We start from the raw sequence: 72089 nt of genomic DNA, 5'->3' as shown, positions 1-72089 counted from the left end.
CACCTTCGCTAGCAGAGGTGTCGCACCGCCTTTGGTGACGCGGTGCCCCAGGAAATCGATGTCCGACACCCCGAACTGGCACTTTGCAGGATTGATGATTAATCCGTGTTCGTTGAGCCATGTGAAAAGGGCTCGGAGGTGGGACAGGTGCTCCTGCACTGAAGCGCTGGCGACGAGTATGTCGTCGAGGTAGACAAACACAAACGGCAGGTCCCGCAGCACCGAATCCATCAGGCACTGGAACGTCTGAGCGGCATTCTTGAGTCCAAAAGGCATCCGCAGGAACTCAAAAAGTCCAAAAGGCGTTATTACTGCTGTCTTGGGAATGTCCAGGGGGTGCATGGGCACCTGGTGGTATCCACGCACCAGGTCCACCTTGGAAAACACCCCCGTACCGGCCAGATGCGCCGAAAAGTCCTGAATATGCGGGCACCGGATAGCGGTCAGGCGTCGTTGAGTCGGCGGTAATCCCCGCACGGGCGGAACCCGCCGTTCGGTTTGGGAACGACGTGCAGGGGAGAAGCCCAAGGACTGTCGGAGCGGCGGACAATGCCCAGACGCTCCATGGTTGCGAACTCCGCCCTCGCCACAGCCAGCTTAGAAGGGTTCAACCGCCGGGCCCTGGCGTAGACAGGAGGCCCCCCGGTAGTGACGTGGTGTTCCACGCCATGTTTAGTGGTAAGCACAGAGAAGGTGGGTAGCGACATGTCTGGAAACTCGGCCAACAGTCTGAGAAACGTGTCTGCCCCTGACAGGGAGCCTGACAGCCGAGCTGACAGTACGCTGCGCCTCTAAGTGTGCACACGAGGGAAGAAAACGTTAAGGCATCAACCAAACGCCTATTCTTAACGTCCACTAAGAGTCCATGAGCACACAAAAAATCCGCTCCGAGGAGGGGAAAAGAAATGTCCGCTGTCACGAAATCTCAGCTGAAATGCTGTCCTCCGATGCAGACACATAGGCCTCACGCCGTACGTGCGAATGGGACCGCCGTTAGCCGTCGTCAATCGCGGTCCGTGCCCCCCCACGGGCGACGTCTTCACTCGACGCTGGAACTACGCTCCGTTGAGCGCCCGTGTCACATAGAAACAGGCTCCCCGAAACGCTGTCGCTGACGAAGAGGAGCCTGCACGTGCCGCCGACGCTCAGAGCCACTACTGAGCGCCGGCCCCTCCGTTTCCCGGGGGTTTGTAGCTGCACGGAGCGATGCATTTCTTCGCCATTGTCCCGAAACGTGCGTGGTAAACGCACTCTCCGGCATCTCCACGCCGGCTCGCCACAGCCGTGTCCGGCCTCCGCCACGCTTTCTTGACTGCAGGTGGGCCGCTGAGCGTCGCGGCTAACGTCTTTGCACCGGGCTGTTGTGTAGCCAGGAAAAAACGATCCGCTTCCTCAGCCAAAGCACGGGGCTCCGTGACAGGCGTGTTGGCCAGCGCCGTCTGTACCCAGGGAGGCAAGTGACGCAGGAAAATCTCGGTGAATAAAAGCCGGGGATCCTCCCCCCCCCCTAGCAGATTTAGCATTTTCTCCATTAGCTGAGATGGCTTGCTGTCTCCTAGGCCTTGAATGTCAAGTAACTGGCGAGCCCTCTCCTTAGCAGATAAACTAAATGTCTTAAGGAGAAGGGCCTTAATCGCCTCATATTTGCCATGATGTGGGGGGGCTGCGATGAATCCCACCAACCTGAACGACGCAGAGCTGCCCAGCGCTGCTACCACATGGTAGTATTTCAGGTCCCCGTCACGGACCTGTCGGCAGGCGAAGTGCGCCTCCACATGTGCGAACCATGCCTCCGCGGCGTGCTCCCAGAATTCCGGCAGCTTTACGAACACATCGCGTTCAGCCATGCTCGTTCATTTCCCGGAAACTTTCTCGGAAAAGTCGGGGTCACCAGTGTAGTGCCAGGAAAAGGGAGTCGGAGGCGGTGTATTAAGAACAGAGTTATAATCTTTATTAGCCATTAATAACAGAGAGGTTATCACATGAACTGCTCTGCTTGATGAGCTAGCAGGAATGGAAGCTAACGCTACAGGTGTTCCCACTAAAGGGTCCGTGTGGCAACACAATACGAGAGGTGAATTATGTCCAATAACGTGTCACCACAATATCATATATGTATATCAACTGATGCAAATACTTAAAAGTGCCAAGCTGGTTCTAGCATCCTTTTAAAAACAGGAATATTGTTATATCTGACCAACTTTAGGTGTACCTAAACCTTCTTTACCTATTTTTTACCATATTTCATGTTTAAGTTATATGGACTATAAATGACGGAATATCAAATTTATGATGTCTTTGTGAAATCTGAAACATGAGACGTGTCTTCTTCATGACATCAGATTAAAATAATCTGTGAAGAGTGTAGTAATTCATATATTGTCAACATGATACAATCATTTTAGCATGTTATTTTTAGCAGTTTAAGGGGGCAAAGTTTACCAGGACAAGTAAATAAAGAATCAGGAAATATGGATAACCAAGTGAAATATAATTTCATATCACTGCAATATGAATCCTTATGATATATTTTTCTAGAAAATCATAGAGGTGTTTTATTTAATAAAATCACAAGGTAAATACCAAAATCCAACACTAATACAAACAGGGTGAGTTGCCCTAATGTGGGACACACCCTAATGTGGGACACCTAAGCTCAAATGGGTGTAAGTCTTCCGCAAACAAATGAGAGTCAATGAAACTACGGGTTAACACAAGCTGTGATGTCATGCGATCAAAATCACATGACTTCTCAAATGTCCAATCACAGATGATGGTGGAAAAACCTTTAAACAGGAAGTACCATGTGTGAAGACCACCCAAAGGTCAATGACATAGTGTTTTGACAAATGTAATGTTAAGGTTTTAAATTTCGTATAAATAAAACAATCTTGCAAGTTTTTATCAGGATGTGTTTATGATATGTTTGTTCATCAGAACATATTATAATATGGTGTAAATATACTCTATATTTTTTATTTCAATCAAATGTTCCATCGTCCCACTTTAGGAAACATGTTTTGCAAAGTGGGACAGTATGATTTGCCTAATGTGGGACAGGTCTAAAAGGGGCATGGATTGTGCAAGAGCAATGGTTATTTACAGGGTTTTAGTCTTCTAATGCATTATTTTAGATATTTAAGGTGAAGGGCAAATCATATTAAATAATTGGGGGTGGCTGCATCTCTGTTAAAATGGTATGACAAAGTCAGAGATAATGTTAGGGATAAATGTCTGAGTTTAAGACATGGCAATTAATTTAAGCCCAAATATTCATAGTAATTTAATAAATCCTTCCAACACACATTGTAAAAAATAGCCTAAATTAAGAAATCATTCCAATATGTGCTATAGGTCAGTAAAAAAAACAACACACAGTTTAAAAGGGGAGTGATTAGTCGAATATGCATAAATAAAAAAGAAAGAATGCAGACTAGGTAAGATAAAGATAGGAGAGAGGAGTTTATCAAATATGTGTTATTGGTTGTGAGCATATTCTAATGGTTTTTGGATTGTTGAAATATATACAGTTCTGTTTCATATGAGTGTTGAGAGCTGTATCCATACATCTCTTAATTTTGCCCTCAAAGTTCACCAGATTGATGCATTTAACTTCAATTTAAAGAAAAACATCTTCTGTTGTAAAAACAATAACATTATAAATAGTAACATAGCTGAACATGGTATTGCACATTTAGCTTTGAGTGTTACTGACCTGAGATGTTTTTATTACATGAATGAAGGTGTCTGAGGCTTTTTAACATAGACTTTTCAGTGTCCCACATTTTGCACAGAACTGTCCCACATTAGGAAATGCAGATTGTCTGAGACAACTTGGCACTAAGAGTACTTATATGTCTACCATTTCTTTTATGAGTGTAATATCTGCATTTTCTCTTTTGGTTTGATTAGGACACATCCTGGGGATTTCAGAATGGTACTTAATGTTGATTTATTGTATCGGCTTCATATCGCAATATATTCCCGAAGTCTGAAATGCAAAAACATTCCCACATTAGGGCAATTCACCTTATATGTTATATTAAATGAATGCAAATGTCATACGGAATTGTAAAATATTTTGTAATATTGCCATGAACAATATAATTCACAGAGATATATGGGATGGTGAGAAGATATGTCCTTACATAAACTATTATTTGAGCACATTATTGCTTTATAATCAATAGCAATCTAAAATCGCAGGCCCAGTCAGTATTTCTATTATCATAACACAGATAGCAAACACAGCGGGGGAGAAAAGTTTGAGCCACTCAGGGCTTCTTGTATCAATCAAATACGTTAAAAAAAACTCAAGGTTGCGACATGGCTGGCAGCTAAATAAAGCTATCTGGCCAGGGGACAAGTTAGGCTCCTGATGGGCGGATCAACACATGCGAGACAGTGAGTAAATATTTCCTGTGGACGGCCATTAGAAAGTCACTGTTCGGTGGTAAAGGCTGTCTAATCCCTAATGGTTTCTGTTTCAAATTCAGCAGACAGAAGGACACAGATCTGCATTTCCTCCGCACTTTGATGAAACAGCAGCCAAGCTGTCCGCCTCCATTAACAGCCCCTCTGATTTAACACCGCGCTCTGACAACCCTGCGTGTGTGTGTGTGTGTGCGCGTGTGTTTGTATTTGTGTGTCTGTGGGTGCATATGATAAATATGTTGGAGTGCCTGTGATGTATGTCTTTGGATGTGTATGTTTATATTGCTTTATAGCAGGGATAAAGGTATCATGACCGGGACACCCTGGGGCTATTTTTAGAAAAATCTACACAGCCCGAAATCAGTTGGGAGACACAACAATGATATACTGTATACATGTCTCAACCTTGCATGCAATATACTTTATGAGTGATATACTGTACACTATATAGATATATATATATAGGAGTAAAGTCAGGGAATACGGGGGTAACCATAGGCGCATTAATAACAATATTTACTATGACCTGCTATGGATTTCAAAAACTTGCCATGTGATTTGGAGAGTTATGTTTAACTTTAATGTGATTGAGTTCCAGTGCAGAAGCAACCCAATGCAGTAATTTATCATTTGTTTTATTTATTTTGTAATATTGGTGAAGTAAGTGGAAAAAAAGAAAGTGTCAATGGTGTACTGACAAAAGAATGTTGTTAAAAAAAAAACTGTCAACATTAGTTTAGTAATGCTAATCGAGTAATATTATCACTATTATCATATAGCAGATACCATATATAATATAGACTTTCTTTTGAGCCGGTGACGTTATTTGCATTTGGCAATCTTTGTTGTTTTCCAATTTAACATCGATTTGATGCCTTTCAATCCAAATATATTAAACTTCAATTTGACAGATTTCATGTTTTCGAAATATCTGTACAGAACATATTTAAATGTCTCTTTCTTCATTGCAAACACTTATTAAAGTCAACTCTTTGTTATTTTTAAGGAGATCTGTTGTTAACTAGCAAGAGTCAAGGTGAAACAGCAATGTTCTGACCTGACATTAAAGATTGGAGCTTAACTAGCAACGTGTATTATAACACAACATGGCAGAATTTTGATTGTCAAGTGCTGTCATCTTTTAATAAGCCAGAGACAATGACATTATAGTGTAAAGCAGCCCTCACAGTATTTTCCAGGTCACATCCTTCTAACACTATCAGAACAAACATTGCTGGTGGCTCGAATACTCAAACTTTGGGGTCTGCCTAATTCCACCCGCGCTTGTCACAGTTATGTTGAACAATGATCAACACAGCATGAAGGGCACAACAAAACCTGCATATTTCTGTTCTACCGCCACGATGACGTGTATACACACAATGGTAACTACGATAAATTGGCTAGAAATTGGCCAATGAGTTCAGACGCGCTTGTAATGTGACTTAAATTGCATGCCCTTTCAGGCAGGGGAACAAACCTCCTCAATGTCAGTGCTCTCTCCCACATGTTGAGTGCTTAGTTTGCCATGCAGTACAAGATCTCCGGGCCTGTTTAGTATTCACCCACTTGAGTTTCCTAAAGGTTACCAAACCTAATTAGACATTTATGCAGGATCTTCAAAGGTCCCTCCGTTATTAATGATGTGCTACTTCTGAGGACTGCATCGATGGCTTTTTTTCTGACTCCAAGTGCACATGCCTCACAATATGCGCATACACAATGGAGACACGCAGACATCCAAAATGCAAGAAGAGACATGTGGCTGGCTGCCTACGATAACTGAATTGGCTGTACTAAACTAAAGTGCACACTGAATACACTATTTGACAATGCCAAGGGTAAATACAGGGTCAGATACACCAAAGGAAGGATGTCATTAAAGTGTGGCCCCAACCACCCCCCCTGTGCCCCGCCAACAACATTGGGCTACTGTCAATCTGACACGGCCCAATCACATCAGAGCGCAGTCAATGTCTACCTGTCAATTTGACAATCCTCAACGCCCATTTGATCAGAGCACTGTCAATATGTGATTGATTTGCTACGAAGAATCAGCGCACCACACTTCTCACAACCAACCAACCAACCAACCAACCAACCAACCAACCAACAGGAGGGGGGACACGACCCGAGGCTGTGTATCGTATACACACACTCAATTATATATTTTGAAAAATGTTGACTGGGGTGTTGTTGTTCTCTGCTGGAGCAATGTGTAAAGGGGAAATCCAGATAAAAGCAACAGCAGCGAGGGATGGTGTCGACCGAAGGTGAAATACAAACATATTAATTTATTATTCCTTTTTTAGATTTTTTTCAGTAAAATCACAAATGTTATGTGCATGGAAAACAGTTATTAAATACTAAACGATCACAGGCTGCAGTGTTCAATGTTTCAGGGCACTGGACTCTAAGACCGTGTCAATGTTTTTTCTCATTCTCAACGCTGTATTTATTTCTGATAGTTTTCTGATTTCCCATGGAACCCGCCCGGATTGGTTTTTGCCCCAAATCCCCTCCCCTCCCCCCATTGGCCAAAGAATGGCCACTAAACAAGGCCTATTAAAGGCTACATATAACAGCTCAGAGTCCCTGCATTATTAAAGAAAAAAAACAACACTTATACAAAAAAACGCCAACAAATATTTAATTAAAATCTCTAAAAAAAGAACAGCACATTTTCTAAACAATAATGCTAAGGATAACTCATGAGTAACACACAACTATGTTACAGCAACTATCATTCTTTACTTTCATTCCTGGTACTTAGGCTATATTCCATAACTGATCATAATAATTAAGAAGCTGAATATGATGAATATTAACATGGACTAAGTATCTTGTGTTTAGTGTGATTTGTTTAATCTATTCAGTTTTAAGGCAGTGTAAGGCACTTTGAGCCAAGTATTTGCATTTAAAAGAAGTCCTTTTCCTGTTTCAGCTCTATTAAAATGCTTTGTTTCCATATTATAAACAGCAGAGAGAAGGAAACAGATGGTAAAACCTTCCAGAGTAAATCATCTGTGTGTATTGATGGATGGTCTGATTGTTTGGATCATTTTCCAACGAAAAATAAATCACAATTGTCATTCTACTGCATGCATTAAGGAGGTAAAAAGAGGAGAAGAAAAAGTATAATTATTCCATTTGTGCATTCTCCTCAGGAAAAAATAAAAGATCCTCCAGAAAATATCAGTGTCAGATTTTAAGTGCTGCCTTCAGAGCAAAACCAGAGACCTGTTCCATCCATTCCTCATGCCCTGCATTTGGAATTAGATCCGAGAAAAAGTGTAAAGACTGAAATAATAAAAACCTGTGACACCTCCAGCCTCTCTTTGCCCTTAAACATGATTAGCCTAATCTCATTGGCAAATCATTTTGCAATTAGGCAGCCATGTTTACATCCACTCTCAGCAGTGCCCTAGGAAAATGTAATTGACATGGCATCCCAAATAAAATTCAATTTCCATGTATTATTTACATTCGGACTTTAATCAATTATGAATGACAGCTAATTTGTGGTGAGCAGGGGCCATCGCTCTCTGAACTGTCAAAGTCTACTAAATGTATTGTATGTCATGAGTGTGGACATTGACAAAAAACCTCTCAGGACTTTACAGATTTGGGTGTCTTTTTGCTGAAGAGACTTCACTAATCATCTGTGAAAAGTGCGTGCAGTGTGTGTGTGCATGCACGCGCCCGCACGTGTACGTGTGTGAACGTGGAGTGCATGTGTTTGATAATAATAAGGCGAGTGAAAATGAAGAGGAGCTAAACTGTGTAAGTCATTTCTCATTTCCTTGCTTCAGTGCCTGTCAGAAGAAAGCCCTGCATTTTGAATGATGGTTCAGACAACAAAAAGTGAACAACAAACCCTGTGGCTCAGAGGAGAGAAATGGAGGAAGGAAAGAAAGTACGAAAGTAGGAAAGGAAAAAAGAGAGAGAGAACCAATGACAAATACAGATTTGGAAAGAATGACCAAGCCAACAACAAAGCAAACATCCTTACATCAATGCCTTGATAATACCACTGAACATGCCCTGAAAGTAAAACAAAATAGAGAAAGAAATTACCTATACAGTTGGCACTCATACAGTTTTGGAAGGACCTTTCAAGGGGCTGATTTAATGTGAGAGCATCAATCCTTTAGCGGCACAGGACCCTGACAGCAAGTGAAAGTAATCTCTTCTTTATTAATGGGACTTTTCACTTTGAACCCCAAGTCTTTGGTATTCCATAATATTAGTGCCATAGTAAAGACCTAAGGAAAGAACAATATGATATCAGATCAAGTGGATATGTTATGTATCATAAGTGGAAAGTCTTTCATTCCTAATTCAGCAGCTCCCTTTCATAAAAAAGATTAGATCTAATGAGCCAAACTCTGAAAATAGCTTTTCACGTATTTTAATTCGATGAAAAAGTCCCATCGCAAATGAGGGACATTATTTCTGAACAAAGGATAACCAATTATTTGGAAGCCTTGGTTTAATATCAATTAAAAGGTATAATATGCAGCATTTTCCTACGAAAACAATGTAAAGATGTACACAAAAATAATTACTAATTTGCTCAATAGAATATAAGGTCATATTTGTTGGAAAGTAACCAAGCAACCCTTCAACTGTCATCGGATTCAATTGACTGAATTCTAAATTGGTGCATCAGTTTTTCTAAGGGAGCCCTTTCCAAATGGCAATCAGACTGTATCAAAAATGAACAGTCTCTGTGATGTCAACCATAGGTTTTTAAGGAGTAAATATTGTCAAATTCAGTATGGTTGGCTCCTCCCGTCGCCATCTTGGCATCGCCCACAACGCATAACTTAGCCACATTAGCTGAAGCGCTTGGGTTACCTGGCATAGCAGAGATAGTTCTGCTGTAAAGTTGGGCCAACAGGGATTACCTTCTTTTGGAGCTATCCCAAGGTGGCCATTCAAAGAACACCGTTTTATGCATTGGCTCTATTCTTTAGGACTGGAGATTGCAGCTTGAAATACACTATACTCTGTAGCCCAAGAGCTCAAATTCCCCAAAAGATAAGACTATGTACTCACATGGATGTGTTTATGCAATTTTAAACACAACAGCGAAACATGTGTCGCCATGCATAAGTTCAGCATTCTAGGGCGAAAACTGTGTCCGCCAAAGGGAAGGGATATTCTATTTCAAGACATTCAGAAATTCCTAATGGAAGATAAACTGTCTTTTGGAAGACGCTACTGTGTTCATGTAAGAAATTACTTCTAGAAGTATAGCAAAGTATCAGGGCCTTTTAATTAACTGAAAAGCAACTGGCTCATCAAGGAGAGCTCATTATTTGTACGTTTTATCAGAGTGTAAGGTTCGTTAGCTTAAACAAAAAAGTGCGTCCCAACCACTAAAAGGGAAACAGGAAATGATAGAAGCAAAGTGCCAAGCACACTTTGTTAGTGATAATGATGGCTGTGTTTGGTTTTGAAGCAGAGTCTTTAGTTGAAGGATGACCTCTCACAACACCACTCTATTGGCTCTTACTGTATGTAGCTTGCTGTTGATTTTTGTATGAGCCGCTGTGAATTGCAATTTGATTTGTCAATGGAAATGGCAGGACATGTTTTTATGTTTATTTTATGCTGGAGTCAAAATGATGATTGGTGATTAGCAACAGGCTCACTAACTCTACAATAACACAACAGTCACAGTCTGATCTGCTTTCTCTAATTTAACAAAGAAGACACCAATTGTGCTGGTGCTTACAAAATGGATACTGTCTTAGTTTACATCATCACCATAAAGCTTACAATGAGGTGTATGTTCTCTTTTGGTGTGTTCAATGAGGGCTTCAATGTCACATATGCTAATCACTTTTTTAACACCTGTGTAGGTTGATTGTTTCTGCACATTTGCTGTATATTCACTTTTAGTTTGGATTTTAAATGAGTCTTACTGATCCTACGTTGTGTCAAACATAACCTCTTAATAAGATGGCAATTAGTAAAATGATTTTATTTAAAAGGTGAGTTGTCCCGTCCCCTTTCACTCACAGCATGTATGCTTTTTAATGTACAATTATAATAATGGCAATGGCAAGATAACATTGATTAGTGTCCCTGTATGTTTTTGGTGTCCCTTGCAGATGTTATCAGCTGTAGCTAGCTACCTGATCATGCTAGTGTCAGCTGTAATAGATAAAGATTGGATTATTTAAGCTCTCAATTTATTGTGTTCCCGTTCAAATTTCCACACACAATTATTGTACACAATAGGTCATTCATTTCAGATTGAAGTAATAGCAGCTTTTCTTATTGTGGATTTTGCTTGGAAGATGGACCACAGTCCATGGAAGATCACGCAAATGGAAAACTCTGTATATACAGAAAAGAGACCTGGCTGACTTTTAAAAGTTTCCAGCGGACTGATTTAACACAAGAACCCTGTCAAATTAATCTAAACTAGCTACGCGATCACATTAGCCGTGACCCCACATCAGGTCAGACGTGTCAAATTCCCTTTCGACTCTCTGGCTGGGAAGAAACACCAAGATATGGACAAGGTTAAACCTATACTATCACATTTTTGAAAAGGGTAAAAAACATACACAATGTAATCACAGTAGAGGGGAGTTGGTTGAGCAAATGTCAATTTCTAATTTAAAACTGTATTTTTAGCAAGGTCCATCAACCAAAAACTAAATGAATCTTGCAAATGCTCCTGATAATAATCAATTTGCCTCAAGTGATTTGAAACTACCAACTGTCTTGTAAACAAGGCCACACATTACCACCCAACACAGCCAAACATTAGATTGTGATGAACAATTATACTTTCCAAATCGTTAGCACAGCATTACAACTTATAATTTGTTTCTTAGAAGTGTGACATTCCCCTAGTCTCACCACATTTCGGGAAAGTTAATGGACCAGAGTGGTTAAGGCTCACATGACATAACTTGCCAGAAATGTTTTCTGAAAATGCCAGAAATATTAAAGTTTGCATAATCTTGTAACACATTTGCTGTCAGATTTGACAGCGGCACACATGCTGTGATAACAGCCTGTGTAGGCTCACACATGGAAGTATTCTCTATTGGTGTTGATAGCTTGCTTAAATATTATAGTGTTGAGCATGATTTCATATGTATTATTGTGATGTTAAAGCTTAAGTCAATGTCCTGTTCCTGCCTAATAACTTGCAATTTGACAATGTGTGGATAATCAATGACAAGTTGTAATGTATAAGCATATCCAGTATTCACATATATTTCCCAACCTAACTATTCATCTTTTCAAGTTTCTTACTGTGCTAGCAGAGATCAGATAATATATAGGTTTAATTTAAGAAGGGCTCTCACTTGGTCAAAACTACATATTCCTTAAAATCATTCATGTGGGGTGACATGGGGTCATGTTGAATTAAAAAAGGCTGGCAGTTTTGACAATTATGTGTATTGTAACTTTATAACATTAATTCAACTATAAATTCTTTTTTGTTCGATTGTTGGTCTACAACTATTATAAACATATACTTAAAAAAACGTTGCAATACTCAGAATATCTATATATTAATCTTCATACACTTTAATTACAGTAACTGTATAATCCCCAATTGCACATCAATTAATTGATCAGCCAAACCTTGAGGCGTACATGTAAGTAATGATTTATTTTTCTTTACAAAAATGGATCTCAAAAAACCTTTCAGGCATCTTTTCAATCAACTCACCGTGTACCAAATGAGAGCCCCCTCTCAAAGACCCTCAAGTGAGCATTGTGGGGCTTTGTGATGAGTCTGGCCATGGCTCTGAAAAGAAGAGCTGAATCTATAACCTGTGCAGAGGACAGAGACAGTCGACGGAGCGAAATCTTTCACATTGCTGTGATGGGTATAATTACACAAAGAAAAGGGCTGTTAGGTTAAATTACCCGTGATATTCACCATGGGTAATGACAGAAATTCAGAAGGTTAAATGACACCGAGAGCTGAATGACTTTTGACATTACGGTACTTTTTGAAAAGGAAATTATAACAGGGCCTTTATGGGCAAATCCAATAACCTACATGTTGGACTGTGGAGATTGGTCTGAAAGCACTTTCAAAAGACTTTTTTTTTGAACATCTGTGTCTTTAGAAGCCATTGTGAGATAATGATTTTGCAGTGCCCAGATAGATTGTTTCCAACAGTGAAAGCTATTTGAAGCTCACTTTGAGTTGCAGTAATGTCTGGAAAATGTCCTGCTGAGTGGTGCACCTATATAAAAGTAACCACGGCAGAAAAAGGAAAAGCTGAATAGATTCAAAGAATTAGTTGTTTCCCTTATGTTGTATCTTTGCCCAAGGCTTTCCAATTACTTTCCAAATATGTTTGTATGTCTTTGTATACAGTTCCTCCTTCAGTGAGAACTGTATGCTCTCTGGTCTAAACACTGACCTTCGCAGACAGCAAACAGCCCAATTAGTGGATGAGAAGGTGAAGGAGGCTGGACCTGAGCCCCTTGTAATTACCTTGAGTCACCCCACGAGCAGCCACCCACACAATAACGCGCTCATATACTGTTTTCCAATAATACTGTACGCTAAATGACCATGAAGGAAGAAGAGAGCGCAGCACTGTATATTATTATAATTATCTTTAAAGTGCTCTTGTATAAGACTCTCTTTATACATTTCAAATCTTCTCTTACTTTGCTGAGGTTTTGCTGCCAATCACCCATGTGATCTCTCTCCGCTGCTGATTGGCTTACACAAGTCGTGTGATCTGCTCTCCCATGACTTCACAAAAAGGAAAGTCATATCATACAGCATAATCCATGTTAAACAGTTCATATATAATGGATAGTCTTCTGTAAGTAACATTTAATTTCTGTAAGAAAACGCTAATCAGGAATCAAAATCTCTATTTGAAAATGATGTTGCCATTCACATAACCAAAGAATATGCATTAAATAATATCATTTCGTAGGGGTAAATACAACAATACACATAATGTACAGAACAAATTGTTATGAGCCAAAATACCAAATATAAAACTAGATAAGAAGTGTCTAGTAGTACCATAAACATGTATTTGACTGATCAGTAATACTGTAGGTATTATACAGTGAGTGTAATATCACTGTAATATTTATAATAATTAAAGCATGAATTCCATTGTTTTACTCTTTAACAGCCACAAATTAATAATGTGATAATACTGTGTTTCCAGCTTGTTCCACTGTCCCTAAGCGGACTAAATAAAATACAAATAAAATAAAAATAATGCAGCTTAAAGGTTTGGGGAAGAGTTACATTACATTTTTGGTAGATCACTGGACTGCAGTTTCTGAAGTTGAGGGAAAATGCAACGAACACGCAACATGTCGGCATGTTAATCCTACCTTTGCAATTTAGAGAGGATAGTCCTTATTTGCACAACTACAAGAGGTCGCTTGTCAGGAGAATACAGGTTGTTTTAGCATTTATACAAATGGCTTACGATGTAGGACGAAGATGGATTTGATTGTTGCATAGAAGTGAGTGTAGAATAAACCCCTTGCTCTTAGATTTGAAGGCACTAAGACAAAGTCTAACATCAACATTCATATTAGCCATAAAAAGTCATAAATGCTCTCAATGTTCAAAGAAATGTACACAGAATTGATGCGTACATAATGTAATCATTATGGATTGATTTCATCTAAGAGGAATGGCTTGTCATTGTATGTAATACACTATGCTTTCTAGCTTGAAGCAACACGAGAATTAAATACTTTTTTCATATCGGTATGATAAATATAAAGCTACAACCAGGCTCCAGTTAGCCTAACATAGCAACAGAAGACTGAAGAAAGCAGACATTAGATGATGAAAGTGGCATAGCACAACTAAAGCCTCCGAAAAGAGTCCAGTCTTCATGCTAAACTAAGCTAAGCTGACAGGCTGCTTTTGATTTATATTCAGCGCACATTAATGAATCAGGTACAACTCTCGACAAGGAATTATTCATAATGCTGGGCCTTTCCTTTAAATGCAACTTTTAGTCATGGCTGATCGCTCATTGGAAGTGAAGTGAACTTGTCCATCATGGCAAAGATTAGAGAAACAGCCATTGAAAGAGTAGAAGAAGAGACCCTCAGAAGATGGTGTCTTCCTCTCCTCCCCAATACCAAGGGGTGAGTCTTACTGTGGAGGTTCTGGGATTACTAACAGGTTGCTCAGGTTCAAGCTCCGTTGTAGATGAGTCCAGCGAGCTCAGGGACCCTGTGGGAGAACCCGACCCCTCATAAGCATAGGTTCTTAGGCAGTCGAATGGGGGGACGTAAGGATCGAGATCAGCCTCTGTCAACCTGTCCAGAATAAACTGCCTGAAGACGTCGTCGTCCGGCCCAATGAGGTGGGATTCTCTGAGGGACATGCGTATGCTGGCCCTGACGTCCTCCCTCCGCAGCCTCCTCTCCCTCCTCCTGGGGTGGCGGCGCAGCGGGACCGCAGGCTGGCAGAAGTTGAGGTCGGCTCCTACACCCCCCGTTTCTCCGTAATACAGCACCTTCTGTGACACCGTCTCAGGCAGCTCCAGCTCTTTCCCCTCCACCTCCAGCTTCTCCTGTTGCTTCCGCCTGTGCCTCCTCACCACCAGCATTAGAATTGACAGCACTGCAGACACGACACAGCAAGAGCTCATTACCAACATACACCAGGGCATGAGCTTAGTGATAAAAAAACGCGTATTAAGTGCCTGATGGAGCTTTAAAATGTACTGTACAAATAATAGCAGCCAGATTTGTTTTTCTGTAACTTATAGTGGATGTAAAATTCTATTTGAACACAAATGAAGTTATGAATTACCTTTTTTAATTTCAGCTCACGCACAACAGGAAGACTTCTTGTATTTGCTCCATGTGGCACAGAATGCTAAAAGAGTTTATATTATTCTGCCGTGTTTTCACCGTGTATTGTTCTCATCCGGCAGAATGTTAGCATAGCAGGTATTGTCATTAATCTTTCATGTGATGGGCAAAGAGAGGACACACAGCAGCCGAGGTCATAATAAAGCTCTTCACTATGCAAACCCATCAATGTCCCATGGTGTCATTGCTACTGATGTATTGCAACCAATATGCTCATTACCTGACATCATCGCTCTGCAAGCTTTCAGCATTTTATAAGTGTGTTAAAGGCACGCTGGTGAGTTTTAAAAAAAGGAATTCAAAGGAAAGTGCAAACGTGTTAATGAAAAAATCCTGCTGTTTAACACACGTTTACATACTTGCCAAAATGTTGTGAGTTGGAGCTGCTCTAGCTCAACAGATTCGCTGAAAGAGAATGACTTTTTTACAAGACAATATCACAGATTTATCTATCTACGAATGTCTGTATGTGTGTGTTTGTTACATCTATCGTTACATCTATACTTCCATCTTTATATCTTTACTTTGTATCTATCTGTCTATCTACAGAGTGCACATTTTCACACATCCTTATTATACCATAGTTTGATAATCTTGACAAGGCTTGAATGTGAATACAAGATAAGACCATGCTTTCTTACCTATAAGTGTGATAAAGCAGACCACAATTCCTAACAAGGTTTGCAGGCTGACCCCCATAGACAGGGCGAGGGCCTCCACCCCCCCTGTGGGACAATGGCCGGCAGGCTGGCAGCTGCATACACTGATGGTTAAAGTGTTGGTGCTGGAGAGAGCTGGAGATCCACTGTCAGTCACCACAACAGGCAGGAGGTACTGGGTTCGATCCTTGCGCGTAAAAGAACTCCTGCGTGCCACGATGCCGGCTGTATTGTCTAAAAATGAAATGTAGAGAGGTGCACTTTTCAATTTCTTTAAAAAAAACATGAGTAGCACTTCCACCGTGAGTGCTGAGATTGTGGGGGAATTCAACTGACACACATAATGTGATTTAAAATTCAATCCAAGCTCTCAGAAAGTCTGGAGCACCTTGTCAAATCTCATTTTCAGTGTGTACAAAAGTACATTTGTCAAGTATACTTCAGAGTCCCCATAAGACTTCATCAAGGTACCTAACAATTACTTTTCAGAGTCAAATATGCCCTGTGAAATTTGGAAATGTGTTTTATAATATATATGATCCATTATTAATTCCCTGGATGCTGACTGGACTGATGTGTTGTTAGGCAATCACCCATACACTGCACCTGCAAACAGTACATCCCCACTCATTTGCACATTCAAACATCCCACTGTTGAAAACTTGAATCATATTTTCTGCTTGATTTTTGTTGCCCATTTCATTATAAACTTTGAGAAAGGGTTGACTGGCTACTGACTTCAAAGCAGACACTTTCAATGTATTTACTTGAGGAATGTGTCAGCCACAAAAAGGGAACAACCAACTGAAGGATTTCATTCCAAAATGTGGAAGAAACACTAGTGTTATAAAAATGATTGTGATTATGAAAATGAACCCTTATTCTGCCTTTGTCCCACAGTTTCCACTGATCATACAGGTGGTGGTTTAGCCGCAGCCCACTATCATTCTCCCAGTCATCAAATGGGACTTTTAAGTAAGGTGTCATTAGGTGTTATATTTTTCGTTTTCTTTTGTCCCTCAGGTTAAAGCCCCAAAATGTAAAAATGTCCATTATTTGGAGGAGAACATTTCCTGGTGCAAGTATAATGAAACTATTTTATTTCATGCTCAGGATAAGATAGTCAGAAAGACTCGAAACAATGGGAATAAGCTTAACCTGTACTCTACAGCTGGAACATAAATGATATGATTTTATGAATAATTTGTGAATAAAATGATATACTGTAATGGCTCATTCTACATAATGAGTATTGTGCAAACTGAATGTATTTCAAAGCTGATATTTATTTTGCTTTACTTCTGCATTCACTTTAATGCTAGTTTTACTCAAGTATACTATCAGGATACTTCTTCCACCATTGTTAATAATAACCTTGATTGTCTCTGATGGTGAAGTTTGGGTTGATGTGTTTCTCGGGGACCATAGAGAAGTAGAAATGGTGTCCCTCCACAGGGTCGTCCGGATCAACAGCACTGAGCAGCTGAATGAGCTGCGAGACACAAAGACACATTACTGAGAAAGAACAAGTGGAATTTCCTGTATGCATACCATTGTAATGTATTTCTCAGAATCTCAGTCAGCAGATGACAGTGTTATGAATGTAACATGGTATAGTGCTGTACAATTGCAAAATGGCTCCTTTTGAATCCAAAATACTACATTGATGTAATACAATATGTAGCAATATGAGAACTTTTACTGTCCATTTCATGGAAATTCTCAATTCCACACTGCTATAATAAATCATGAACATCAGTGCATCATAATATACATACTTCTCCCGCCTGTGTTCCCTCGCAGATATACGGCTGGTAATCTCTTGCAAGCCTTGGCACATTGTCGTTTATGTCCAGCACTTTGATGAACACCACCACAGAGGAGGATAAATGGCTCTGCGCTGCAGTAGTGAAGATAGACATTTTGCTGAAGTCCACTGGGTGCATGTATCATAAATGCTTTGTAACAGCTCTGTCAAAATAATATTTTAGACTGATAAATGTTTCTGCTTCTTTAAATATGACTGTGGAGCAAAATCAATGGGCATTCACTTTTCACTGCTTTCTCCAAACTAAGACAGACTATACAGCAAACCATTGTTCAAAAATAGTAAATCCTGGTACAGTAATGTTAGGGTTTGCATTACTCTACATCAGTGGTTCCCAACTTTTTGTAGTATCCCTTAATTGATATCACTTGTTTTTACCTTGATTTCAATATATTCATATATCCATTACTAACCTTTAAATGTTTATTTCAAGCAGCAATCAGCATTTTTACATATTAAAGCCAATACACAGTGCAGGGTTTATGGAGTAGGCCTACAAATCAAAATGTTTATGAAAAGCCTTTAGCTACTTTGAGCCTACCGCTTATGTACAGTTTAAGCCAACTATGTTAGACCAGTCTTTTGCCGGAGGCACAAACATGCCATATAAAAAAAATACATTAAGTTAATTCATTAAAAACAGTCAGGTTCCGTTACAAATTCAACCATTTCTTAATTCCTGAAACTGCTTGAAAAGTAGTTACATAATGTCTAACAACCACAGTGTCAACCATGTTATTGTTCCTTTAGTTTACAATTAAGATCTCTCTTGCCTGCTTAGTTTCCATATATTCTCATTTGTGAAAGTTATTGTTCTGGGGTATCAGCTGAATGATTTTTTCTTTGATTTAATTGTAGTTTCTCAAGATACTACTTCAGGTTGGGAATCGGTGCTCTAGACATTGTTTATGTTCATCTTAACACAGTTCTGTGAACTATTTGGGATATGTGACTGACAAAGGGTGCCATAAGTTGGCCATATTAACAACAGGCCATTGTACAATACATGAAATTCTCCTTACTCGTTTCCTTGGCTTCGACCGTAATGTTGTGCCAGTTTGCAGTCTCTCGGTCTAATGCTTTAGCGACAATTATAGTTCCATTGTTTGGGTCTACTTTGAAAGCTTTTGTGTTATCTCTCCATTTGTCAATTGAATATCTGGAAGAAAAAAGACAGATACACACATTAGCAGGCAAGGTCGTTCCCTGGGCAAACAAAACATTGTGATATCACAGGGAGATTAATTAGGCAAACTGCTCAATTGTTTGTATCTGTTGACAGAAATCCAACAAAGAGAGCACACACACAAGCTAGTGACAACAACGCTGTGAATCAAAGCATCTCACACAGTGGGCTAACACACAATTTTGTATATTTTTTAAGACAATAAATAACCTGACCTTGTTTTTAGTGAGGAAATAGGATTTAAAAACAGAAGGACAAATCTGTAGAGAAATGTTCTGCAGTCTTTCTTCAATTAAATAATGTTACAGAAAAAGTGACTTGTTTTCTGATAGTGGATAAAAAACGACTTTTAAAAGACATAAATGTATCATCCACGGGCGAAGACAACTGAATTGTTAACGAAGAAAATCTTTCATCCTATCATACCTTTACCACCCATTATTATAAGTGATTATAACACCATGGTGAGTAAGGGTAACCAGGAGTGAAAACATAATAAGTAATGACTCATTTCTGTGATAACAACTTTGGAAAATAAGCTAATTTGACCAAAGCAAACTTAATCATATTTAGTAGAGCTATGGAAGCCCCTAAAATGTCAGCTATAATGTATTAATCAATGAAACATTGTCTCCGAAGGGACATTAATAGACGCTAGGCTGAGGATGATATGCAGCACCTGCCATTCTTAAGCTCAGCTCAGATGGACTACAGGCACCGGTACTGCTGCCGTCTCCTCTGCAATGTGCCCCACTTGCAAATGACTGCAAATCTCAATTCCATATGCCACCTCGTACGGTGCTTTATTAAATTCCCACGTCCTAGCCACGTCGCTTTGTGATAATACCAAGGCAATAGATAGAAAAGCCTGTGAGGTGTAAAAAAAAAAAAAAAAAAAAAAAAAATCGGTATGATTTATTCAGCAGGGCTCATTTCCTATTAAAGTAATATGAGATAAATATGACCATGTACAGGGTATCCAGAGATCAAGGGTAAAATGGATGCACCGAGCCAGTAACACTATTTGAAATGGAATGATTTTTCACCCTGTGGAGGGAGCTGTCTGGGGACGTTCCGCCCCCACCAGCCTGGGTATCTACCTTGTCATTACCATACTTGGGTGGCAGATCCCATTCTTTCTGGTTTAGACGGTTCACATTCCTGTACCTGATGGGGTTGTTGACTGTGTCAGTGTCTCTGGCACTAACACTGCCAACCACAGTTCCCACAGCTGCATTTTCAGGAACCTTCCACTCGTACACCTCGGAGAGAAAGACAGGCGGCTCGTCCACATCTTCCACAATAATCTTGAGCGTTGTTCTGTCCCTGAACTCCTCTAGATCCAGAAAACGAGTGTCCACATGGTCATTGACTGCCTCTGCGGCCATGACAAAACGTCTTTTAGTTTCATAGTCCAACGGCTGTGAAGAAAAAAAAAAACAGCGTTTAAAAAGGTTCATTATATTACCGCGGATTTTAAAAGCAGAAAACACAATGTTCTTGATCATAAAGCAAGCACAAAGAGTAACAGCTTTTCCAATATGCTTTGCCAACTTGTACTTAAGACAGATGATTATGCCCGTGGGAGCAGGACACTAACATTGTTTAGCCAGTGTCAATAAGCTACAAGCTGTGAGAATGCACTTAACTATTGTTGGGTTTTTGATTACCATTATTATGCCAGTAATAAGAAAACAGCATGCAAACCATTATTGGGTTCCCAAAGTGATTCAGAGACAGAGTCAATAATGTCTTTTTTTATTTCATTATCACGGCAACTAAATTGAAATCTCATGTGCTATAAAAGAGAAGCATACTGTTGTTATGAAAAAAGTATGAAGCATACTGTAGGTCCTTTTACATTAACTTAAGTACATCGCACAATGTTATGGTTGTTATGGAAATAATTATCATAGACGCCAAGATGTGACATACAGGACAAACCATGATGTCTGTTTACCTCCTTTAAGGACACAGGCTGTTTGAGCCAATAATGTTATTGTTCCCATTCTGTGACCGGTCAATACTGGGTCACAGATGGTCTGTATTGTGGGTACACTGGGACACTTCCTTCTCTGTTGTCTGAGGACTCCAGGGCATGACATATCCAAGGCCATAAGTGGCAGAAGCTGGTAACTTAGTGTGCCCAAACTATCTAAAGCTATCTTATCAAAACATGTTGATGACTCTCTGTGGAACCAGTTAAATGGGCTGGCAAGAGAGAGGCTCTCCAGAATTGACGTGGCAACTCTACCGTGAAGTCAGAACCTCTGGCTCTTGGACTTGTGATGTGAATCCTCCGGCCGTAACTCCAAATAAACCATCAGTGTTTGACATCAAAGCTACTGCTCCTACCGTGTCTCCTTCCTGAGTCGGTGACTCCCACTGCATAGCTACACAGAAGTTTCCTCAACAATGGTTACTGCCGTTTACTTGAGTCAACCCATGTTTCTTTCTTCTTCTACATTTTGGGGCAGATATTGCACCGTATACTGATCATCATTTGATAGGTTCAGCTTCACAAGGTTACTATGTAGATTTCGATTTGTACACGAAATATAAGTAAACTAATAATTTACGAGCTATAATCATATATTAAGCTTCCTAGAAGTATATCAAGCAATTCAAATTTGCCCCACTTTTGACAGCTGCAACATTACAATTATAAAACAATAATGCATCAATTATTATAATCCAGAAATATAATAAGTGTACAGCCATTCTGCATACAGGGTCCTTTAATTTATTATTTTGCTAATATGTATGTGCTTTTATTGAAATAAAGGTTTTCAAGGCATGTCTTTTATAGAGTATTTCCATACTTTTACTAAAGTAATAGTCCTCAACATTTCTTCAGCCTTTTTTTTAAAAATCTGCTCATCACAGCACATTTCCGGGTTACATGCATATTGAACAAATACATTACTTATTAGCTTTAGCTGTCCTAATAGGTGGATATTTTGTTAATCTTCAGATAGAAGTCCTTTGTCACCCTACAGAACAAAACCTGTCAAAAAAAGTAATCACTATTATGAGTCATTGATTGAAAATAGGCTAATTTCAATGCTATCATCACTTTCTCTGTTCTCGTTTTGAAGCCTGTAGTTTATTGTGCTGCTACGTTTGTGACTTGGAGAGAAGTGGATATTGCTGTTGCTGCTGCTGCCAGGTGTACGACTGTGTGGGATGGCTGGGTCCCTGTGCCAGGCTGTTACACTGTTGCGTCTTGTTGGCTTTGATGCTGCTGTTGTTGTGTCTGCCAGCTGTCTGTGTGAGTGCATAGAGCCAGAATGTGCTGCCATGCCCTCTATCAGGTGTAATGATTTTTGAAATTGTGTTCGCATTGGTGTCAGTGATGTTAATTATATTCTAAACGCCGGAGATTAAAAAATGAGTTTATTTTCTACAAATAATGTTTCAGCACCTAATGGCCTCTGTGCCCACCCACACTATGAAACATAAGATTAAAAGAAAAATATGCTAAACTCGTATATTAGACACCGTATGCATTCACCTTGGCTAGCAGTATCAATCCCTCCTGCGTGACTGGGGTCTGTTTTGATGATAAAAGTGGAGCTTTCCTCCAGGTCATCCTCCAGACTGTAGGTCATTTTAGCATTGATGCCACTGTCTCCATCATACGCCATAACCCTGCCAACTGTGGTGCCTTCAGCTGCATTTTCAGGTACGGCAAAAGTGTACAGGTCTGAAAAAATAAGGATCTTTTAAGCACACTATTGACACCATTACACAGAGAATGTTGGAATATGTTATCAAAAGGAATACAGAATCCCGAAGATACCAAATTGGTACTGTTGCAGTACAGAATGACAACTCACATTTTGGGGGAAAAACAACAAATTAAAAGTTTCTTTACTAAGGCTTTGCCAACTGAACTTGACAGTGAGTTGTTAATGGCTAGTAAGGAGAGGTTCCTAGTGTGTAAAGCAGGGGTGGGGAACCTCCGGCCCCCGGGCCGTATACGGCCCGCGAGACCATTTGGTGTGGCCCTCGAGGTAATTTATAAACACACGCAAAAAATTAAAGAAATCTAGACCGCAAAATAATTAAACAAGTGAGTGCCTGTTTTTCCTGGCCAAGGTCAGGGTCCTTGAACACAACACAAGCCTAACGTGTCATCACCATGTTCACCTGGTATATGTGTCGTCTGACAGGGGTGTAGTTCGGGGAGTACCAGAACGCAGCTCCGCTCCGGCACTTCCAAAAATTGCAGTACCCATAAGGAGCCGTACACATGCTGCAGTTTTTGCGTGGCTGTGTCTTAGTTGTAAGCCCAGTGGCGATCTGTCATACTGATCATACAGTCAATAACTTTGTTGTTATTAGCATCTGGTTAGCTAGCTATGCTAACGAATATAAGAAGCTTTTTCTACAACCAGTGAGGTAAAGGCACATCTTTATATGATCATTATAGTTATAAAAAAATAAGAGAATAAAGTAAACAGGTATAAAATACTATACGACAGTAAAAAAAGTTGTTATTAATAAACAAGAACAGTTTAAAAGGGGAGTGATTTGTAAAATATCCATAAAGAAAAAGAAAATCTGCTTACAGTTATGTTTCATCTGGATGTTGAGAGATGTATCCATAGATCTAATGTTGCTCTCAAAGTGCACCAGATTGATGGTTTTAACTTCAACATTTAAAAACAAATCTTCCCGGGGGAACCCCCCTAGAGGAGGTTAGGTCCCCCCCACTTAAATCATGTTCACATGGATAGGAAACTAAATACATTTGCACACATCTTGTGTCCATATCTTTCTGTTTTGGTGGTCATGCCACAACTGTGCATGTGCATGCATGGTAAGATATCTGGATTAAGAGGTTGCTTTTTCTTTGCACAGCATGAAAGAAAGGTGAAATGAGTGGGCTGTGATTTTAGTATTTTTAAGCAGAGGTCAATAATTTGTACGGCCCTCGGAGGATGTTGAAAACATTGAAATGGCCCTTGAGAGGAAAAAGGTTCCCCACCCCTGGTGTAAAGTGATAAGAAGGGAGGACATTGTGGTGAGCGTCAATTTGTGCTAGTCACTGATAAATTGTGGCAATTCCATATAATCCTAACTCTAATAAGAAGATGAGAAAATGTGATTCTGTCTTTAAATGACTCTGTTTGGATGGCAGCCACAATTGGGAGGAACTCGAAAGGAACCAGCTGCTCCTGACAAAATGTTATCCCTGCTGATAATAATTACCAATTATGTTACAAAACAGGGTTCAAAACTGAAGTGAGGTCATACAATATTAATAGGGCCTTTTGACTCAACATTGAATACATAGGAAAGCACCTGCTCTGAATGTAAATGTAACATTAATAGTTTAAGGTATCTTTCTCCTTTCTAAAGAATTGATTTCTTCCCAAGGCATTCATTTAGTGGGGTTTATCACTGAGAATGCTAGGTTTGTTTCTAAAGGTCATGACAAATGTCCTTTCATGTGTGAATGATTAAATTCATCCAGTGGGCGACGCATCTACACGTGCACCCGCAGATGAAAATCCCCATCTCCGTCTTGTTCGCTCGATCTCATTCTTCGACTGTCTCCTTTTAATTCTGGCTGCCAGCTGAATAACAAGATGTGTACAGCGGAATGCAAACCACCCACCCGAACCGGAGAAGTGTGATCAAATAAATGCCCCTTAGGTATAATATTAAATATGTCCTCGCAGTCTGCAACGCTTTGTGCTCTTTCATTGATTCCCAGAGTGTGTGTGGCCTGGTGTTTGCATCACTGTGACTCATATTGTGACTCACGGTGTTGGAAAGTAGGTCCATTGTCGTTGACATCAGTCAGGCTTACTGTAACGGTGGTGGAGGAGGAGTAACCGCCGCTGAGGCCAAGCATATCCTTCACCTGCACCACCACCAGGTACTGCTCTCTGGCCTCGCGGTCCATGTTTGGCCAAGATGTTACAATAATCCCTGTAGGTGAGGAGAAGGACAAATATAGCGTCAACAAAAGACAGAATGAAATGTATCTGTTGGTGTGTTTTCTTTACAAAATCAACTTTGTCTCAATCATTCTACGAGAGCACTTTACCATCATAAATGTTAAGTTTACATATTGGATCGATCCATAGAAATACAAGATGGCTTTAAGATGACTAATGATTCTTCTGTCTGGCGAAAGTGGAGGCTGCAGGGGACGGGTAACAGAAATTGGAAAATGTAAATGCTAATTTTGCTTTGCAAGTCATAACTTTAACCACTTATTCCTCTAATCATCCTTTCAAATGAACTTTTCAGAAGCCAATTACCAACCGCAATGTCTAATCAGTCGTGCTGTTTTGGGCGCCTGCCATAGAAGGCCTCAATCACAATAACCCTAGCCCTATCTCCTCATCATTACATGTGTGTAGATCACGTTTATGTGTAATATGTAAAAATACCAACAGAATGAAAACTTTTAATTCCCTCTCAGGGATGAATAGATTGTCTCCTCTTCTTGTACTGTAAACCAACCTAATTTAAGCCATCTGGCGATTTAACAATGCCAATAAACACAACTGTTTGAAGGATAAAGCAGGTGTTTATGTTTATTTTCTTCGGGGAGGGATCATTGCTAACAATATGTCAGTGTGTCTTTCAATACATTCATGTCTATCTGTTGTAAGTTCATTCATTCCTACAAAAAAGGTCATACATTTGTTTGTTTATACGCAATCGAAAATGAGGGCTGCACTGGAGGAGAATATTTTCACAAGCAAATTAATATACATGTGGTGTAATCAGTGTGTTACATTATCAGGACTGTAAAGAGCCAATGTTCTCTGCGATGAAGGAACATGGATCACTACAGTGCAGCACTGTGGCTGCTGTGTTTTATTAGCATTTCAACAACAAAGGGGCTTTATGAAACAGAGAAATAACATATATTAGGCTTTGGTAACACACACAATACTTGCATTTTGGATCACTTAATTGCATATATTGACAATGAGAAGAATATAGAATATCTCCAGCCCTTTCCTTACTGGTCAGCTGAAGCCATACACTAGAATAGTATCGACTGCTGCTCACTCCTCAATGACATCAGTTGGTTTCCCTAAAAAAGTCAGGTTTGACCTTTCACAGATTGCATTAATTTGCAAGTCATTTTTTTGTTTTACGTCAATAATGCCCTCCCCCAACCCTTCTCAGTCAAGGTCAACAATGTGTGTGGGAAGAGTGTTACTGACTTCTAAATACCCAAACTTTCGCCAATAGTATTTCAAGAAAGTAGCTCAAATGTATGTGCGAATCTGTGCTGTCCTGTTTTTCAATCTTACCCTGTTGCTGTGTAAACTACTGAATTTCCACGGCGATTAATAAAGGTCCATCTTATCTTATCTTATCTTATACTTAACAAAAAGTGGTACCCGTCTTTGGTTCCACTGAGAAGTAGGGTTCTCCTTGCAGGACGGAGTAGATGAGCTTGGCGTTGTTTCCGAACATGGGATCATCAGCATCTGTGGCTGTCACCTGGGCCACTGTGGTCCCTGTGGGGGTGGGGGGAACGGATCACACAGTCAGAGTTAGCTCAGGCAGCAGTTCCAGTCGACGGGGAAATAAAGTGATTATGCCACAGTCCCGCAGGGTCTGTCTGTCTGGCTCAGGGGGGGAGCAGTGCAAATGGAAGGAGGGAGGGGGGTGAGGTTGAGGTAGGGTTAGAGGAGGGCTGTTGAAAATGGGGTTAGGGAGGGGCCTGTGGGGGGAGCATTGGTCTTGCACAGCTCAGTAAGGCTGTGCAGGTGTGTGTGTGACAACCTCTTAAGCCCTATAGCGACATCTCTCTCACTATCCACCTGCTACTCCTTTTCTCTCCATCTCATTCTTTTCCTCCAGAAAGCGCTCTCTCTTGCCTCCTTTAACACAGCCTTTCTTATTTTCAGTTGCCTGCAGACCAACCTTCCCCTCTCTCTTTCTCTTTCCGAAGTCACATGCATTATGATTTATTACGGGTGAGATATTACCCCGCGAAAGCAGATTACATATAAATTGAAATGGTAATGTTTTGGTATGAAAGGGCAGTGGTTATAATAACGTTATTTAAGAAATATATCTATAAAGGCATCCAAGATAGGGTTCAGAATGCAATACTTTTAACTTCCTGAATAGGGACAGATGACAGACATTCATATAACCTTTTTTCCTTAAGATTTAAGTTAAGAAAATTCATTTGTAAAAGAATATCCTTATACATAATAAAGCTGATAAGTTGTTTTATCTGCTTGATAGAAAATGATTTGCTTTTATTTGTAAAACAAAAAAAAGAAAACGGTTGTTTGTACGAATAATATTCTAAACACATAACTCTTTGAAACATCAGACCAACCATAAAACATGTAATCATGCTATTAATAGGCCTATTCTAGTATCTCTGATGTTTTTTAAAGAGACTGCTTTAAAGGATAGTTATCCATCCATCCATCCATCTTCTCCCGCTTATCCGTGGTCGGGTCGCGGGGGTAGCAGTTCCAGCAGAGAGCCCCAAACTTTCTTTTCCCTGGCGACATCAACCAGCTCTGACTGGGGGATCCCAAGGCGCTCCCAGGCCAGCGAAGATATATAATCCCTCCACCTGGTCCTAGGTCTACCCCTTGGTCTCTTCCCAGCTGGACGTGCCTGGAACACCTCCCTAGGGAGGCGCCCAGGTGGCATCCTAACTAGGTGCCCGAACCACCTCAACTGGCTCCTTTCGACGCGAAGGAGGAGCGGCTCAACTCCGAGTCCCTCCCTGATGACCGAACTTCTCACCGTATCCCTAAGGGAGACACCAGCCACCCTGCGGAGAAAACCCATCTCGGCCGCTTGTATCCGCGATCTCGTTCTTTCGGTCATGACCCATCCTTCATGACCATAGGTGAGGGTAGGAACGAAAATGGCCCGGTAGACAGAGAGCTTTGCCTTCTGGCTCAGCTCCCTTTTCGTCACAACGGTGCGGTAAAGCGACTGCAGTACCGCTCCCGCTGCTCCGATTCTCCGGCCCATCTCACGCTCCATTGTTCCCTCACTCGAGAACAAGACCCCGAGATACTTGAACTCCTTCACTTGGGGTAAGGACTCATTCCCTACTTGGAGTGGACAGTCCATCGGTTTCCTGCTGAGAACCATGGCCTCAGATTTGGAGGTGCTGATCCTCATCCCAGCCGCTTCACACTCGGTTGCGAACCGATCCAGTGAGTGCTGAAGGTCGCAGACCGATGAAGCCATTAGAACCACATCATCTGCAAAAAGCAGTGGTGCAATCCTTAGTCCACCGAACTGCAGACCCCCTCCCCCACGACTACGCCTCGAAATCCGATCCATGTATATTACAAACAGGATTGGTGACAAAGCGCAGCCCTGGCGGAGGCCAACCCTCACCGGAAATGTGTCCGACTTACTGGGAGTATGGGGTGAGGGGGTCTCTACTCAGGGCCATCCAATCTCTGTACTCCCAAAGCGAGAGCTGTGTCCCGGTCCTCCTCGGCAGTAAGGATAGTTATACATATACAAAAATATGCTTATTCATTTTCAACAAAGAGATTCATGAGAAGATCAACAGCACTCTCACACCTCTGTGGTAAATACAAAGCTGGAGCTTGCTTTACAAACTGGTCGAGAAGCAGCTGTATACATACATAAGTAACTATAGTCACCTTGTAGCACCTCAAACTTTGACTAATTAACAGGTTATATCTAACCCTAACCCTAAGGTCCAAATTCAAACCAAGTCGTATATATGCTAATTCCTAATTTTGGGGTATATGTTTTGGAGCAGTATCTTATTGGTTGCCTAACAAGGATGAGATATTGTGTGGTAATAAGTGAGCTCTAGAGGCTACTAAATTCTGCTATAATTGCTATATTTACAGATATGATACTAATATATGTCTGCTAAGCACATATACTGTAGGGTTTAGGTGTAGGGTGTTAGTAATGCAGGTAAGCATGCACGTTTGCATAACAGGAGAAAACAACAGTGGTTGATGGGTATTTCATGAGCTATCAGTTTGTTTGCCCATTAAAAGCTTACCAATTAGACACATCTCAGGGATGCTGGACACATATGGTTCGTTCTGGAACTGAGGGACATTGTCGTTGATGTCCTGCACCGTGATGATGAACTCTGATTGGGGTTCCACTGGTTCATTGGACCTCCTGTTTATTGCCTGGGCCTGAAGGACATAGAAGGCCTTTTCCTCTCTGTCGAGCTTCTTCAGTGTCCGTATCTCACCAGAATACTCATCTATCTCAAACGCATCTCCGGCACCATCTCCTGATAATATGTACTTGATGGAAAACTCACCACGGTCATAGTCAGATTTGAGCTATAAAAAGAGGAGGGGGTATGATGAAAGCTTTTTTTAAAACATTTTTATAACGAAAAACATGCATTTACTATAGGAAATAGCGTGTCAAGGACATGGAGGACATTCAATCTGTGGTGGTACCTGGCCAATAACACGAGGAGTTGGATCTTCCTCGGGGACAAACAGCTGTTTCCAGATCCAGCCTCTCTTCAGGCGACGGTGCAGATGAGTGGACCCTTGGGCTATTTGTTGGGCTTCCAGACCCTGAGTACTTCTCGTATCACTCAGCACCCCACCAGGAATAATGGAAAAGACCGTTACCATGGCCAAAACACTCGGCATGCTCATTTTTACTGTCCATCCGTGCATATCCTTCCACTGCATGGTTAATGGACAGAAGAGGTTTCACTGGTCCGGTGTTGCCAATACTTCATTCAACAGCACAGTATTTCATGATCCCGGCAGTGCTGTATCCCATCTCGTTATGATGTGGTTCATGTGCAGGCTCATATCTCTGGAATAAAAGTTAACAATTGAATTAACGGTTGCTTTGAGAAATGTCCAGCAGTGCGCAGAGATTGCAAAAGAGGAAATTGAAATCTTTAGCTCTGTAGAGTATAATCCAGATATCAAGTGTTCAAATTCACACCTGTATCAGTACATAATGACAAGTCTTAATTTAAAGGCTTGGTTTATCTATGATAAATTATAATTCAATATTAAGTCTATGAAAGGTAAATCTCACTTATCAATATATAGAGTTAATAAGCAATACATGAAAAAGGTGATTGTATTTTATATTAGTCATAAAAACAAGTCTTACTGCTGTGATTGTTTTTGATAATATGTTGACATGTGTGAGCTAAAAGTAATAATTACATGTTAATATATCAATCTCATCTTATAAATGGTTGAAATAGTAAACATTAGCTACATAAATGTTTGCCACTTCTTCCATTGCAAGTGACACTGTTGTAAATACAAACTGTATTTATACCTGAACTATAATATACCTGAACATTGTCAGGTATATTCTTTAAAAACATTAGTGCGTGCTAAAAGAATCCACGTATATATAATTATCAGTGAAATTATGTAATTCCTCTGAGCCAGGGCTGTGGGGTTTAATTGCAAACCACTGTTTTAATTAAATGTCTTATTTGTAACTATAGTCATGTCAAAACCGTTGCACCAGAACAACTCAAATATATAGCTAATTCAAGCAAGAAAGTCTTAGTCAGAATCACATCTTACACAAGAAAAACAAACCCTTTGTCTGCCATTTTCTTTTCTCTTTTGTCTTGCATCCTGCAGGCAGCATGGGTGGCTGAAAACAGGCTGCTGTTTTGAATTCAAACAAGGCCCTGTATTGTTTTTCATTGGGGGGAGCAAGCCCTGCACATCATTCCTTAAACATGACACTGCGCTCTGCAGCTAACTAATGAAGACTTGTAATTAGATCAATGTCTCCCCAGACATGGAAAACAGACACATGGCTCTGACAAACTCTGACTCGAATCAATGCATCAATTATAATCTCCATCAGGGTCAAGAGTGTAAGGACAATGAAAGTCAGACAAGACAGCAAATTAGTCAGGGCAACAAGGAATACAATATCTTACACTGACAAAGTTACCAGAGTTTAACTTCAACAAATTCATTAAACTCCTTTTATTTAGACTGACACTCAATTATTGTTCTTTTCTACAAGCAACAATAATCATGTCACTGTCAAAGAGACAAACATATGCCATCACAACTTTGGCATCTTTACGTTAACAAGGTTACTGTCGTCGAGCACTTCCTTTCTCTAAGTAAGAGAAATTCATTTTTCCCTCTCTGCAGGTGTAGACTATCATTAGTTTAGTTTCAAACCTATCCTTTCTGACTTTTAACAGTTTGCTTTGAAAACTGACATCAATTATTTGAACATGCTATGAACCCTTGAATACAACTCTCTTGTCATGCAGCAACCCATACATCAGCAATCTGTGGGATCAGATGAAAAGGGCTAGGAATCACATCAGCCATTATTCTATAACATTTTAATATCATTTTTTTTACAACCTATAGGGTCTTGTGGAAGTTGTATTCAAAGTGATGCAAGGGAACATATGCGCATGCATTTTAAGCATGGGTAGTCCCAGTGGAAATGTAGAATATAGAGTATATTGCAATGTTTTCCGAGCTGTTACAGTAGTTGCAGTATTATTGCTTTTACAGCCCATAATGTTCATGTTTAATCTTGTAAAACTAAATTAGCTGTCAAGACCCATTTGTAATGAGTTTGTAAAATCAATTACTGATACAGGCTTTTATAATGATATACAATTCCCATACAAAATGCAAACAAGAGTACTTGTTTGTGCTTATGTATGTATTTCTGGGCCGTATTCATATCTCTGAGCATTGAGGACTGACAGTCCAATTAGTAACCAGTGAGTCGTGAGCTGTTATGGTCTTTCATAGGGCTGCCAAGTACGCGCCCAAACTGAACGCCTTGAGCCAAAACTAGACAACAGCCCTCGATGATGTTACTCGGAGCAACTGCTCATCTGCCAATATGCCAAGGAGTCTGTTTAAAACCTCTTCAGCCTTTAAGGATGTGGCTGGAAAAGTGCACAGGTCAACAGATGTTTAAGTGCCAATTTAACAAGATGAGCTTTGGTAGAAAAAATGATGAAATTCTGCAGAAAGAATGGCTATGCCAAGAAAAAGGGTGAGCTCACATGTCCAGGTCTGTCAATCGCATAGGGTTTAGGGAGCTAGTAAAACATATATATACTATTATATACACATATATATATACATATATATATATATATATATACACATATATACACTGAACAAAAATATAAATGCAACACTTTTGTTTTTGCTCCCATTTCTCATGAGATGAACTCAAAGATCTAAAACATTTTCTATATACACAAAATAACCATTTCTCTCAATTATTGTTCACAAATCGGAAAAAATCTGTGATAGTGAGCACTTCTCCTTTGCCGAGATAATCCATCCGCTGACGACACTCAGCTCTATCTCAGCACCTCACCATCCGCCCAGCTCCCTCCACAGTCTTTGGTCAACTGTCTCCACGCCATAAAAACCTGGATGACAGCAAATCAACTCAAACTCAACAGTAAGAAGACTGAGCTCATGGTTGTGGCCCCCAAAGCACTGCTCCGGAAGGTTGGGGATCTCCTCCTCCACATTGACGGCTGTTCCATCTCCCCGTCTCCCGAAGTCCGTAACCTGGGTGTCATCCTTGACTCCACTCTCTCATTTCAGTCACACATCAAATCCGTCACTAAGTCTGCCTTCTATCACCTCAGGAACATCTCCCGTCTACGACCATCACTCTCTGATTCCGTGGCCGAGACCCTCATTCATGCATTCGTCTCCTCCCGGTTGGATTACTGCAACGGAGTCCTGTTCGGGGTTCCCAGTAAAGCCCTGGACAGGCTCCAGTATGTGCAGAACTCGGCTGCCAGGGTGCTCACTCACACCAAGCCCTGGCAGCACATCACCCCCACCCTGATCCACCTACACTGGCTCCCAGTCAAGCACCGTATCACCTATAAACTCCTTCTTCTGACTTACAAATCCCTCCATGCCCTCGCCCCCCAATACCTGTCTGACCTTCTCCGCTACCACACTCCATCCCGGAAGCTAAGATCATCTGGACAGGATCTCCTCTCCACCCCCCGCACCAGGGTGCGGACTTTTGGTGACAGAGCCTTCAGTGTGGCATCCCCCACCCTCTGGAACTCTCTCCCCCCCGAAATCCGCAGCGCCCCAACCCTGGACATTTTCAAAAAAGCCCTCAAAACGCACCTTTTTACCAAGGCTTTCGCCACTGTATAGTTAGTTTAATAGGTTTATTTTTCCGCTACTTCCCCCCCCCACCCCCTTAACCTGTCTGCCTTTTTTCCCCTACTCCCCCCCCCCCCCTACCCGACTTGTAAAGCGACCTTGGGTTTCCTGAAAGGCGCTATAAAAATATTATTTATTATTATTATTATTATTATCCCACCTCACAGGTGTGGCATATCAAGATGCTGATTAGACAGCATGATTATTGCACAGGTGTGCCTTAGGCTGGCCACAATAAAAGGCCACTCTAAAATGTTCAGTTTTATCACACAGCACAATGCCACAGATGTCGCAAATTTTGAGGGAGCGTGCAATTGGCATGCTGACAGCAGGAATGTCCACCAGAGCTGTTGCCCGTGAATTGAATGTTCATTTTTCTACCATAAGCCGTCTCCAAAGGCGTTTCAGAGAATTTGGCAGTACATCCAACCGGCCTCACAACCGCAGACCATGTGTAACCACACCAGCCCAGGACCTCCACATCCAGCATGTTCACCTCCAAGATCGTCTGAGACCAGCCACTCGGACAGCTGCTGCAACAATCGGTTTGCATAACCAAAGAATTTCTGCACAAACTGTCAGAAACCGTCTCAGGGAAGCTCATCTGCATGCTCGTCGTCCTCATCGGGGTCTCGACCTGACTCCGGTTCGTCATCGTAACCGACTTGAGTGGGCTAATGCTCACATTCGATGGCGTCTGGCACGTTGGAGAGGTGTTCTCTTCACGGATGAATCCCGGTTTTCACTGTTCAGGGCAGATGGCAGACAGCGTGTGTGGCGTCGTGTGGGTGAGCGGTTTTCTGATGTCAATGTTGTGAATCGAGTGGAACATGGTGGTGGTGGAGTTATGGTATGGGCAGGCGTATGTTATGGACGACGAACACAGGTGCATTTTATTGATGGCATTGTGAATGCACAGAGATACAGTGATGAGATCCTGAGGCCCATTGTTGTGCCATTCATCCATGACCATCACCTCATGTTGCAGCATGATAATGCACGGCCCCATGTTGCAAGGATCTGTACACAATTCCTGGAGGCTGAAAACATCCCAGTTCTTGCATGGCCAGCATACTCACCGGACATGTCACCCATTGAGCATGTTTGGGATGCTCTGGATCGGCGTATACGACAGCGTGTTCCAGTTCCTGCCAATATCCAGAAACTTGGCACAGCCATTGAAGAGGAGTGGACCAACATTCCACAGGCCACAATCAACAACCTGATCAACTCTATGCGAAGGAGATGTTTTGCACTGCGTGAGGTGGTCACACCAGATACTGACTGGTTTTCGGACCCCCCCAGACTCCCCCAAACCCCCCCAATAAAGCAAAACTGCACGTTTCAGAGTGGCCTTTTATTGTGGCCAGCCTAAGGCACACCTGTGCAATAATCATGCTGTCTAATCAGCATCTTGATATGCCACACCTATGAGGTGGGATGGATTATCTCGGCAAAGGAGAAGTGCTCACTATCACAGATTTTTTCAGATTTGTGAACAATATTTGAGAGAAATGGTTATTTTGTGTATAGAAAATGTTTTAGATCTTTAAGTTCATCTCATGAAAAATGGGAGCAAAAACAAAAGTGTTGCATTTATATTTTTGTTCAGTGTATATACACATATATATATATATATATATATATATGTGTGACAGCTATCTTGATAGTGTTTGATAATATATGTGGTGAATATTAAATAGACATATACAGCCTTTATAAATCCATCAGATTTCATTTTCAGGTGTAGGCCTATACGGTCTGAGAAATGTCAAGGAAACTAAAAATATGTTAAATCGCTGTTGAACTCTAAGGTCAATTTTCTCCTTTCAAAATAAATGTTCATTTGAACATGACATGCTGAGTGGCCTGCGGATGACAGCCATTCATTAGCTCAATAGGCCTTGCTCCCATTTCCAGCAGACCTCCTGTAGCCTGTATGTACTGTATAGTACGCCACTCCGCCACATGACATAATGACAATGAGTCTCACAATGTTAAGCACCAGATGTGCTGAGACGGCCACATATATTCCTATATGGTGATGTGTTCCAGCTAATAAAGTGTCGCTCTGTTTTGTTCCAGGATGCTGTTAAAGATGTCGAAACGCAGTAATAAAGAAGAAGAAGTCTCTACTTGACATTGTGGATGAAACATAAATATACATCAAATGCACTCCCGACACTAACTGCTAAGTAATGCTAACTTTATGTGAGCAATAGTTGGGTCGTTTTTTATGCATTATGAGAAAGAAATTAAAATCTGTAAAGCTTAAACCGTGTCAGTGGATCTAAATATAGACTTTTCGCAATCTTGAAGACATATCCATCTGTTAAGCCTCGCTTCTTTAAAAGCACCCTCCCAAGACAATATGTCCTTAATTGGTAATTTGGGAGCCTATCATGGGACCTGTTTACTGTTCAGCTCCGTAAAACAATAACAGTGATGTGTAATTTATGGTTAGAAAATCAGGACCTAAAATGAGTTCAAAGACTGTGCTAGACCAACGGGGGAATGTCAAGCCATCATGTTCTCCGTAGTAAGTAATTTGTCTGATTTTATTATGTGCACAAGTGGAAATCATTATCGTTTAGCAAAGGGTCACGAATTTCCTCTGACATTTATCAGCAATGGGACTCCATCCTATTATTCATTTTTTCACCATCAAAAACAATTAACTGATGTTAACAAAAAAAGGACACATTTAAATTACAGGCAATTATCTATAAAGACTTAATTATGGTGATAAAAAAGAGTTTTAGAATAAAAAGTTTTGAGAAATATCAGACGAGGACAACATATAGAGAGCAGACATTTTTCGAAAGGCAGAACCAAACTGCAATGTCTAAATCTTTTCAGTCCTTACAGTATATCTATGGGCCTATGGTTGAGGATATATAGTGCAGCATCATGTTGACAGTTCCCACACATTACATTGTTTGGCCATGGTTGTGTACTTTATAAACTCACGATGTTCTTTAGTTACAAATGGGGTATTTTTGGTTAATGTTTACTGTCCTTGAGTACGTTTACCAGTATTTTGGACAGACGGGGTATTTCAATGAAATTGTCACCTTAAGGAAAGGTCACAGAAATCATTATTGAACCTCGCCAAATGTTGAATAATCTGGGTCAAATGTTTTCACTCAAAGGTGGAATGCACTAAAGGCGTGTGTATTGTAGCTACGTACTATAGGCCAGTACATAGAGTTCAGTCAATGTAGGATAAACAACCGGATAACTCATACAGAGGCCTCAAATAGTCAACTCTGGAAAATCACTTTGGTACACTTCACTAAAAGGCTTCCAAGTTATTTCCTAACCACTTAAAACATCCTCGTCAAATATTATAAGGTTACCACCAGCAAGCCAGAAGTAATCACAAGAAACATACTGATCTCCTGCTGTTCAAACACAAATAATTCCCAGGACTCTTTCATGTATTATAGATTTCAGCCTTCCTGCTGTTACTTTTATGTTTAAAGCCTTTTTTACTCTTTGAATTGCTAGAAACATCCTTTCATAGATAATGTATTCAATTAAATCTAAATATCTTCTGACAAAACATGATCTGTAACAAGATGTATAGCACGCACCACCTACACCCACCTGTTCGTGTGATGCTGCTGTCCCCAGAGTTACTTGCCACCAATCGTTGTAAGGAGATCATCCTAGGGGTCTGAAGAAACACAATCTGCTTAACTAAATGCCCTGGTACTGGAAAGCAATTCAGTCACCACAATAGCAGAAGCGAATGCGCGTGGTTCTCACAATGCGTAATCCCCTGCGCTGAAGACCTCCCCTCTTCTTCTTCTTCTCTCCCCTTTTCTGCCCTTCTCAAACTTCCTGGGGAAGAACAAACACAGGCTCTATTGTCTGGGAGCCTGCAGAACACTCAAAGCCTTCATCACCATGCAAATAGTCACAGCGCAGACTTACAAATGGATTTCTATCTATTCCCCCTCTCGCCTTTTTCCTCCCCATTCTCCGTGAACAATCCAGCACTTATTAGAGGCGAGTTGGAGCATGGAGGGGATGGTAATGCATCCACTGTATGACCACTATTTCTGAGAGTGATAGGAGGGCCACAGTCTGTTTTTTGACATTCAAGAAGAGAGGGCATGCTGTTCCTGATATGGTCACATTTTTTAAATGACCTGTCATGACACAGAGTATGCAAAATCACTTGTGATGTTGTTTGTCCTCCACAGTCTCCCGGATGTTAACATGTACTTGTTATCAGGGCCATAGTGGTACATAAAGGATGAGTCAACTCTACTTCACCTCATTTACTCTAGGTGGACATATCACTCTTAAGCCATAAAGAAAAAACAATCCTGAAACATAATCTAACTGACCGTTATTATAGATATAGAATATTAAAACTGTCGGATGAGAATATGTTAAAGTCAAATCACATTAAGCGAAAAGTGTATTATTGAACATTAGGCTTTGACAGTACAGAACGATCATCCACACATTATATATAGTTTAAATTAGGGTTTTGTTAAATCTCATGACAGTTTTGTATTACTATATTTTTCTTTAATCCTGAATCTGATACATGTTAAGTTGTTCTATGTTTCTCGGTGTCCACTTTTACATGTTTTATTGTACTTGTCTCCTCATTAACCCTAATATAAAACACATTCATTTGTCTTGTATTATTGCTATGACAGTGAGTTGATTAAAAAGTGAGTTTAGAAGCTATGGAGCTAAAATTGTGCGAATTAAAACTATAAAACAGCAACAAGATAGATCAACTTGGATTTATCAACACTCATGTATAAGTGACAGTTTCAAGACAGAGAATTAAAAAAGAAAAAATATTCTTATTCTGTCAACGTGTGTTAATTGCTTGATTTGCATTCGTTGTTGTGCCTTGAGTTTTTTTTATAGAAACATCACTCCTTCATGTACAATGTTAGAATATGTTATACTTCATCTTAAACTGTTGCATAAATGTATCCTTTTCAAATGTGAGGATGACTAGCAAACTCGGTCAATAATATAAAGACAGACTTTCTTTTGGCTTGTAGCCTGTTCATTTACATCTTTGAAAGAGTATTGTTATTCTCCTTTTCTTACAATTTGATTAATGAATTGTACTTGTAAAATCTAGAACTACGATCCAATCAAATTTGATTTAACTACCTTTTTTACCCAAACGCTGCTCATATTCATTCAGATATATACATCACTGAGGCAAAAGCTGTACTCCAACATCCCTTTCAGTGTGTTTTCAAGCTATAGCACTCATAAGCGCTGACTTTCATGTTGATACTATTCTAAACATCGCCTACATGACTTGCTGCTACACTATAGGATATAAAAAACATAGCCCAACCACTAATTTCAGCGCAATAAAAGAGCGATGACCAACACACCCAAAATATGGGTTCATCCATAAAGATCTATCTATCTATAACCTTCTTTTACACGCAAAGTAAGAATACACATGCACATAGAGTAAAATACAGCCAATTAACCATCAAAAAATAAGCCTATACTGCTATTAATAGATTCTTCCCTCACTATTTATTGACTATTTACTTCTTGATGATTGTGTAACTCCTTGTAACTAGACTTGACTCGAAAAAAGTTTGGAGTGGGTGGATTCAACACTATTATCTACGTGGAATTTGCTATAAAATCAATATAAATGTGGCCCTTCAAGTCCCAGCACCCAATTATTTTCTAATGTAAGCAAATAGATAATTTAGCTGATGACTTTCTGTTCTTTAATATGACATATCATTATGCTATGCATCAGGCTGTCCAACCTCGTTGAAATGAGGTTACATTGTTATAACAACAATATTGGAAAAGCGTTTACATCCATGTTGCCCTTTGCTACAGACATGCTGGTCATTTTGGTCATTCCAATTACCACAGGTAACGTTTTTTATTTCTTGAGTCATTTTTGATTTGACAACCAAATAACCTTTCGATTAAAATACCAAAAGAGCCTTCATGACATGCTTCTCATACACATGGTAACCTCCAGAGGGCTAATTACAATACTAATAGATTCATTCATTATAATGATTTAACAGGGGCAACCTAGCATTGTAGGGGAGTAAAAGTCTCCAAAGCAGCCGCGCCAGCCTTTCCTCAGGGCTTTGTGACAGGGTGGAATTTGTTATTTCCGAAGTTGAGATTAGTTCTCCCTGTGAACTCTTCTGCTCCCATTCTGATTCCATATCAAACAGAGAAATGTCAGGACCTGCTCTGTGACATTTAAAACCACCATTGTAGACCTTGTCTAATTGAACCTCCCTCATTATAATGATGGAGTGTGGAGCGACCACTGCAAAAGAACGTCAGAGATGAAAGCTACGGTTTTGGTCCCAGCAAGGATTATTTACATTCCCGCTGTCTTCCTCTCTCGGAACGAAGAGGTGATTCCAACTATCTCTCAGTCTCGGGTGACATTTCAGGCCTGTCAAATAATGGGCACAGAGTAATGGTCAGCATATTTGCAACAAGATAAAGGTGAGTCTGGTCAAATCAGCATTCACAGGGATGTCATGTTGTATAAATAATATAGGTTATAATGATGATATACTGCATGCTTATATGCGGTATTTTTCACTATCAGCAAAGACATCATTCTCCTCACAGGAGGCACACAGAGAAGATAATGTTGCTCTGACATTAAACTGATGTTTTCACACAGGCGTACAATGTTGTTTCCCCCAGTTCCTCCCCCTATTGTGCTCCCTTGATTAATGTATTTTTAAAGTTTAAAGTTATTGCCTAATCCAACACTACACCAACATCAATATGAAGTTCACAAGTTCAAGCTCACAAGAGAAGGAGCACTGAACTGTTCAGGCTCTGTCATGTTGTGCCCTTCACAGCTTACATTTATATTAGTGCATGATCGTCTCGCTGTAATTGGAAGAAGAATACAGCGTCATTGGCATTCTGCTCAGTCCACTGTGGTGAATTTGATGAGAATGTCACATTAAAAATGCATGTTCCTCATACGTTCTTTGGCCTTTGTCTTTAGCCATGGGAAACAGGGGACACTTATGACAAATAAGGACAGAGCTGACACTGCCTGAGGTGGATCTCTCTATTCGACAGGAATCATCAGCGTCTCCTCACAGTTTCTGCCACCTCCTCACGAGACACATGTGCATTTGTCAACGCTTGGGCTGATGGAGGGGGAAATAAATTGGGTCACAATATAAAAGTTGCATTGATTTCTAGATATACAGAGAACATAAATCTACATAATCAGCTGCTAAATTACTCTCTGGTCAGATTCTTTGTAAATACTCAAGAAAGCTGCATATATACATTTGTATCTATATTCTCTATTTTGGAATAACTTATGAACTCAAATGTCTGACAATGCCAATGGCTAACTAGGCAAACTAGATAAGGTGAATGTCACCAAGTGCATTTGATCATCTGTGTACATATATATATATATATATATATATATATTTGGAATTACGTTACAGACTTATAAACAAAGCATGTAGCCTAAATATGGGCCACAGAACTGTTTTAGAAGTGTTCCTATAAGTACTGCAATAGCCAGGAATGACAATGAACAATTATTATATAATTACTTGTTTCTGGTTGGCTGGCAATCAGTGCAGTTAAGAGCCAGTTAAAAATAGATATAGATAGATATTTGGAAAATGGCTTTTGTGAGCACCTCTGGGTCCTAAAGTATTTATTTTAAAGCCCTCCTATGGCTTTAATGTTCATACTGTCTCGAAAAATTAACACAGTTATATTACAGCTTTTTACATTCTTCCTGATGCAAATTCAATTTTGTTTTGTTTTTCGTCAAGTTTGTATTGTGTTATTGTTACTACATTTAGTTTCAAAATCAATAATCCTTGAATGCTTGAAACGCTGTTCAATTAATGAAAAGTCAAAGGTCCAAGCAGCATAAAACAAAATACTTTAACTACGACTACAAAGGTGCAACAAAAACGCTATTCTGATTCGTATGTCTTCCACATAGTTCAACCCGGAGAGACGTGATGTAAGAATTACATATTTATTGTTTACACGTCATATGAATGAAATGATTGCCATGATAGTACAACAGGAGAATGTAATGGTGTTTGGCGATTAGGCCCCCGGTTTGCAGGATAATCATTCAGGAGGGAAAGCACCGCTCCGATGAAATCCCCGGGGTCTAGACACTGGTGGTGGTGATGAGTAGGTGAGACCAGTCTGAAGGAGGAAGGTTTAGCTTTGTCCTGAAGGAGACGGGAGGCGAGAGGGGTGGAGGCGGGTTGCGTGTGATCATCTGCAATGACAACTGACAGGGAGGAAGAGCAGGTATTTAAGGCATTTAGCATGTGCAGCGATTGGCTGCTGAGGCGTGACGCCCTCATATTTAATGAGGGGGGAAGGGAGCCATAGAGTGACGTGTGAGTGACTCGAGTTAGGTCTTCCTTATTGAACTTGCGCTAAAGCTTTCATTTCAACCCGGAGAGACGTGATGTAAGAATTACATATTTATTGTTTACACGTCATATGAATGAAATGATTGCCATGATAGTACAAACAGGAGAATGTAATGGTGTTTGGCGATTAGGCCCCCCGGTTTGCAGGATAATCATTCAGGAGGGAAAGCACCGCTCCGATGAAATCCCCAAAACCAGTGAAGTATGAATACTGAGATGAACTGAGTTGCTTACCTTGTGGGGTGACTGGTGATCTGGGGAGGAGAGATAATAGATTAACACGTATATGAGCGGACACTGTGCCGGAATCACTGCCGGAGCTTACTGGTCATGCTGAGACTCTGACTGCCGAAATCAGTGCCGGTTCTTATCTGAAAACGACCTGCGGGTCGCATGCCTGGCCAGCAGGGCTTGACTACGCCGAGGAGCGAGCGGTTTCGTTTTGTAACGGTGGCCCAACGTCCACGACACCGAAGTGTACGGTAGCCTTCCGCTACGACACCGAAGTGTACGGTGGCCTTCCGCCACGCCTGACTTCGCAGGCTATATATATATTTTTTTTCTTTATTTCTTTTTCCTTTGTTTTGTAACTGACACCGAAGTGTACGGTGGCCTTCCGCCACGCCTGACTTCGCAGGTTATATATATTTTCTTTACTCTTTCCTTTGTTTTGTAACTGACACCGAAGTGTACGGTAGCCTTCCGCTACGACACCGAAGTGTACGGTGGCCTTCCGCCACGCCTGACTTCGCAGGCTATATATATATTTTTTTTCTTTATCCTTTGTTTTGTAACTGACACCGAAGTGTACGGTGGCCTTCCGCCACGCCTGACTTCGCAGGCTATATATATATATATATATATATATTTTTTTTTTTCCTTTATTTCTTTTTCCTTTGTTTTGTAACTGACACCGAAGTGTACGGTAGCCTTCCGCTACGACACCGAAGTGTACGGTGGCCTTCCGCCACGCCTGACTTCGCAGGCTATATATATATATATTTTTCTTTACTCTTCATTTCTTTTCCTTTGTTTTGTAACTGGCACCGAAGTGTACGGTGGCCTTCCGCCACGCCTGACTTTGCAGGCTATATATATATATATATATATATATATATATATATATATATATCTTTACTCTTTCTTTATTTCCTTTGTTTTGTAACTGACACCGGAGTGTACGGTGACCCGAGTCCACGCGGACTGCAGGAAATACATTTTACACTGATGCGTTTGAGCAAGACCTGGGAATGAAATACCTGTGTGCCGGAGATGAAGCCCGTTACCTGTAGTTGCGGCGTGAGACGAGACATTATTCCCTGTGGGCGGGGCCCGCGGAATTAGGACAGGAATGCAGTTTTGAATATCGGGAACCTTAGTGAGACATGTATACTTGTGAATGTGTTTGAGCCACCACCAGTTATATGTATAACTACCATAGTTAGGGTCTGAGAGATCTTTGGGAAGCCCGTACGGCGCTGATGTCCGGACGAATGAAGGTTGTGAAGGCGGAGGAGGACCACCGTCTTGAGGTAGAAATTGACGGGGCCATGACCCTGCGAACCACTCTCCCTGGAAGAAACCCCCCAAAACCCATGGATGGGCGGCATCCATGAAGACCTCATTGAGTCAGAGGAACGCACGAGGCCATCGTAGAATAAAGTAATTCCGTTCCAGTGGGCGAGCAGGAGGGACCAGAACCGAAGGTCTGAGCGGCAGCCTTCGTCTAAGAAAACGCAGTCATGGAGGTTGTCGACCGCTGATGCTGCGTCCAGGAGGCGGGAGATGAACGAGCGCCCCTGGGGGATGATGTGCATGGCGAAGTTGAGGTGTACGAGAAGGGAGAGCGACAGTTGTTTTGTGATAAACTTGTTGCTCGCAGTATGACTTGGTGATGTCCTGGATGCGCTGCGATTTGTCTGAGGGGAGAGACGCCTTCATGTCTATGGAGTCGAGGATGATGCCTAAGAACTCTAAGCGTGTGACGGGACCTAACGTTTTCTCTTTGGAGAGAGGGACACCTCACTCCTGAAGCAGTGTTTAAGCTTGGCCAGTGAGATCCCTGAGCGGGTTTATGGGGAGGAAGTCGTCCGGTAGGTGAAGGACGGAGGGGATTCTGACGATGTTCAGCAGGATCCAATAGAGCGCTTCCGAGAAGGAATTGAAGATGCAGGGGCTGCTTCTGCACCCGAAGGTCAGGCGAACGCGAAGATAGAGTTTGGACTCCCACTTAATACCGAACAAGTTCCACTGAGACGGATGAATGGGGATGATTTGAAGGCATTGGTAATGTCCGCTTTGGAGAGCCGAGCTCCGTGCCCTGTGAACTTGATCATCTTTATTGCATTATCCACTGAGGCATGGTGAAGGGAGAACTGATCTGGAGGGATGATGCTATTGACGCTGCAGAATGGGCCGGAGCAGGGAGCGGACAGATCGAAAATCAGCCTTTTATTTACGTGTGGCTATTCCGATGGGATTTGAACGGAACACTGAGAAGGGGGAGGAGCTAAAAGGACCGATTATATATCCTTTGAGAAGTTCTTTGTCGATGAGCTGGGAAAACTATGTTGGGGTTCTTTAGCGGCTGACTGTAAGTTTCTTGCTACGAAAGTCACTGTGGGAGATGGGAGGACCCCTACCCTGAAGCCTTGGGAGAGCCATGACGGGAGATAGTCAACAAACACGGAATCTGTAGATAGCGCAGCTGCTAGCTGAGGGATGTTAATGGGAGTGAAGGGGTGATATTCCAGAATGTTTTTTTTTTTTTTTTTTTTTTTTTTTTTTAGTTATTTATTTATTTGTTGATGTTTCTGGCGCAGAGCCACTGTGACGGCCCGTCCACACGGTGGCGTGCGTTACAGCTTCCAAACGCTTCTGCCCATTCACTTTGAATGGGGTGACGTCGCTTTTAGTAGAACTGTATTTTGGGAAGCGACGTGGAGCGTTTGCTGGCGTTTCTCGCTTCAAAAAAGTTGAGCAATGTTCAACTTTTGGCGCCTCGGCAGAAGCGTCAGCCGATGAAATCCCGTTTATGCAAATCTGCCGGTACAAGCGCTAGCCAATCAGACCGCGTGTATGTTGGGAGAGACTACGCAGGTAATTCCTCATATTCCGAAAATGTGAGGGAAAATTCATTATGCGGTAGTGAATCACCCGGTGCTGTATGATCAGTCTCTGTTCATCTACCGGGATACAAACCAGAGGAGCGAGGCATGGAGGGAGGAGGCAGAGACAGTGGGTGAAACTGGTAGGTTTTCGCCTGTTGGGGATTTATTTATTTTTTTCCAGTTTACTTAGTTTTAACATTGCTATTGCTTTGTGTGTCGGGGGCAAGAGATTCATGTGATTGGTTGTTGCTGCTGTGCGGACCAGTAGCGTAGGCAGAAATTTACTTTAGGGTGGGCCAGATTTTTCTTCTGCGCATCGGAAACTAACCACGATCCCGCCGGTACCGGTGGCAGATTACTTTTAGAATACTTCCTTTCCTCTTCTTTTTCTTCCTCCCTCCTCTTCTTTTTATCTTTTATTTTCTCCTTTTCATCTTCTTTTTATCTTTTCCTCTTTTCCTCTTTTCCTCTTCTTTCTCTTTAGAATACTTTCTTTTCCATAACAGATGGGTATGTTTTGGTGAACGGGAGACACGTATTTTACTGTTTTAATGGCTTATGAAGAGCACGAACACAACATTTTAGTGTCATTCTTGACAGCTCTCTCATCTGCACCGCACATAAAAAGAAAAACTCACCCAGACTGCATTCTTTGTACTGTCTTAAAACCTTTCCTTGGAAAAGTGTATGCATTGTAAGGTGTCCTTGGGTGCTTTGAAAGGCGCCCCTAAATAGAATACATTATCGTTATTATTTATTATCTGAAACGATGTAATCACTTTTAAAACTTTTCCCAGTTACTTGCCCCATGCATTCGGCAGCAGCAGGCCATTCAGTTAGATTTGATCCCGTTATGAATGTCATAATTTCGACAATACATAAATGCTACATAAACGTTATCTTCCACGTTTTATCTAAACATCTCCGTTTCTACCTTCCAATATGTTTTGAAAGAGAACTCTCTCTCTCATCTGCGTGCGGGGCGGGGCCTCACGGACACGCTGCATCTCTCGCTCGCAGATACGCTGCAGCGCTGTGCACACGGTTCTGCCGGTAATGAATATTACATTGCGAGGAAACTTTCCACCAATAATTCCAATAAGTATTCACTTCAGGTTTACGAAAGTAACTGCACTCAGTTTACTCGTTTTTTCAAATGTAACGCCAGCTGAATGTACTGATTTTTTTTTTTTTCTTTCTTTTTCTTCCGATTACGTAACAGCGTTACATGTATTCCGTTACGACCCAACCCTGTGTAAGGGTCGAGTGGAAACGTTTTCGTTAAAAACTAGTACCTGAGTGCAACGGAAGTTGAAGCTCCTGTGGCGGAGTCTTCCAGAGCCTGGAGGCGAGCATCGATAGCTATCATGGAGCTAGCCAGGGATTGCAGGGAGCCGGCCGCGCTACTCTCCATAGGGGTGTGTGACGCTCCCGGACTGGCGAGCCTGAGAAGGGGTGGATTTTTTTGGAGGGGGACGGGATCCTGGAGGGCTCGACTTCCTGCCCTTTTTTTTTTTTTTTTTTTTTTACCTCCGCGGCTGCGGCCTCGTCCTGCTCTCTGGGAAGCTGGCTGGAGCTGCTGCCCCGGACTGGGGAGCTACGCTGGAGACCTGGTCCGAGAGCTATCGCCGCTGAGAGAGAGTGAGGCCTGGGGCTGTGGGAAAGCCCTGCTGCAGGAGCCGGGCGATGAGGAAGTCTTCCTCTGTTGATAAGCCGCTGTGGGGAGCCGAACCGGGATCGGAGACTTCCAGAGAAGGTTCGTGTTCCGAATTGTCCGAGTTGGACATCTTGAGCTAGTTGTTTCTTACGGTTTTTCTCACGAGAAGCAGTATTGTATTGCAACTACCATTGCGTGTGATCATCTGCAATGACAACTGACAGGGAGGAAGAGCAGGTATTTAAGGCATTTAGCATGTGCAGCGATTGGCTGCTGAGGCGTGACGCCCTCATATTTAATGAGGGGGGAAGGGAGCCATAGAGTGACGTGTGAGTGACTCGAGTTAGGTCTTCCTTATTGAACTTGCGCTAAAGCTTTCATTAACAGGAAAAGATCGGTGGCAAATAGGGGTGTAACGGTATCCGTATTCGTCCCGTACCGTCACGGTTCGGACGTCACGGTTCGGCACACACAGTCACACGACGAATACGCATTTTTTTTTACGAGTGGGAAAAAAGTCTGTCATTCAGGGCAGTATCCACTACACTATATATAATCCAGGGGGCGGTATTGCGCCTAAAAGCTGTTTGCCAGCCGCCCTTAAACAACAAATGAAGAACAAGAAGAAACACAACAACAAAACGAACAAAATACAAGAAGAAGAAAAGTTAGTATGGCGATTTCAGATAACACACAGGAGCTAGAACCCACCTGCTTCTTTTAAATCAGCTGTGTGGGAACATTTCGGGTTCCCTGTGGACTACAATAACGATGGAGTGCGAGTGGTCGAGGACGGTGTGTCGCCGTTGTTCTACAGTGGTGCGGTATGCTAATGGTAACACACGCCAAACATGCTAAATCATATCAGAAGGCATCACCCAGATTTGCCAATCACCGGAGCCCGGCAAAAGACAACAGCAGTTCAACAGCTAATCCCCGCCGTGAGACCAAAATAAATAACGGAAGCTTTTGGCATATGTTTTTCAACGACTTTGCGCTCTTGAAACACTTTCTTATTATTTATGATGTCATATTTTCAAGACATTCTTTTTAGCTTTACAGCTTGATGAAACCTTTTTGTTTGACATCAGCCATTATAGATAATATGGCCACCTGAGTGTACTGTGTATGGTTTGTTTTTAACTGTTTAATACAGTTAATTATTCAAAAAATAGTTATTTAAAAAAATAAAACTGAAACTTGCACTACTGTTCAAACATAAATAACAACAAACCTGGAATTATGCATTTGGGACTTTTTTGTTGCTTTTTCTTGTTGTACCGAACCGTACCGAACGGTGACCCCCAAACCGAGGTACGAACCGAACCGTGACTTCTGTGAACCGTTACACCCCTAGTGGCAAAGCATTTTCTCAAGAATAGGTTTCAATTATTTGTAGCCCTTACATAAACGTATAGGATCATTACATACAACTATAGAATTGTGAAATTATCCAGGAGACTACTATTAATATATGATGAGTAATATCGAGGACGTCATTGAGAGCAGAAAATGAAATGGGCATTCTGATTTGGGGAAAATAAGTCTGTACCCGGCGGCCACCTATTCCACAACTTCATCACAGTAAGATGAAAATAACTACATATCAACAACATGGATGCCATGTGCTACCATGCAGTTAATGCTATACTTTAAACCATAATCATTGGTTGTGATTACAGAACAGTTTGTAATCACTTAAATACATACTATTCTACAATCTTTCCTTGGAAATTGGATATATATGTGCTTCAGAGAGACTGAACCCTTTCTCAAAACTTCCATACAAAGCAGAATACAACCTAAGTGTGTTATCGTCATAAATGTCCTGAAGTTATTTAGAATAAAGAAAGTGTGTTTCAAAACTAAGGTGTCATTTATGCAGTCTCTTTTCTTAGTTATTCAGTATACTTAAGAATAGTCCACATGGTGTTAAGAAGTAAAAATATCTACACTATCGTGAGAAAGTCATATCAGTGTTTTTTTATTTTATGCCAGCAAAGTTTCATCTTCTTAGAGGGAGAACTGACAGCATTTCTCAAAGGAGTCACTCAAGGAAGGAGCAGACTTCTCTCTGTTCTCAGGGGAAATATAGTTTTGAGTTGAACGTGCGGTATCCATCATGCTGATGAAATGCATAATTAATTCTCATCATTCCTATAATCCTTCTCTAGACTTGACCGCAAAGATGAGAATTACAAGCCAGGGCCTTTTGTCGGCAGGCTGGGTTGATATCTATTGTAGTTCTCTAACACAGTGGCAAAGAAATGCAGCTGATATATCGGCAAGGTTACAAAGTATTTACACAAATAAGTTGAAAACAATCGATCCAGTGCAGCACACTGTCATACCCTTAGGGATATGGTTCCCCTGGAAGAATGCACAATCCCCCTGGCCCGGGTTCATTTAAGACGCAGATTGTGTCTGATTGATCAATGAGAACCACTGCTGAGCCATCAATCTAACAGGAGTGGAATAGGAAAAAGGGAACATTAACATGTATAAGCTGCCGCGTCCCGACAATGTCCTCTACCTTGAGTTGGTGGGAAAGCAGCCACCTCTGGGGGCATGAACAAAAGTGTTAAGTTTAAGACCTGCGACAAGCGCGCGTTATATAAGGACAAGAGGGATGATGTCAACATCTCAGCTCCTTTGTCATCTTATGTCTGTCCCAGCAGAGGCTCCTTATCTCTCTTACCAAATAATGAATATGTTGCTACTCCTGCACAGCATTTAAACACAGGTTACACATCTCAACAATCTCTAAAAAATTGAATATCACCTTCAAATACCCTCCAGGTAATCATCACGGTGAGCCGCTAATGAAAGCATAAAATTGCTGGCACCTTTCAGGCCACCTCCGTGCTGCAGTATTTAAGATAAACAGGTGATTAATGAGTGATTTGTGCTGGTATTGCTGGTAGACAGCTGTTCCATATTGCAGCAATGATTGGGCAGAGCAGTTAAGAGCTGTTCTTCAAGGTCTTTCTATGAGAGTGTGTTGCTTCTGAGAACCATTACCAGGTAAATGGCTAACATGTTGTGCTAGAGGATTTGACTGAAATCGCACACTAACGTTCTGCATACAAAAACAATTGTATTATCCGAACTAAATTAGCAATTAAGTATGCAAATTCAAGCTATACATCTTCTGTCTATCACCTTACTAAAAGGACATCACCCGGCCAAGGTGCCATTGAATAAAAATGGTTTGTCCCAAATTTAAATGTACATTACCCCTTCACAGCATAATAATTACAATAGCTATACATTTCCCTTATACTATAGGCTACATTTTATTTTTGAGTTTGTGTTTTTCCTCTTAATTGTATTTGTAGGTCAATGGCCTCCTTTTCATATTATTTTATCCAATGGTTAATTATTTGTATACATTTGCCTTGCAGACCACCATTTGAAGTAGGAAAGTGCATTTTGGGGAACTTGAGAGTCCACTTACAGTAGCTTGCATCTCATCCTCTGAAATGTCCCTTTCACATTCAGGCATTTCTTGCACACATAAAATCCACATACCATGCAGTCTGAATGCACTGTGCAATACAGTTATTTTTATCCTCTTTTAGGCTGGGAAATATTAACTTTACACTTCCAAAAGCAGTTATAAATATTTGTGTATACAGCCTATAAGCTTTGAATTTCTGTGTGGGCGTTTCCTTAGTAGCAGACTGACATCTGAGACCTGGTGTTGCTAAGAGATGATATTAACTACTACCAGGGCTCAAAAGCAAGTTTTCAGGTAGCCGTTGGCAACCATTTTGAGAAATATTTTTTGTTTGATTAGGTGAAGCTTTTGTTCTTTTTTTGTCACGTTTTCATTAAGTATCTCATGTATGACTAAGGACTAAGAAGTTTCTTAATTACTCAATATATGAGGGTGTTAAAACAGCAACCATATTTCCAACCTAACTAAGTAATCTTAAACCCTGACTACACTACCTGTACCATCTATAAAATATGTTTCCTTTAATTATTTCGTCAGTTACTCTTCACATACTGCTGGCTTTGTAAATACATTTGTACTCATTTAGCATTAAAGATTATGCATAATGATCTCTGTCTACATTGCACTCGGAGAGCTCAAGCTAATGAGGTGGAATAGCATACTTTGCTGTCATAGCCACATAACCCACATTACTTTTCCTGGTATTTCCATGCTATGTTGGTCATACTAAACTAAGGAAGTCTAGCTAGCATTAGCAATCCTTCTTTTCATGGGTTCAGTTGTTGTGTCATAGCAACTGGTTGTCATGTAACCTAAGCTCTCTGTATAGTACCCCATGATTTGAATCATGACATAGAGAAGTGTACCCAATGATGGGAGTGCTGAAATAACAGATACTAGCAATTCAGTTCCAAGCTTTGGTCGGGGTTATCCTTACTGCAGGTTCCCTGGGTTTAATCAAAACTAACATTGTTAAAGATTGGTAACTGCTAGCTTCGCAGTTTGAATTGCAAAATAACGAAGGGAGGTGGATGTTTTGAATGCAGGTTGAGTGGTCAAAGAGTGTTCAGCTACCGTGAAGTGTAGAAAACAGTCTTTCCTGCAATTTACGGGGCATAGGTATACCATCATTAGGCTATAAGCTGTAGCCTATGTGCTTTTTCCCTGGGAAACATATATCTGACCAAGGGAAAAAAATAGAGAACATAAACCATTTGAAAGGTTGCCTTATTGTGCCATATTAAACTATTATTGATCTGGGAGAACATAGGACCATGTGGTACATGCTGGTTAACTGAGTGTTTGTCCATTAGAATTCAAAGTTTGTAACTATTTCTAGTGGCAACACACAGAGAACACCACTGCAGCCAAATGTATATCTTTGTTATTCGATTTTAAAGGGGCCCTATTACACTCATTTTCATTGTTCATGTTTACATGCTTTAATGTTCAAACAGGTCTTTATTTTTCCCATACTGCCTGTGCTGCAGAACCTATTTTCTCCCTTTGTCTGAAATGAGAGCCCAGGTATCACATACAATGTGTTGAAACTCGAGCCAAGAGAAGAGCAAGTGTTACATAGTGATGTCACCATGTCATGGGAGTAAACAAAGGCGCACAATCAAGTCATTTCAGGCAGGGGGTCTGTGTGTGGCAGAGAAAAGTCCCTCTGGAGGAACTTTGGGATGCAGACCATTTACATGCACACAAACATGTATAGGTCACAGAAATGGGAAAACCCACAAATATGGCCCCTTTCAGAACATGTTTTGAAGTAAACAAGCAAATAACATTATTAAGCCCAACCCAGGTACAGAGGGAAGGACGTTTGCAAACTATAAACCACTAATTGTCTCACGCAGGTCATCTGAGGACATTGGAAGTGAAAGTACTTGCCAAAGGGCATCTTGACACAAGCTGACAAGTGGCGAGGACAGCATGTCTTGTTAACTTTTGCCACACTAATTTTTGCAACCAATTTTAGAGTTGATATTCCAGTGACTTTTAACCATCCTTTCTTACAGCATTTAGGCAACACACTGTTCATCAACCATTATTAGCACAACATGTGGGTGGATGTTAGTGCATGGAGAAGTTGATTGCCCTGGCTGTTAAAGATTGGTAACTGCTGGTAACTTATTCTATAATAAATAATAAATAAGTTTACAAATGATTACAGATTCTGACATTATTTTATCAGCTGCACAAATAACTGAGGGTGAACAAATGTCAGTTATGGGGATATACAGTATGAGCTTAATATTGATATTCAGATAGCAGCAGTCAGTCCTCACAGTAGCCAGTCACAGTATACTCGTGGTATTATTTATTCAGTCCCCCAGTCATGTGTTGGTGCAGTAGCTAATCTCTGCCCCAAGGCACTTCAGCAGTAATGCACCTGTTAAAAAAAATCCCCATCCATGTCATTCTGAATTGTAAAAAGATTAGCTAATATTGTATTATAGTTTTGGGGGATTTATTGATGTTGTGCATTCCTCTCAGGCTAGAAGGCTGCACTTAGTTTTTTTTAAAGAAGACGGTGAGCCTCCCAAAGGTTTTATTCTCTGTCTTACTACACCTGTGACATAGACTCCAGGTAAAATGGCCAGATCAAGCTTCACTTTAGTATATCTTAAAACAAACACAAAACAATCATGACTGAATGAACTCATTCCCATGAAAGTTATTTTCCAACATTTGACTAAATGAATTGCTTTGCTGCAGGATTTGTCTTTGTATGGCACTTTGTATGTTACATGGGACCATATTTTCCCAATAAACATCATGCTGTTTTAAAAACGTTTATTGTTCTAATGATTGAGACCATAACCTCATAAGCAAACATTATACTGAGATGTTGTGATTTTCTCAGACCTTTATTCAATCTCACCTCTTTTTGAAAGTCGCCCCCTGTTGGCTATTTAAAAGAATGCAGGTGTACGGCGCACTTGCATTGGCTTCACTTTTCAGACCCAAATGTATTTCAGATTGATCCCCCAAATGATTTGTACAAAAATATATTTTGTAATATAAAGTTATTAGATCATATTGAATAATGTCCTTCACATTATTGCATTCAACCATTTGACATTCCGTCTCCGTTTAAGAGCACTCATTTTCCTGGACCATGACAATACTGCCAGTCCTTACCCTGAATGTCAGTCTGGACAATTGATACGATAAACTCAATTGAAAGTTTCAATCTCCCCCCGCTGATAAGAGCAGAGAGGGAAGGAGGAGGGGGACTTTCTTTTCTTGACGGCCTATTGTCAGTAACAGCAGAATCTCCATTAGACAGGCGAGGAAAACAACATTTTGAATCACATCGGCTATAGTTTGTCTCAATACATTCACCAAAGAAAAATGTTTTCAGTTTTTAGAGAATTGAGGAGAATGGTGACCTTTGTGAGTTATGGTGTTTTTGTAAAGGCTGCGTGATGTTTTGGGTGCACTTCAAAAAGGTGCTAAAAAAAAGAAGGTCGATTCTTAGGATAAGGGAACTCTACACTGATCATTAATAGATAATGATATGTTTGTGGTGAAAAAATTATTCAAAAATAGGGGGCACTTCACCAAATGTATATTTAGAAATCACTCAGCCTAAGAAAATAGTTTGATACTCACTCTGGCAGAGTAGACATTTATATCAGGAAGCCTCCAATACAAACGATGTCATGATGTGGATCCTATTTATTGGTGTATTATTGTGGAGCTTGCTCTCAAGTATACTTACAAGTTAAAATACAAATACTTTATTTAAAGCACAAGTCAAAAATCAGAAGTCTTCCTTTAGTACAAAAGAGTAAAATACATTGAAGTATCATAGAAGGCTCTTTTATATCACTTCAAACATTGCATTACCAAAGGTGTGTGGACACCAGAACATCCTGTTTTAACATTTCTCTCCAAAGCCATGGATAGGAGTCTGCCTGCACCAAGGCTTTCCATACGATTTTGGAAAGTAGCGGCAGGGATTTACTCACATTTAGAGCATTAGTGAGGTTAGCCAGTGCTGTTGGAGATAAGGCCCAGCTCAATATCAGGTTTCCAGTTCATACTAAAGGTGTCGGATGGTGTTGAGGTCAGGGCCGTGTAAAGGAAGGTCAACTTCATACACACTAAACTGAGAAACTATTCATTTATTTATCTGGATGTGTACACTTGGGTATGGGAAAGTGTAGTTATTCAAACCGTGGATAGCAAGCATTAAGGTGTGGTTCATTGCAACTTATGTGTAATGCACTCGCACAAAAGCAGTGGCGGTTCTAAACTTCACTGGGGGGGGGGGGGGCGTGATGGTGCCAATCATTTAATGAGAGGGGCCCATTGAATGCAGGAAGAAGGATATTTTTAAAGATGTGTCAGCATTTTAGTGACATAGTTTGTGTCACTGACTTTGTTAATATTTTAGTTTTAGTTTTTACATTGGCCCAAGATACAGAACATTAAAATAAGTTTGGGGTAATAAATACATTATTTATGCAGCCAAACTTTGTTTTTATTTTATTTCTTAATATTTGTTGGGATTTGTTTTAGTCACTACATTTTTTTCAGTAACTTAGTTTACACTAAATTACACTACTGAAAAAAGCACAGTAACTTAGTATTTAAAAGGAATTGCATAATCATAGATTTATTCTTTTGGAGGGGCCCACAGGGGGGTCAAAGCTCCGTGTTACAGGGGCACTGGCCCCTGTTGATCCCCCCTTAGAACCTCCCATGCACAAAAGTACACAAAGCTTTTAATAGAGTCAAAATGACATACTATAGAATTAATATTTAAAAATGTAAGAAGTACATTTGGAAAACACAGTCACTGGAACCAATCCTGTTGCAACACAACACATGAAAAAACACCGCTGGTGGGGAGTACATTACCACACTGCTTCTGTCACCGTGTCCATCAGCATATCGATTCAGAGTCCTTATCAAGCAGTGTATCTGAAGCTAACAGGGTGGTGGGGATTGACTTTGCAAATCTCTACCTCTTCTCACTTTCCCTTTGATCTGGCCTCTTTGGTCTGCGTTTCATAATCAGCAGAGTTGAACATCTCACTCGCTCATCTCGACATCTTAAGACTGAAGATTAAATAGTCTGTATGGGTTCACGAAGTGCCACTTCAAATGTATATCACCTTATTCTGTCAGTCTAATGATGTACAGTATATGTAAAGAGAGCGTCTTTAGTGAAGTTTCAAAGCATTTACAAATTTAAATAAACTCATTAGCATATTCATATGTCCCACAGATTGTTGGCTTTTACGTTTGTGTAATGTTTTATTGATGCACCTTGTGTAACTATTGCATCATAGATTACAAAGAATACAAGTGCAGGAACATCAGTATCATCAGAATAAATTGAATAATTGCAATAGTTGCAGTGCCTCTGATTATTTCATGATGACAAGAGACAGAAGCATACGTCATGTCTCACTTCCTCACAGCAATTCAAAGATGACACGGAGCCGTAACAAAAACAGACAGATCCTATGGAGTACAGTGCTAACATCCTTCAAGTGGAAGCCTATCAGGATGAAGGCCTACCAACTGTACGGTCAGAAAAAAATGTTCAGCCACAAGATTTAAAATGCAAAGAAATGTAGCTTTGCAAAACATGAAAACATTTTTTTTTATTAAAGTGATATTTATTTATCGTTTCTTCATTAAGCTCTTACAGTATAAGGCAAACACATATATTGTTGATTTGATTACTTTTTACATTAGTTTGTAATGTAGGTTTCATTAAAAGAGCAAAGATGCTTGTGTATCCGAGGTTAGAGTAAAATTAGCAACTCCGTCGTCCAATTTTTTATTTATTTAGGGAAAATAATACTCCGGCTACTGCCAAGCTTGTGGGTTATTCTTCATCTTCATATCCTTCTCTCTTGTATGTGATTAAACATTTACAATATGAACAGAAGCATATATCAAAGCACAATGTTGCTTGTTGTTTGTCTTTCTGTAAGCTAGTTGCATATCCATTTTAGATACATTTGAATTTATAATGCAAACACCTCTAAGGGAAATACTATACAATGCTGTTGCTTTATGTTGACTTTTGCCAAGGAAATGCAGCTCTCTTGCCCAATATCATGAATACAGTCAGTAAGTGCATTTTTAAGACCCTTTTATTGGGTTTTCAGTTTAAAGCTAATTGGTTGGAAACATTACATTCTCTGAGAGCGAATTTAGTGGGTTATGTCAGTGTTAGATAGACAGCTAATAAAGCCATTGTTTCTTGTTATAAACTGGAGAGCAATTGTTTCAGAGGATGTATGATTCATAGCTAAAATCACTGATGGCAGGTTCATCATTTTTATGAATTTGCACAATACATAACATTTTAATATTAACATTTTTACTAAAAAAGAACAGAAAGCACAATGTAAAGTAAGCCAAACTTTGCAATATACGGTGCAGTTGGACTGTGAAAATGCTAAATTGTAACTTTACTGAATATGTGATGCTGAAATAGATAGCTTGACAGTCACAGTAACAACATTATCAATATATTCATTCAAATTAAAATGGTGTTAAAACAGTGGAAATTATTCTTAGCCACAATTTTTTACAGAAGTCGATTAGTTTAGAGCAAAAGAGACATCCAAGTAAACTATAGTCGCAAAGCAAATCTGTTGATTCTACATTGAATAATGTTTACATACACAGAGCTGTTAACGCTCAAGGTATTAACCCGCTTAGCCTGAGTCATACTGTTGCTTTATGAACGAGAAAGGAAATGATGATTCCAGTGTTAGCTGTGTAATCCTCTTGGCACTTCGACAAGGCCAATAAAAGTGAGATTTTATTTTCTTTTAAAAACCCAAACTACATTGACGTCTGGCTGTTACATTTTTGTTATGCTTGGCATTTTTCTGTATTTAGCTTGAGGAAATAATAAATGCATTCTGCTCAAGCTGTTCAGTTTTATTTCCCGGAGAAGCTGGTTTTAAGCTGTGCATTGCAAGTATGCATATTGCATTATAGGGGTATTAAGAGCTTTGTAACCAGGAGAAATCACAGCTTTAGATTGGATATTCACTGTCTGCTATTTATTTGTCAGTTTGAGATTTAACACATATTCAATTTGCACAGGATTAGATCGTATGGATGTAATGAATTTAAAAATATGTGGATATTTAAACCCAAATATGCCATTGCTAATATTTGATATTATAGTTTATTTACCTGATTTACAGTAATGTAAATTACTCAGGACTCTTTTGGTATATGGCCTCATTAAGCTCTGTAATTAATTATGCATGTTAATTGGTTACATTATATATTACATAACAAAAAGGAAAGTGTATAATGAGGGAGGATAAGAGGAAATGCACGTCTAATGTTTTATACACATAATGATAATTAGCTGCAAATTGTGGGTTGTTGTTTTAACTTAACGTTGTTGTTTCATAGAACACTGATCTTTTCTTAACTCTAAGTTTAATTCAAATGAAATTGTTATAATGTTCAAATGCTTGTATGAAAAGTCTCTCATAAGAAACATGTTAAGGTGCACAGGTGCAGAAAAACATATCAATATCATAAATCAGCACTGCAAAAACTCCGGGGTAGTGTTGCCTAGATTAATCCATGAGAGGGATTCAAGGTCAAGATCAGTGATCTCACAGTTGGAAAGGTTTCGGCACAAATGGATCAAACCTGTCCACAGAATAGAGATTACGGAGTCAGAGCATTGCATGGATCTTGTTCTGCGTCAGCCCAGCAATGACAGATCTCCTTTAGTCAAGGCATGGTGTGAAAATCAAATCAGGACCAGAGTAACATCATTTCTGCCCAACACCAAGACAAGAAAGCCAATCAATTATGCAAACTCGTACAAAGTATGGTTTGTCATTGCCTTCTGAAACTCTTGCACTCTTCCTATCAGCAATGTGTGTTGATTCCTTCCAAACACACACTACATTTCAGTGGTGGAAAAAGAATTCCGAACTTTTTCTTACGTGAAAGTAATACCACTATACTCAACTAAAATACCTGCATTTAAAATAGTAAACTAATAATAAAAGGATGACCATTAAAATATATTAGAAACCTAGTATACATGATGGCCCAATCAGAATGATATATCATATGACTTGATTGTAATTATTATATATCCATTTGTGTATCACGTTATGTTTCAGCTTGCTCATTTTAATAACCGTATATGGTGTCTAGAGCTATACAGTTAATGTTGCAGAATAAAAAGTGTGGGGTGGGAAGTTCTATCCTAAAATACCCATTACTCTAAACTATTTTTTTACATTTAAAACATCAGCATTGCCAGACCTTTGTGAGCCCCACCTATAGCTTGAGCTCAATACAGAACCATGTTACCATGCTGACTTTGTGTCTAATAGCTACATACAATGGATACATTTTGACATATTGTGACATTTGGCTCCAGCCTGCACTCCTGCCAAGCTGCTCTCTATCTTGTTCACTTTAGCGTCTGCTCTTCACTCAGTTCCAAAATGCTCCTTTTTCCCACCAAATCTATCCTTCCTCGAGTTCTTCTTGCTCTGCCTTTTTGTAAAGACTTCAGCCTTATGACAGGGTCAACAATCCCTCTGGGCACAGCTCCCTGCTGCTGCTGCTGTGATTGGACCCATTGTAAAGTGTGAAGTGTGAATTTAAATTACAGCCAGTCTTTCAAATCAAAATCATTTTCAAAACTTCGTCTCAATAAAATATGAAAAACTATGATAATGTGTCAGTAAAGGCCACTAAGCACCAGTGCAGTGAACAAGGGACAATGGTTGCTAATTAGCATAACAAGTATAATGTGTCAAATGGAAAAATCTTTTATACACACGTTTGACTTTTGATTTGGATGTCGTTTGAATAATGTTAGAACATTTTAACATTTTCGACAATTTATGTTTCACAGGGGTGACAACTTGGCAGAGTGGCCACTACAGGAAGAGAGGAAGGCGAACTGAGATGGGAGCTAAGCTAACCCAGCTGGGCCTAAGGCTGTTTCATTACCAGCTGCACCTGGCGGATGTCTGGTCACAGGGAAGCAAGATGGATGTAGTAGACCAGGGGTGCCCAACCTTTTTTGAACCGAGAGCTACTTTTAAAGTTGCCAGTCTGCCGAGATCTACCAGTCCAAATAGAGAGGCATTACTGACAGCCAGGTAAATACACACTTCTACTTGTATAAAACTGACCATTGTACGATGAATACTTCATAAAATACTGCAGATCCTTTATCTTACCTCTTTCTAATCTACACACATACAAGTATTTAACTGAAGTTACACAACAGTGTTGTTGATACAGAGTTGGAGTTTATTCACACGTCACTACAGTGGGTAATGTTTGCAAGAAACATTGAACAGTGCTGCCACATATGACACAGGAATAAAATAAAATACTCTGAACCCTTTCTTTGCCATTATATACACATAGTGTTGCTACAAAAGTATAAATGAGGCTTACTAATAAGACAACTCAGATCTGAAGCTGCACAGGAATCTGCTGCCAAAGTGCAATAAAAGAGACAACATTAATATAATCAAACCCTTTTTTGTTGCATTTTAGTAGAATATAAAAATAAATGCCTTTAAAATAGGATGCAAGCAACACTAGTTTCTTAACCTGAATTGATAATAGACTATAATCAATTTAAACAGAACAGATCTTAATGTTTGCATTATTATACCATTTTGTACAATAATTATAATGAATAAGTTCAAACAAACTAAAACTTACAGCTGATTAATAACGGTATCTAACTTGAGTTTGTATTATATCAAAAACCTGTTGAAATGCTACTGTTAATTTTTATTACGCATCGGCAGCCTCCAGGAATGCTTCTTTCACAACTTCGCCGTCTTTGAAAGACTTCATGTGTTTCGCAAGAACGTGACTGACACGATAAGATGCTCTGGTAGCAGCCTTGCTCTTGTTGTTGGGCCTGGTGAAAATGGACTGCTGTGCATTTAGCTGTCCTCTCAGGCCCCTCCCCTTTTGGAGCGTAGGGCAGAATTAGGAGGGAATTCCGTCTCGTAGCGTTTGTGCACTGTTTTGAAATGCCGCTCCTAAATTACCATTCTTCGATAAAGCCACGCTCGCATTGCAGATGAGACAGATGGACTTTGAATTGGAATAGATACAAAAATAATCATCCTCCCACTCGGAGTGAAAATTATATATTTTGGGCTTTTTTGCTTCTGCCATAATTGCGGTCTTGTGTGTGAGCGGACTGTCACTCCTGTTGACTAGTGATGTGCTCAAAGAGCCGGCTCTTTTAAGTGAACGACGGGAGCCGGCTCTCCCGCCCGCGAACGAGCCATTTTTGCGGAGGGATCTAGATCGGCATGAAGGCACATTATGCAATGTGCAATGTGCACATTATCCCGCTTATTACATGGCCACATTCTCAACAAAGTAACGACATGACTCCCAATAGTAATGGAAATGCTTTTATGGATTTAGAAAATGATTTTATTGATTTAAAAAATAGTTTTATGTATTGATTTAAATTGACATGCATCCGCTAAGAAAAGTAGTCCGTTGTTACTGTTTGAACTAACGTATCATCGGCAGGAACTGCTTCGATAGTGTTTTTGAGGAGCTTTTTGATTACAGATTTGAAAACATCGTTGCTTGCTTTAAAAGTAGCACAATTCATTATGTCAAACCTTGGAAAGTATCTAGATATCCCTGCCCTAATGCTAAAGTAACTGGCAACTGAATATGTGTCGCCGTTTGATGTCTATGTCTGGACCGCTGCGTAAAAAGGAGGGTTTCTGCCCCATTACTTCTCTTCTTACTTCTATAAAAATAAAACACGGAGGACGGAGATCTCTTTTTCTCCCCCTCTTCTGACAGCCCAGCAGCTGATCTCAGAGCACGCTCCCCTCTCCTGCAGGGGGGCGTGGTCAGCTGCAGCTCACAGAATCAGCCCCCTGCAAAAACAGCGCTGGATGGAGCAAATAGAGCGAAATGAGGCATGGCTAAAATGCAGGATCTTTTTGGTATTTTGAAAAAAAACTTATATTTATATACTTTATATAGGTCGATACAGTAGCCCCTTTTTTTAAATAGTTTTTATAGGTGTTGCTATCTGTTTTGTGTAGTGTGGTTCTACAAGCAAGTCAATGCATTCATTGGGTCTGTAAATGCAATGAAAACAATTGGCCACAGCAAATCATTTATATTAAACATGTAATTTTTACTTTTGAATACTTCAGTACAAAGGATGTATTGACTAATTTAAGTGATATATGTGTACAAATATAAATCATTAGTCTGAACAGGGCTACATTTGATTTAATTAAAAGGTATAATAAGTGGTAAACTGAAGATCCGTTTGGGAGCCGAAAGAGCCGGCTCTTCTTGGTGAGCCGAGTCAAATGATCCGGCTCACCAAGAAGAGCCGAAATTCCCATCACTACTGTTGACACGGTCGGACAACAACGTCAGCGAAATAGTGCCCACTGCCCACCAGCCACGCCCCGACACATGGGGTCACGCGGCCAATCACAAAGCTTTGATGCGTTCAAGTGCATTATTCTGGCACAGGAAGATTATGTTACAGGACATTAACGATAAAACAGAATGTTGTTGTTCTATTTTTAGACACATCTCGCGATCGACTGGGAATCTCCTCGCGATCGACCGGTCGATCGCGATCGACTGGTTGGGCACCCCTGTAAGTAGACTAATGGCGCGTTTCCACTGCAGCGGGTAGCCCCGTTTAAGCGTCCTTAACCGTCCTCAAGCGGCCAGGCCGGTTTTTGGTGGCGTTTCCATATAGCCTAGTACCGGCCAGCGGGTACTTTTTCCCTCTTTTTCCGGCCTCATAAAATCGTGGTTCCCTCAGACCAGGGCCAGGGCTGAACTAGTGACGTCAACACTCTCGACTGCTGATTGGTCAGAGAGAATCGTCACAAGATTGCGCGCGAGTTCATCCCTAGCGTCGCATATATATCTAGAAGCAAGCTTGCAGCATTTTTATGCACAGCATTTTGTAAACGGAGGAGCTACAAAAATGGCTACTTCTAAGAAAAGCACACCGTGGTCGACCGAGGAGGTGACGACGTTCCTACATCTCATTGGGGATGATCAAATCCAGCGGGAGCTCGACGGAACAACTCGAAATGTGAACAAAAACAAAGCCGATCGCCCCGCCTACACTGCGTTGCTACCCCAGGTCCTAAACTGTAATGGAAATGCGCCACGGCCTGGGCCGGCCAGCGAGGCAGCCCGAGGCCAGAGCGAGGACGCTTAGGGACGCTTAAACGGGGCTACCCCGCTGCAGTGGAAACGCGCCATAAGGCTATCCCAGCAACTCAAATTCAGAGACTACTGAATACAAAATATTGCGTTTGATGGCGGCTCGCAGGACAGAACTCAGAATGCACGGCAGGAATTAACAATTATTTTTGTTTTGCTTTAGATAGTGAGCTATTCTTGTCTGTATTGCATAATGTTGCTTTCTCAAAACATGAATTTCCTATTAAAAGTCACATTTTCTTCTACCATTTCAAACCTAGAGATTTGGGGACGTATTTGAAAGTATAAAGTTCCCTCAAGGTATTCAAATAAAATGTTTTCTTTAAGCATTTAATTTATTCGATTAATGATATTGGGCAAAACATAAGCTAAAGAAGACGGCATTCTCTATAAAAGGATTCTGAACATTCACATGATTAAAAGCAACATACTGATCAAAGCAGAGGAATTAGGCTCAGTGCATAAACAGGTTTAGACAGCAGAAATCCTCTGAATTGTTTAATACAAGTTTAAAGTTATGTTATTAAAAATCCAACTTTGGCCCAAACCACGAGGAGTGAAAAAATGTCAGAAGGCCAGATTTGACATTTTCAGCTCTGTTTTGACAATCTACTCCATGAGCTAATCTTTGGTTTGCTGAGAATGCAGAATAATTCAAAACATCCTACAGTCTTCATGCTTAGCATTAGACTACGCCATGATGCCACTATATTGCCCCGACTGTGTCAGTGGTTTCACAGATTACTGAGCATTTGCATACAAATAAAAATGACTGCAAATGCAAAGCCTGCTGTTTTCCTTCACATGAGGGATCATCCCGGAGCTATGACAAATCCTGTGCTTTGTTCATTGACCCTGTGGGGTCAATTATGTTGGCTGTGAGAAGACGTGGACCGCCTCAGGTTCACAACACTGTGGTGTTGGCATGTTGATCGATGGCGGGGATGCTTATCAGCCACAGTGTGTTACAGACACCTAATTGCAATTGATCCTTTTTGCTGTACCATTAATTGTAAATCCTCTATCAATCACAAACTCTTCACTACACACGTTGTACTCAAACTTAAACTTCATTCATCAGTGAAAATCAGTTTCCAATACAGGAGTGCTGTGGGAGAGTACTAGAGCTAGGTACACACTCTTTCTCTGAGTGTATACTGCTGTATGCTGAGTCTATAGTATAAAGGTCAATGTTGATAGCTAATAGCCGAGAGCCCCCATCAAGATGTCAACACACAGACTCCTGTTGTTAGAACATTAATGAAAACTAAAATAGCATACAATGATTCATTAGAGCAACACAGCAGCATGGCATGTTAGTCAGTTGGTCCCCTACTTTGATCAACACTTAAATATCTCAACAAATATTTTATTTGATTCCCCTGACATTATTGATCCCCAGAAGATAACTCTTGACATTTGTGAATAAGCTCATGATTAAATGAATGGATAACCATTAAATGTAATAAAGTGTAATAAAGTACAGTGCCCAGAAGATGTATCCCAAAGACTTTAGTTATACCCTGACTGTTCCTTTATCGCCAACATGAGGTTGACTGAAATATTTTGACTAATTTCTGATGGACTGCCTCTAAAATTGCTAGAGATGTATTGGAGGAATTCTTGGTTAGTTAAAACCAACTATTGCATTGCCATGCTATTTTGTACAGACATTCACGTTATCTGCTGGATGAATTAGACTGTGATACTAGCACTATTATATGTCAGAAATCTATGTTGGACTATGATTCATTTGTACATTACCTGCAAAACTACTGATAGTTCCATCAGGAGTTACTAACTATTGTCAGTAAAATCCACCCGGAACTAAAAAGGAAATGTTATCTGCTAAAGATTGTTGCATGACTACATTGGCATTAATCTGAGTACACCACTGTGCCTAAGCACTGCCTCACAGAGCTGCATGCATGACTCTTGGTCTTGTTTACTTGTCAGTGAAGACTATTCATAGTGTGTTTCAACATTATATTAGTCCTCTGTTTGGACATGTACAATGTGTAACATGAGAGTAATGGCACACAATTTGAATAAATTATAAATCATATGACTAATTGTCTTGCTTTCAAAGATAAAAATGCTATGCCACATTATGCAAATGTCCTTGAAGAAATGTTTCTCGTTCCCTCAGGTACATGTGCTGTGTTCTAAACACCTTCGCCCAATGAACCCCCCCTGAGCTTATTAGAATAACCATAACATGTGACTATATGGTTAACAGCTATGAAACATCTTCATCCCCTCTGGCAACAGAGTGTACATACCTAAACAGCAGATTCTCGGCTGTAAAGAGAGGATTGCCCAAAGGATAAACTCCTCCAGGAAGCCTTGAAAGAAATTGGTTATTAAATAAGGCAGACCGGAGATAAAGATGTCAGCAGTAATAATGCTTTTCATTTTTACTCTGATCTCATTTGTTCAGAGGGGGAGGGGGGTGAGCTGTGCAGTCTCAATGACATAAGGGTTTCTCCCACTGCTGAGAGACTGATCTGTCAGCAGATACATGGCAATGCCGTCTCCTGCCCTGCTGAGGACAAACTAATATAGTGGAACTGCAGAAGCGGCGTTTCTTATAAACACACTTCCATACATACACACAGTCAGTGCTGATGTATACAGGTTGTGGTGGTTACACTCAGGTGCTCTGCTGTCTGACATGTCCCAGTGGTCAAAAATAAATGACAAACTGTGTGTATGTTGTCATTCTTCTTTAAATAGCCCTTTGCTCCCTGTATTCTTCTCTGCTGAAGTTTCTGCTACGGCAAAGTGAAAATCCATGGGCTGAGATAACTTTACACAACATATAAACTATTCTCTTATTATTAGAACTACAAAAAAGGACACTGGATGATACACTGGATACAGAATTACTTGGTGGAGAAACAAATTATGGAGATCAAAACACTTTACATAGATGTCAAAGTTCTTGGCGAGAAAGTGCACAAAGGAACACAGAGGTGAGGAAAGTATAACAAGGTAACTATGTATTGCTAATTGCGGTTCAGCTGTAACATAACCACATTCCCTCTGACTTTTCAAGACCACAGTTAATAGCAACAAAGGTCAATATATCATGTATAACCACTGAACTCTACCATACCTCAGGTCCCACTGGCCCTACAAGTCAACATTATGAGGCTATCATCATGTAGCCCAGAGCTTATCGGCCAAATCGCTGCACCCGCACTGCGAGGGGGACCCAAGTTCCCATCAGCAAAAACACGTGGGTTTGCTATCCTGGCTCCAAAATGGTGGAATGAGCTCCCCATTGACATCAGGACAGCAGAAAGCTTACACACCTTCTGGCGCAGACTAAAAACTCATTTCTTTCGACTCCACTTTGAGCGATAAAATGACTAACAAAGCACTTATATACTAACAAAGGACTGGCTTATCTAAAGCTAGTTGAGTAGCACTTGAAATGTTTTGGCTCTATGAAACCTGATGTACTTATATGATTCTGTTTTCTTCTAGTTTGGATCTTCTTGGTCGAATGCATTTATTGTAAGTCGCTTTGGATAAAAGCGTCAGCTAAATGCAATGTAATGTAATATTAAAAACACCTACATGCAGTCAAATACAGCATTCCTACAATAAATATTACAGGACATTCTTTCGGGCGTTGATTCAACATAATGATCATCATTCTATCACGGTGAAGGCTGCAGTGGTGTTGTTGTGTTGTTGCAGTCTTCCTCTGTTGCCTGCCGTCTGTTCTATTAAGGACTAAGTGTTATGATGGCAGCTGCTTCACGACTATAACGCTATGTTCCTCCTTCCATACACATCTCCTTTAAACATAATCTGGAAAAACAGTGACAGTTTCTTTAACTGTACCTAACCTAACATGTATGTAGGTGTAACTCAAAGCAGCATGAATTATAATTATGATACCATAACGAAAACTGCCAATATATTTGCCTTGATAAAGTTTGTTTTTGACATACATTTGTTATCAAAGATTGCATTTGTCCGTGACAGGAGGAGGTTGGGGAGGATGCAGGGGTCAAATCAATACAGAATATCCACCCAGGAGACTGATATTTGTGTCATTTATTTGCTCTGTTTATCTATTTGATCTACATTCAAGGCATGTGAGTAGATCCATATTGAATAAGTAGCTGAAGTTGAATAAAGGAAACAGACTGTACATTTTGGGCACTGAAAAGTCAACATGAGAGGAGCCTCTCTCAGCCTAACAAGCCGTAGGAGAAAAATAACAAGGTGCCCTGTGGAGTTTCTTGTAAACAAAACATAGGTATATTTACATTTCCGCAGAAAGCACTTGCAATGATGAATCAATAGTTAAAATCGCATCATTTTTAAATCCATCGTTCAGCTACCAGAGCAATAAAGTGATACCACCTGTAGGAGAGGGGATCACAAGGTGTTGACGGTGTTTGACATTTTCTAAAATTACACATGAGGCAAGTTGTTGAAACTGCTCTGATGGGGATGGTGCTGACTAACTGCACCCTGAAGATTGTATTGTCTTTTGTCTTTGTCTTTATCTCTTGCTCTGTTGTGGCGTCGCATTTTATAGAATTTCTTCAAGCATTGTTCAACCACTCACGCACAAACACTTCCCTTGAATAGTATGTTCCCATTTATATCACCACTGCATGCCTTACGCTCAGATACTGAATAATTATTAATTAATTCATAAATATGTATATATAAGGCAAACTGTGCGGAAACTAGGATGATTGAAGATGGGGGGCAATAAAAAATAGGCCATGCTACACTTCTGCAGCGGAATAAAGAGCTCCGATTGGACAATTGACAGCAAACTATCTACAGGGTGGGCTTTTTAATGGTCCGTCAATGACATGCTGGCTGGCTGGAGTTCAATATTAAATGGACTGTCTCACTGGCAGGCCCTCAACCATCCCACTCGGAAACTCCAACACAAGCCACATGGCTGAAAAACAAACGACCGCAAGGGTAAACACATTTTACAGAACAACAAGCCAATTCTGTTAAATATTTATACTTCTTGTTCCTCACTTTTACTACATTTATTTAGGGTACAATGACCAAAGGCCTATTGTTTCTAGGAATAACACCGCAAATGAACAATAAAACATGAATAATCAGGCCTTAAGTCGGGTTGAAGCTTATTCATATTCAAGAGGTTTTATTGTGACTTTATAGTCTGTTTTTAGTCTCCCTTTAATAGGCTTAAATGTCAGGACAATATCAGCTAGTGCTTCTTTTCTCATTGTATGTAATGTATTACCAGCTGGGTCAATTTGCCTAAATATAGACTGTCCTTACAAAAATATTTCCCTGAAAGTTTCACCAGGAAGTTCTCACTTTATACATCCTAGACAAATCTCAAATCAAAACGTACATGAATGCTCATAAAGCATCAGGCTGTGTCTAACATTCAAAACACTGAGGCCATTTAAGGTTTTTGGTCAAATTGAAGGCTTTATACAAACCACAAATACATGTCGGGTACTTTAAAGGCTGCTGCCAGTACTAAGTATCCATCAATTTGACTGCTTTCATAGCAAAACAGGAGTGAACAATGAGCAGTGCTGGGAACTACAGATTTTGAAGGATCAGGTTAGAATAAGCCAGAGATGGGGACTCGAGTCTGTGACTCGGACTCGAGTCGCACTTAAGTCGCGCACACAGAGACTTCAGACTTGACTTGGACTCCTGCTCAAAAGACTTCGGACTCGACTTGGACTCGTGTTTTGGGACTCGTGAACAATCATTGTGTTTTCTATTTTTGGCGTATTAAAGGTGGGGTAGGTAAATTTGAGAAACCGGCTCGAGATCGCTAGAATTTGAAAATACACAAACGGAGAAAATCTGCCACTTCCTCACAGAGCCCCTCCTCCAACACACACGAACGCACACATGACCAATCAGGGCACGAGATACGTTTGTGCCCCGATGGAAGGCTGACAGGCAGGTAGGCCATCCAGTTATTTTAGCAGGGCCGGCTATCGGGATGTTAAGAGCATTCCATGGAATATAACAAAAAGTGTATCTCGAGCCTGTTTCTCAAACTTACCTACCCCACCTTTAACATTAACATTAACATCATGGTAACACCATGGCGACCGGCGGCACACCTGCAGCTGTACCGCTTGTAATTAGGTTCAACTATAACAACTTCGAACAAAACGCCGGCGGCACCAACAAAAGGAGCGCACACTGCAAAGTCTGCAATATTAAAATCAAGGATGCTGGTGCAACAACGTCAAATTTCATCAGGCACTTGAAAACTCACCCGGAGAGGTCAGTCACATTAACGCATATGGACGGTTAGCAATGAACACATGCGCACAGGGTTTCCCACACATAGACTATACTTGGGCGGGCCGCCCAGGTATATTAACGGCCGCCCAAGTATATTTCGCGACCCATTTAGGTTTTTGTTTTTTTAAATGTATTTATTTTTTTATACGTCCGTGACCATGACGCCATCTGCGATCGATTAACTTGTAGACAATGATCCCTCGCTCCCTTGCTCTGATCTCGCCTCCTTCTGGCCTGTTAAGTGGCCTGCCTCACACAGGGTGACTGGCTGTCCACATGATGTGGCCTGCCGACATGGCCACTGTCATACAGATCATAAATCAAAGCCCTTGATTGGTCTCTGTGTGTCATTCAAGCTCGGGATAACCTCAGCTGAGGTGAGGTAAAGCACTATCTGAGTGTTTAGATAGTTAACTTAGTCTAAGTTCTCAGTGGGTCTCAAACGGTGTGGTCACCATTTATGTAAACACATATTTCCATTTGAGAGGGTAGTGATTGGTCTAATGGATAGTGAGGTGGGCTGAAGATCGGAAGGCTGTGAGTTCAAATCCCGCCAGGAACACCACCACTAGTGTGCCCTTGAGTAAGGCACTTAGCCCTTAGTTACTCCAGGGAGAATGTCCCTGTAATCGGTCATTATAAGTCGCTTTGGATAAAAGCGTCAGCTAAATGAAATGTAATGTGATTAGTAAAATATGCATGAATAAATAAATAAAAAGTTAACTAGGTGAAAAAAGGTAAGATACACTTTTAAAACTTGTTGAGAGAAAACTAGTCTTTGCTGCTGCCTCAAAGAGGAGCAGGGGGGAGAGGAGGGAGACAGGAGAGGCTGATTCAGGAGCACAGACACACTCATAACTATAAATGAACCAAAAATAAATTAATAAACAAGTTTCAGTGTTTTTTTCATATTGGATATGGTAGGTTATTGGTTATGGCCATGATTTTATGATTATTGAAATGTATACAGTTCTGTTTAATATAGGTGTTTCCATAGATCTAGTCTCTTTATTTTCCCCTCAAAATGCACCAGATTGATGCATTTAACTCCAAAATAAAAAATTAAATCTTACCGGGGGGGCATGCCCCTGGACCCCCCCTAGAGGATTTGAGGTCGACCCCCACTAAAAATCACATGGATAGGTTCCTAAATACATTAATAAATACATTAATTTTTTTAAATAGTAACTCATTTCCATATGTGGGTAGTAGATTTAAACTATAGGGCTAAAAATCACATGGATAGGTTCCTAAATACATTAATAAATACATTAATTTTTTTAAATAGTAACTCATTTCCATATGTGGGTAGTAGATTTAAACTATAGGGCTATCATTATGGGCCCTGCCTGTACCTGTTCGCTCTGCCATCGCGTGAAGGGTCTGCTAACAAGCGACCAACAGAAAGGTTAATGTTAATGTTGTTGCACGCCCGGGGCCATCTAGCATTTAGCTCGGGCAATGAAGCCTCACCTGCTGGTTGCCCGATCGGGCAATCTATTATGCCAGTATCATGCAGTTCGCGGATCCAGTAATGAGTGACCCGACAGTAAAACTAAAACACATCTACTATAACTAGTTTAGGTGGTTTGAGAGGTAATTAAAATAGCTACGTGTGATATTCTAACCTGAAGTGTGTGTGTTTTGTCCGCTCACCGCTGCATGTGATTATGCAGAGCTGCGTGTCGACTCCTCAGCAGCAGCAGCAGCTGATCTCTCTCTCCCGTCAGATTAGACTTCACTCGCGTTTATGTTCATATCGATCAGATCCAGCTAGTTCTAGCTAATGATATGACTACCTGCTTATTAAAAGACACCTAAACAATGAGTGTCGCTATGCAACCGGGTGAGGCCGCAAAGTATAGCGCAGCATTATGCATTTGTTTACATGCCCACCGGAACCCCGAGGCATTACCAACAGATCAACGCACAATCAACTCATACAGGACATCTCTTTCTCCACATTAAGTGTTAGACATTAGAATTGACTATTCTTGTCTGTCACATAAGTGGCGCAACTGAATACTACCCGGACAATGAATCGAATGCAACCACATTTTCGCGGGAATTTCAGTTTGTTACGGATTCTGATGCTGAATACATAATGATCAAATAATTTAAAGTCAGAGTGTATTACAATGTTTCTTAGTCCACCAAAGCAAGGTGAACAACCTGGAAAGAAGAAGAGAAAGACTGAGCTGCAGCTGAAACCGGCCTCTTCCGAGGGACTAAACTCAAGTATGTCAACGAAGGGCAGATTCTCTTTCTCCGGAAGAAAGTCATAGGTATGTGCCCAATAATATTTTCTTCAAAAGTAAATATGGGCATAACATGTTTTAATAGATAATTTTTTTATGGTGGTCCAAAGACAGGAATATAATTTCACATTTGTTATGATATAAATGATTTTTTATGGTGGTCCAGAGACAGGGATTATAATTTGACATTTTGTATGTGTTTGCAGATGTGCTCATCAAGCACCTGGAGAAAAGATTCCAAAATCTCCAGAAAGGGAGTGTCCCTTCAAAATGTTCCATCTTCAACCCCAGTCAGTGGCCCTTTGACAGACAGGAGCTGGCTGCCTATGGCAAACAAGACTTTGCTGATATCTGTGAGCATTATCAGCCCTTGATGGACAAGCACAGTGTTACAACTAAAATGCTGAAGTCTGAGTTCATCCTCTACAAGAGTTATGCAGCAGCCCGCACACTTCGAATGCCACAGATCTTCTCTGGCATCCTGTGTGACACTGAGAGATGCAAACAGTATAAGTGGCTGTCAATACTGTTTGAAATATACCTTGTTCTGGCAGTCAACACTGCAGTGTGTGAGCGGGGGTTCAGCTGCATGAAGAGGGTGAAGAACGACTGGCGTTCCTGTCTGGGTACTGAGCAGCTCAGCCGCCTGATGTTTTCCTCCATTGAGGGCCCCTCAATGGACAACTTTGATGCTGCCGGAGCCGTGGAGAAGTGGTGGACCTCAGGAAATAGGGCTCGTCGCCCTGGCTTCAACCCGTGGCAGAAGGAGCAGGAGCAGGAGATACGGGACGACCTCTATCAAGACCTGGTTCTTATGGATCAGGAAGCCGAGCAGGAGGAGAATGTGCGCCAGGAGGCCATATCTGACGAGCTCGGACTTGAGGCAGAGAATGTGGCTGCTGGCGAGAAGCGCTTGGCTGAAGCTCTTGGCGACTCAGATGAGTCAGACATAGACGAGTCAGACATTGACACTTTCTTGAAAGACTATCAGTCGTTGAATCAGCAAACACAAACAAGAAGAAGTGAAATTAAGAATAAAATTGAAATTGTACAATATAATATTGTGGTGGTTCATCTTATAATTCTAGAGAATGCACCAGACAGCATCTAAGACCTGCAGGTCCCCCAAACCTTTCGTGTGTCATTTTGTCCGCGCGCATTTTTCAGGGCCATCTCTATTGGACTCAGGGCCATCTGTAAATTAGCTTAGATGGCCCACAGGGCCATCTCCCAAAATCCTTAATGTCATGCCCTGACATGTTTAGCTCAGCATCAGCTATGTAATGTTAACTTAGCTTGCTACTAGCTTTGTAACTGGATATTTGAAAAGATGAGTGAATGTTTGCTTGTCACACTTGACATCCAACTCTTGACATGACATAAAAAAGGTCGGTAACGTTAATCATTACGTTCCGCTGCCACCATCTATCTACTGGCTAACGTTAAGCGTAGGAAAATACATAGTTACATACATAA

The 72089-nt window shown here is 40.6% G+C and overlaps 2 protein-coding genes across 2 annotated transcripts; one reads left to right on the top strand and one right to left on the bottom strand.

Annotated features, from left to right (window-relative positions):
- Positions 1 to 13299: 13299 nt before the first annotated feature.
- On the bottom strand, positions 13300 to 36923 carry cdh19 (cadherin 19, type 2). The gene is given in 13 exon segments (XM_034214215.1): positions 13300 to 15049; positions 15945 to 16196; positions 17337 to 17454; positions 17741 to 17862; positions 18813 to 18949; positions 20144 to 20397; positions 22491 to 22517; positions 22519 to 22682; positions 24752 to 24919; positions 26356 to 26475; positions 28995 to 29289; positions 29413 to 29785; positions 36754 to 36923. Coding segments are annotated over 12 exon segments (2421 nt in total). The 5' UTR covers positions 29656 to 29785; positions 36754 to 36923; the 3' UTR covers positions 13300 to 14528.
- Positions 36924 to 70275: 33352 nt separating this feature from the next.
- On the top strand, positions 70276 to 71745 carry LOC117544780. Its single transcript, XM_034214188.1, has 2 exons — positions 70276 to 70640; positions 70820 to 71745. The coding sequence occupies exon 2, from the start codon at positions 70987 to 70989 to the stop codon at positions 71722 to 71724; it is 738 nt and encodes a 245-aa protein (XP_034070079.1). The 5' UTR covers positions 70276 to 70640; positions 70820 to 70986; the 3' UTR covers positions 71725 to 71745.
- Positions 71746 to 72089: the final 344 nt, after the last annotated feature.

This window comes from Gymnodraco acuticeps, unplaced genomic scaffold, assembly GCF_902827175.1.
Source record: "Gymnodraco acuticeps unplaced genomic scaffold, fGymAcu1.1, whole genome shotgun sequence".
NCBI lineage: Eukaryota > Metazoa > Chordata > Actinopteri > Perciformes > Bathydraconidae > Gymnodraco > Gymnodraco acuticeps.
This window is presented reverse-complemented; position numbering and strand designations above follow the sequence as displayed.

Bases quoted from the DNA above. Each gene is read 5' to 3' on its own strand.
- LOC117544780 (XM_034214188.1), top strand. From the start codon at position 70,987: ATGGACAAGCACAGTGTTACAACTAAAATGCTGAAGTCTGAGTTCATC.